Source organism: Schistocerca piceifrons, chromosome 5, assembly GCF_021461385.2.
Source record: "Schistocerca piceifrons isolate TAMUIC-IGC-003096 chromosome 5, iqSchPice1.1, whole genome shotgun sequence".
NCBI classification, from domain to species: domain Eukaryota; kingdom Metazoa; phylum Arthropoda; class Insecta; order Orthoptera; family Acrididae; genus Schistocerca; species Schistocerca piceifrons.
This window is the reverse complement of record NC_060142.1, coordinates 448,706,628-448,778,716: the sequence shown is the minus strand read 5'-3', so window position 1 is coordinate 448,778,716 and position 72,089 is coordinate 448,706,628.

Below are 72,089 nucleotides of genomic sequence, written 5' to 3'. Positions count from 1 at the left end.
GCTGGGGTGTCGGCAGCATGGACATGCTTGTTCAACCGATGTCACAACGCCTTAGCTGGTTCTGGCTGCTAGCTCTTAGTTGCGGATTCGGAATAATTTCTGAATTTCATACTTTCTTATCTTTTATAGTATCGGGGTTTGATACAATCAAGCATACTGTTTTCAGAATAAGATTTGCACTCTGCAGTGGAGTGCTGATATGAAACTTCCTGGCGGATTAAAACTGTGTGCCGGACCGAGACTCGAACTTGGGACCTTTGCCTTTAACGGGCAAGTGCTCTACCATCTGACCAGCAGAATGAAAATCTCATTCTGGAAACATCCCTCAGGCTGTGGCTAAGCCATGTCTCCGCAGTATCCTTTCTTCCAGGAGTGCTAGTTCTGCAAGTTTCGCAGGAGAGCTTTTGTGAAGTTTGGAAGGTAGGAGACGAGGTACTGTCGGAAGTGAAGCTGTGAGGACTATTCGTGAGACGTGCTTAGGTATCTCAGATGGCAGAATACTTGTCCGTGAAAGGCAAAGGTCCCGAGTTCGAGTCTCGGTCCAGCACGCAGTTGTAATCTGTCAGGAAATTTCAAGCTTACTGTTGTTTGCGAATTGTGACTGATTCACTGTGATTGATTGATAAGGGAGTAAACGGACTGTGATGCTGTTTTCAGTCTAGAAGATGTTTTACTGTGGATTCGCATATTATACTCAGTACAGGCTCATATGCAATAAACACTCTCTTTCTCAAAGGGGAGTTTGTCCCAGAATGTGCTCTCCCAACACTCTGCGAAAGAAGATAGGGGCACGAACAGAAAATTTATATGTACCTTTCAGTTTAACGCACTCTTAGATGACGAGCCAAAAGTACCTTTCTAGGTTTTAATTAGAGTTCATTTGAGCCGACCGACGTCAACATTCTTCCTTTCCACTTTTACGTGTCGTTATCCGTATGATATACCCGTGGTCTAGGGTTAGCGTCTTTGATTCATAATCAAAACGTCTTCGATCCCGGGTTCGATCACCGCCACTGCCAGATTTTTGATAAATAATCAGCATTGGCGGCCGAAGACTTCCGGCATATGAAATCAGCCTCATTCTACCAACGGCCTTGTCAAAAGAGGGCGGAGGAGCGGATAGAGGTTCAGGGCACTCTCATGTCCTAGGGGTGGGAAATTGCCCCTAAAGGCGGAAGAATCAGCAATGCTCAACGACATGAGGATGCAGAAGGCAATGGAAACCACTGCATTAAAGACACGTAACGTGTATCCACAGGACATGTGGCCTGTAATTGAAGAAGTGTCATGATGACCTCTCCATTGGCAACAGATTCCGGAATAGTCCCCCATTCGGATCTCCGGGAGGGGACTGCCAAGGGGGAGGTTACCATGAGAAAAAGATTGAATAATCAACGAAAGGATAACGTTCTACGAGTCGGGACGTGGAATGTCAGAAGCTTGAACGTGGTAGGGAAACTAGAAAATCTGAAAAGGGAAATGCAAAGGCTCAATCTAGATATAGCAGGGGTCAGTGAAGTCAAGTGGAAGGAAAATAAGGATTTCTGGTCAGATGAGTATCGGGTAATATCAACAGCAGCAGAAAATGGTATAATAGGTGTAGGATTCGTTATGAATAGGAAGGTAGGGCAGAGGGTGTGTTACTGTGAACAGTTCAGTGACTGGGTTCTTCTAATCAGAATCGACAGCAGGCCAACACCGACAACGATAGTTCAGGTATACATGCCGACGTCGCAAGCTGAAGATGAACAGATAGACAAAGTGTATGAGGATATTGAAAGGGTAATGCAGTATGTAAAGGGGGATGAAAATCTAATAGTCATGAGCGACTGGAATGCAGTTGTAGGGGAAGAAGTAGAAGAAAAGGTTACAGGAGAATATGGGCTTGGGACAAGGAATGAGAGAGGAGAAAGGCTAATTGAGTTCTGTAACAAGTTTCAGCTAGTAATAGCGAATACCCTGTTCAAGAATCACAAGAGGAGGAGGTATACTTGGAAAAGGCCGGGAGATACGGGAAGATTTCAATTAGATTACATCATGGTCAGACAGAGATTCCGAAATCAAATACTGGATTGTAAGGCGTACCCAGGAGCAGATATAGACTCAGATCACAATATAGTAGTGATGAAGAGTAGGCTGAAGTTCAAGACATTAGTCAGGAAGAATCAATACGCAAAGAAGTGGGATACGGAAGTACTAAGGAATGACGAGATACGTTTGAAGTTCTCTAACGCTATTGATACAGCAATAAGGAATAGCGCAGTAGGCAGTACAGTTGAAGAGGAATGGACATCTCTAAAAAGGGCCATCACAGAAGTTGGGAAGGAAAACATAGGTACAAAGAAGGTAGTTGCGAAGAAGCCATGGGTAATAGAAGAAATACTTCAGTTGATTGATGAAAGGAGGGAGTACAAACATGTTCCGGGAAAATCAGGAATACAGAACTACAAGTCGCTGAGGAATGAAATAAATAGGAAGTGCAGGGAAGCTATGACGAAATGGCTGCAGGAAAAATGTGAAGACATCGAAAAAGATATGATTGTCGGAAGGACAGACTCAGCATACAGGAAAGTCAAAACAACCTTTGGTGACATTAAAAGCAACGGTGGTAACATTAAGAGTGCAACAGGAATTCCACTGTTAAATGTAGAGGAGAGAGCGGATAGGTGGAAAGAATACATTGAAAGCCTCTATGAGGGTGAAGATTTTTCTGATGTGATAGAAGAAGAAACAGGAGTCGATTTAGAAGAGATAGGGGATCCAGTATTATAATCGGAATTTGAAAGAGCTTTGGAGGACTTACGGTCAAATAAGGCAGAAGGTATGGATAACATTCCATTAGAATTTCTAAAATCATTGGGGGAAGTAGCAACAAAACGACTATTCACGTTGGTGTGTAGAATATATGAGTCTGGCGACATACCATATGACTTTCGGAAAAGCATCATCCACACAATTCCGAAGACGGCAAGAGCTGACAAGTGCGAGAATTATCGCACAATCAGCTTAACAGCTCATGCATCGAAGCTGCTTACAAGAATAATATACCGAAGAATGGAAAAGAAAATTGAGAATGCGCTAGGTGACGATCAGTTAGGCTTTAGGAAAAGTAAAGGGACGAGAGAGGCAATTCTGACGTTATGGCTAATAATGGAAGCAAGGCTAAAGAAAAATCAAGACACGTTCATAGGATTTGTCGACCTAGAAAATGCGTTCGACAATATAAAATGGTGCAAGCTGTTCGAGATTCTGAAAAAAGTAGGGGTAATCTATAGGGAGAGACGGGTCATATACAATATGTACAACAACCAAGAACGAAGTGCTCGTATTAAGAAGGGTGTAAGGCAAGGCTGTAGCCTTTTGCCCCTACTCTTCAATCTGTACATCGAGGAAGCAATGATGGAAATATAAGAAAGGTTCAGGAGTGGAATTAAAATACAAGGTGAAAGGATATCAATGATACGATTCGCTGATGACATTGCTATCCTGAGTGAAAGTGAAGAAGAATTAAATGATCTGCTGAAGGGAATGAACAGTCTAATGAGTACACAGTATGGTTTGAGAGTAAATCGGAGAAAAACGAAGGTAATGAGAAGTAGTAGAAATGAGAACAGCGAGAAACTCGACATCAGGATTGATGGTCACGAAGTCATTGAAGTTAAGGAATTCTGCTACCTAGGCAGTAAAATAACCAATGACGGACGGAGCAAGGAGGACATCAAAAGCAGACTCGCTATGGCAAAAAAGGCATTTCTGGCCAAGAGAAGTCTACTAATATCAAATACCGGCCTTTATTTGAGGAAGAAATTTCTGAGGATGTACGTCTGGAGTACAGCATTGTATGGTAGTGAAACATGGACTGTGGGAAAACCGGCACAGAAGAGAATCGAAGCATTTGAGATGTGGTGCTACAGACGAATGTTGAAAATTAGGTGGACTGATAAAGTAATAAATGAGGAGGTTCTACCCAGAATCGGAGAGGAAAGGAATATGTGGAAAACACTGATAAGGAGAAGGGACAGGATGATAGGACATCTGCTAAGACATGAGGGAATGACTTCCATGGTACTAGAGGGAGCTGTAGAGGGCAAAAACAGTAGAGGAAAACAGAGATTGGAATACGTCAAGCAGATAATTGAGGACGTAGGTTGCAAGTGCTACTCTGAGATGAAGAGGTTAGCACAGGAAAGGAATTCGTGGCGGGCCGCATCAAACCAGTCAGTAGACTGATGACCAAAAAAAAAAAATCCGTAAGTTGGCGCCGAACCCCATCGCGTTTGCCGCATGTGGAGAGTAAGAACCGCCCTGTAGTAAACTGTGTGGCCGTAGGAAAGGTAAAGACACCAGAGGGGCAGCTCTTACATTACCCTTGATTAAAAATCGTGAGACGTTCACGGGGTTTGTCAGCCCAGAAAAAGGTTTCGACTACGTAAAATAGTATAAGATGTTCGAAGTTCTGAGAAAAATAGGAGTAAGCTATAGGGAAAAATGGGTAAGAACCAAGAGGGAACAATAAGACTGGAAGAGGAGAAACGAACTGCTGAAATATGAAAGATTATAAGACGGGGTTCAGCCTTTTGCTTTGCCTCTGCAGTTTATGCATACGTGGAAGGAGCATCGATGAAAGGTCAAGACAGAGATTAAAATTCGCTGATGACGTCGGTATCCTCAGTAAAAGTCAGGAAGAATTGCAGGGTCTGTTGGATGGATTGCACAGTCCAATTAGTATAGAAAGCTGATTGAGAGTAAACCGAAAAAAGATAAAGGTTATGAGACGTGGTAGAAATGATAACAGCGAGAAACTTAACATCAGAATTAGTGATCACAAAGCAGAGCAAGTTAGGCAATTCTGTTACCTTGGGAGGAAAACAACTCATGCGGACGCAGCAACTAGGACACAAAAAGCAGGCTAGTACATCCAAGAGAGAGCTCCTGGCGAAGAGATCTGCTATCAAATGTGGGCCTTAATTGAGGAAGACATTTCTGAGAATGTACGTTTCGAGCATAGCATTGTATGGTAGTGAATCATAGACGGACCCGGAACAGAAGAGAATAAATGTGTTTGAGATTTGATTCTACAGACGAATGATGAAAATTTGGTGGGCTGGTAAGAGAAAGAATGAGGAGTCTCTCCGCAGAGTCGGAGAAGGAAGGAACAAACGGAAAACACTCACAAGAAAAAGCAACAGAATGATTGGACATAGGAGGAAGTAAATCTCCATAGCATTAGAGGGAGCTGTAGAGGGTAAAAACTGTGGAAGAAGACAGAGATTGGAATATGTCCAACACATAATTCAGGATGAAAAGGTTAACGCTAGAGATGAATTCTTAGCGGGTCTCATCAAACCATTCAGAAGACACACAAAAAAAAAGGAAAAAATAAATTGTTCACCCACTACCAGAGATCAGATAGACTTTGTGTGTCTTTTGCACAAGTGTTCGTATAAGACCTTACCAGAGGAAGATCATATTAGTATTTCCGGTACTTTGGAAACCTAAGCCAGACTATGAGATTTGATTAATGTGGCATGTAAAGGAATTTCCAAAACTTTACCTCTAACTAAGTACAGATAAGAAACAACAGGTCTCAGGCAATAGTTCCCCTTGCGGAGTGTTCTAGAAAATTCTACCCAGCACTTGTATGCTACCCATTAAACTCTCCTTAGTAGTAAAAAAATTCAGCAAATTGCTAAACATCCCCCCCCCACCCCCCCACCCCCCACCCACATGAACTGTAAATACCATGGTTTCGTATCACATTGTGCTATCAGTTTCTGCGGTATGATCAGTGTCATAAAAAAGTTTAACTGCATTGAAGGAAGCGTCAACATGAATGGAAAGAGAATAACGAATGACAGGTGAGATTTTAATTAATTCAAGTTTCTTAGGAGTAAGAAGATTTAATTGTGGTTATTTGGACAGTTTTTTGACATTGTACTGACAAAGTAAATACTTAAAAATAAAGAAATGAAACGTTGATGAAGAAATAAGATTTAAAATGGAAAATTATTACATTTCCTTCTTTCTGATGGAAATGGTTTTCTTAATTATTGCACTGTGTACAAGACAGTGGAGGCATTGCATCTCTTTACTTTACAGGGGTTACCATTATATCTGTAATGAACTGTAAAAACATTTTTTACTCTTAACGTAAATGTACGTTACGTTTAAAAATACATCACCTCTTGAACTGAGTTAAGTATTACTTGAAGCCACCTCGAAATGAGAGTGGAGAGTCTGGGACCAGCACAGACGCTTTTGTATTAAGTCACACATGAAATACTATGATTGATTCGGTGCTTTCTTGTAAACGCCAAATGACCTACTATATTTACGGCACGGCAGTGGTTGGTTACACGACTCTAGTTTTTGACAAGATAGTGAAACACAATGTTCCTTAGTGTGAGACCAAACGCGATCCGCCAGCAACCATTATTTCTTACATCAAGGGCGTTGCCGAGAACCCAGTTAGATAAAACTAGATAAAGTACCCTACTTAGTTCCCCATTGTTTCACTACCAGCTGATAGTGTAAATATTGCTCCAATTTATAGAATGGGCCACTTTCCACATTTTGTTCGCACTATCTTACGAAACACTTATTGTGTGACACGGGACACAGAAAGGCAAGCGCAACACTGCCTTCTGGCCTTCCTGTCTTACTGAAACGCAGTGTGAGTGAGGTTACGGAGGCAATAGTGTGTCGACGAAGGCAGTCTGCAAAGTGGGCCAGGAGAACGGGGATTGCGGGAAGGTCTTAAGAACAACACAAAAGAAAAGATTTTTCTTTATCTCACGTTGGCCGATGTCTACAGTGTTAAGGTCGACAGCGTTAAGTATTTTCAGACTCGGACAAATGAATATGATAGGCTTCAGTTGTTCCAAATACAGCGCGCCAGACTTCTCAAAAAGTGGAGAGGAGGCTTCCATTCCAACACATAAACGAACACTCTTTCTTGAAAGCCGCCTGTAAAACACCGCAAAAAATGGCTCTAAGCACTATGGGACTTAACATCTGAAGTCATCAGTCCCCTAGACTTAGAACTACTTAAACTTAAGGACAGAACACACATCCATGCCCGAGACAGGATTCAAACATGCGACCGTAGCAGCCGCATGGTTCCCGACTGAAGCGCCTAGAACCGCTCGGGCACAGTGGCGGGCAAAACACCGCAGAAAAGCTTCACAATAAAAGCGGAAACATGGCGTAAACAGTAGTTAGCATCCTGACGACGACATGTTTACTTCCTGAAGGCCAAATGTCGGTTTATTTATTTATTTACACATTTTTTGAACAAACACAATTACACTAATATTTGCAAGTAAAGAAATCACAAAAAACCTGTTAAATAAACAAAATGAAAAATTAAATATCTGTATCCAGGTTTTGCAGAGCCTCTATTGGTTCAGAACCAGTCTAATGTATATCCTTCATGGATCCAGGGGAAGTGGCGGACCTTAGCGATATGTGGGACCGTTCGTTCCAAGTCGCTACACTTGCCACTTGGAGAGTCAGGTCATCACCAGCTGTAGTGAACAGCAACTGTTATTCCTATTCCTCACGTGATCTGTTGTGTCAAATGGCCCGAGGAAGGTTGAAGCCCGGAGTTGGATTTTTGATTCGCAAGGAGCATTGATGGAGCGACATTTACATTTCCAGGCAGCCAAGTAATTCAAAGCGCTGGCTAACAGACTCTTTGCATTCTCCAGCTGACTTAAGAGGTTTCATCCAGATTATAGAACGTTTTTGCTTGGTATCGTTTATGGGGAGTCGAGTGCTTCCGCATCCTCGCTCGTAACCGAGCGAGATTTCACTGTCGTCTTGCACGAAGTGGAGTGATACTGGCTAGCAGCGGGAGCCACTGAATAGCCTTATATGTAAGTGTACCACATGGGCAATGGGCATAACTAACAGAAACTGTGCGAATTGTTAAGCTATTACAGATGAAAACTGGTCAGCCGATGAACAAAGCAATGTTACTGATTTCAGTATTTGCATCTGAAAGCGAATAAAGAGCTCTCTGGATTCAAAGGCTCAGACAGGGCTATGTCTAACCACTCGTTCCAAGGTATTCCCCACACAGCTAGTGAGGACAACATTACGATAACTGTTTGAGGGAGTTAGATCTTTTCCCAGGTTTTGAAAGCGAAATTAAAATGGCGGCTCGCCACGAGCCGGGAAAGTAAACTGACCCCCAAATGAGGTGAAAAGGGGCGAGGAGGAATTCTTTGCTATGCCCTGTGAGGTGCCATAAGATACTGTGCAGAGGACTCTGTCGGAACTAGGTAACGCGTTACGAGATGCAGCTAATACTGGATGCTGCTCCCATATGGAGAGGAGAGAGTTGTTTCCGTCAACAGTGGTTGAACTGAAGCCTCAACTGTCTCTCTCAGCAGCTAGTCTGTAGCACTAGAAAGCTGAACTCTTATTGGGAGTGGCGGTAGCTGTGGCAAAGTAGGCTGCCATAGTCTGGGCAGTCTCAAGTGGACTGGTCCACAGACTTCCATGCCCCATTACAGCAGCCACTGGACACCTCCTGCCTCTCACAGAAATCATCCTGATGGCCTTCCTCACAACTATACTTTTAGAGGAACGGTTTAAGGTAGTTTGTGTTGCCACGATCTCTTCTTGCTCACCGTAACAATTTGGCCACATGTCGGCCTTGCTACTCGCAACGCTGCGAGGTTCTCTCCAGCTGGCCGGCACTTGAAACAACACAGACTCCTCCGCCCGAATCTGATTGCTGTGCGGAACCTGTCGCTCCACAAAAAGACAGGTTATCTTTTCAGCTGGCCTGAAAACTGCGGAATAGATGCTTCAGCGGAGTGGTGGAACAGCTGGGTAATATTATACACCCGTTCCTGGACGCTATCATAGCGTTGAGACGCAGCGAGTTGGCTGTAAAACGTTCAGTTTGCCCTATGAAGGTCCTGTTTGGTGGATATCTATTGGGCATCACCGTCTGGCAGGTGAATCCAGATTGGGAAGCAGTCACTTGAGTCAAGTCATCGACCACTTTCCATTGTGTGGTGTGTGAGAGCTGGCGAGCAAAGCGAGAGGTCAGTAGCAGAGGGTAACCCTTTTTCAGCGCAGAAGTACGTGTTGGCACTGTGTTTAGAAAATATGCGGATTAAGACAAGAGAAGGCTCTCAATTGCTCCACCCCTGGGGCACGTAGTAGCATAGCCCCAAAGCGCATTGTAAACAATAAAATCACTACAGAGTAGGAACGGATGGGGGAGCTGAGAAAGAAGATCATGGAGATCCACCTCGTCGAGTGCATCATGTGGGAGCTGGTAGAGTGAACGTATTGTCAACCAATGTCGACGCTGCGACTGCTTGTAGGATTGTCGTGAGTGAGAGGGACAAAGAGTGGTATGCAATGTGAACCAAAATAGCCTCTCCACCTTTATGTCTCTCTCCACTAGGGTCATACTTCTTGTGGGGGGTATAGCTACGTAGCTCAGGGGCGTCAATGAATTTAAAACTTACACGGTTTACACTGTGTTAAAGAGAGATAGTTTCTTTACATGTGTACTGAAACCATCCGAGTTTCACTGCAGTACAGAAGCCATTTTAATAGTAAATTTTTCCTCTGCCTTTCCTCTTGTCGTTACTCTATGGCGAAGAGATTGCATCAGGGGGGGAGGGGGGATTCATTTGTGCGACTCGCCAGTTCCCTCTGTAGATGTCGACGTTCGTACCATCGAAAGTATAGTCATCGTCTGATCCATCAGACAGGATCAAGGACGCATGGGCTGATGGTTTCGGATTTGGACGTTTACCCTTGATGGTTTACGGCCCAGCTTGGATTCTGCAGATAGTGGGAAGGCCGTTTGAACACAGTTTTCGGGGGCGCATCGTCTATGTGCCGTGCGGGATCATTATTCTTTCCGAAGATGCGCTCTGCAGCCATTACTATTGCTATGGTGGGTCGGCTGGATGGTTGGACTATTGACACAGGGTTTTGTGTGTGTGTGTGTCGTCAGTGTCTTTGTATAATGGATCCGCCAAATAATTTGGTAATATGAGCTCTAGCTCATTTCACAAAATTAGACAGCGATAGTGTCCAGTCTCCACCCCCCTCCCCTCTCCCCTCCCCTCCCCACCATGATCATTTTTATTCGGATAAGGCTTTGATAAATCCTGAAATCAGGTTATGTATTGGGAATAGATTCCTGGAAATGTTGAACTTGACAGTTCAGGAGGATTCGTCGCCACTTGGGATTAATGAACATCGCTGCGTTGGGTCTCTCGATCATGGCAGCCCTTTAATGAAGCAGATACGAGGAAAAAATCCCTTAACGGTAGCGAGTGCGCTATTTAATTCACAGTGGGAAGCAAGCAGGTGGTGCGGCTGCGGGGATGCATAATGCAGGAGGCACTTTGGCGGCGCTGCGGAGCCGCGCTCACATCTGACCGGCGCGGAGGGGGGGTTGAGTGGCTGGAGGGGAGGGGTGAGTTCCCACCGATAACTCTGCCCACCTGCCCCACATCCCCGCCCCAAGCCACCCCCAGCACCCCTCCTACGGGGATTCCTCCTCCCGCGGGTCGGCCAATTAATATTAGACGCCGGACGGAGATTATGTGCGGCCGCTAAGCTCTCCGGCTGCGCAGTTTTTCACGGCGGGCCTGACGCCGCGCTGCGCCGTTTGTAGCGCCTGCATCCCTCAGATAACTCTCCTGGCACGGAGCTGGTTCCGGGCAAATGCGATTAGGCTTCGTGGATCAACAACGGCGAGAAAACGAGGTTGCCTTTGCGTGAAGCGCAGATAAATCATCGCCCTCAGATCCTGGAACGCAGGGGCAGGTTTGCTGCCTGCAGGAAAAAGGACCCAACTGCAAATCAAACGTTTATAGTTTCGCAAATGGATAACGCTTGACTCGTGTTTCGCAATCAAATGAAGGAACAATGCAGTGAAAACACTGAGATGACGAACGTTTGGGGATACCTCTTAATATCGTGCCGGACCTTCTTTTGCCCGTCGTAGTGCAGCAACTCCACGTGGCATGGACTCAACAAATCGGAAGTCCCTTGCTGTCATTGAGCCATACTGCCTCTACAGCTATCCATAAATGCGAAAGTTTTGCCGATGCAGGATTTTATGGACGAACTGACCTCTCGATTACGTCCCATAAATATTCGATGGGATATGTGAAGGGCGATATGGCCAGCCATATCATTCGCTCGGATTGTCCATAGAGTTCTTCAAAACAGTCGCGAACAACGGTCGCCTGGCGACGTGACGTTTTTTGCCAACGTCGTTGAATGACTGCAAATGGTTTACCAGTAGCCGACCATAACCATTTCCAGTTAATGATCGGTTCAGTTGGACCAGAGGACCCAGTCCATTCCATGTAAACGTATCCCACAACAATATGGGCCACCAGCTTGCACAGTGTCTTGTTAAAAACTTTGGTCGATGGCTTCTTGGGGTCCGCATCACACTTGAACCCTCCCGTCAGCTTTTACTGACTGAAATCGGTACTTATGTTCCCAGGCCACGGTTTTCCAGACGTCTAGGGTCCAACCGATAACAGACTCGCTGCAGGCGATGTCGTGTTGTTAGTAAAGGCGCGCTGGTGTTGGTCGTTTGCTGTCATAGCCCTTTAACGCCAAATTTCGCCGCACTGTCTGAACGTGTACGTTCGTCGTACATTCCACATTGATTTCTGCTGTTATTTGCTCTTCTGTTAGCACTGACAAAACTACTCAAACGCCGCTGTTCTTGGTCGTTAAGTGGACTCCGTCGCCCACTGCGTTGTCCGTAGTGAGAGACAATGCCTGAAGTTGGTATTCTCAGCATACTCCACTGTGGGTCTCGTAATACTGAATTCCCTGAAAATTTATGAAATGGAATGTCCCATGCGCCAAGATGCAACTACCATTCGGTGTTCAGAATCTGTTAATTCCCGGCGTGCAGCCATAATCACATTGGCAACGTTTCACGTGGAACACCTGAGTACAAATGATATCTCAGCCACTGCACTGTCCTTTTATAACTTTTGTACCCGATATTGTCGCTAATTCTATATGTGCACATCGCTATCCCATTACTTCCGTCACCTGAGTGTACAATAAAATGAAGCCTTTACCGGATGCAACTCGGCCTTCGATTCTACGTAGTTAGGCTCGTTTCCGCGAGAGGAATGTTTGCGGAACTGTGTAGCTGCGCATTGCAACGGGTCACAGGGAGGCTACTGAAGTCCACACAGGGCAGAACGTCGGCGGGTTCGGAATTTCGCCTCTTGCCAGCCGCATCGGCCATAGTCTGACGAAAACACCACGCGGACAGAATCAAGTGCGCATTTCACACGGCCGAGTGTGCGAAGACGGTCCAGCACAGTGCGTAAGAGCAGTCGGCGCTGGGAGCGGTGTGGTCCGTTGACAACATGTAGTGTTGCGCTCTCGATTCTCTATTTGTGTCTGCTGGTCTCATCCGCAATGTGTCCTCCTAATACCCATAAAGCCAATAAAGACATTTTAATAAAGGACGGAGAGGTAAGGCCTTGTGTTACGGACTTAGGAACCGATGAATACGAGGAGAAAAACAGTAAAGATTCAGTTTTGTAACGTACCCACGTCTGCTGAGGGAAAACGAAAATTCTCGGAGTTGTTTGTCCCGGTATGCAGTAGGATAGACAGGGTGACGGACAGATAGAATGACGTGTACTACGTGATACGGTCACATGATGTCAGTTAACATGTGTCTTGCTGCAAGACCTATTCAGTGCCCGTGCGTCCTTTATACAGTAAGCATGTCAACACATAATGTTTTAAGTGTTAATACAAACAAATGTGCTTAAGTGATAATTGGATGTTGTGTTATGTTTCCTTTCAGACTGTTATCTAATAACTATACTGCGTCACGCCTAATTCAGTTTCTCGAGCAGACATGCATGAGTCAAACATTTGGCTTTAAACCGTCCTTGAACAGAAACGGTACGTTTCGGGACATACGTTCATGTTCAGGTCCTAGAAGTTTGTAACGGGAATTTCCGAACACGCTGTGTTTCTTTTCAACTTTTCGTTACTATAATAACTCTGGATTACGGGATCAGTCGGAACTGCAACAGAATTAGCTGTTTAGTTTCCGCAAACGTGCTCATTTGGAGCTGGTCATTGTGGACTAATTTGAGAAACTATTAATTTCTCCTCTGCTAAGATGGGACAACTTGCTTCTTCTGGCACACTTTGGCAAGTACAGTAATTCAGTGCTGTTATGATGGGATCTGATAAGCAGTTTTTTAAATGTGTAACTAAGTACACGACTGATGAAATATTTACGAAAATTCGCAAATGTTGCTGAAATATTCTTGACACGATTGACCTAGAGATGGATACTGTGGAACATGTTTATTAAATTCACTGATGGTATAACGATAAATGAGATGACTATTTTCTATTCTATGGATTTTATTCAGAGACTTAGCAATGTCAGGCCAAATAGTATGGATGTGCTTGTTAGTTTTGACGTGGTGTCATTATACACCAAGGTACCTTTACAGAACTCCTTATCTCTTATCGGCCAACATTTTGATAAGAACATTACGGCCTTATTTGATCATGTGCTTTTATCATCTTATTTTCAGTTTAATGGTGAATTTTATGAGTAGATTGATGGCGTTGCTGTGGGAAGCCCCCTCAACCCTCTGGTAGCTAATTTATTCAGGAAGACTTCGAGGACAAGGCACTGGACTCAGCAAGTTTTAAACCAACGGTTTTCTGAAGGTACGTGGACGACACATTTGTGGTATGGCCGCACGGGGTGAATGAATTACATCAATTTCTTGTGCATCTGAATTCTATCCTTGCTAGTATAAAATTTACAATAGAAACAGAAAATGAGGGCTGCCTCTCCTTTTTGGATGTTGTCGTTCACCGTAAAGATGATGCCACATTAGGACATGCCGTATCGGAAACCAACACACACAAATCTATATCTACATGCCAGTAGCTGCTAACACCCTTCACAGACCACAGGTGTCCTTAAGACTTTAATGCATAGAGCGCACTGTATATCCGATAAAGATATCTTCAATTTTTTGGTCCTGTCCTCCTCAGTTGCGCGTAATACTACGGTATGTTGATGATTTTCACTTATGGACCGTCTGACAGCAACTGAATAAAACACAATTTTAGTGCCATACGCGTTTCGCCTTTATTTTCTGCAAGGCATCATCAGTGGCAGGTTGCGTAGACAGTTTCTTACATATTACGCTCCTGTTGCATTTTTGGTCTTGTTCTTCTTCCTATGAGCGCCAATTTGCTGCTTTTTCCTGCATTCCACAGCACTATGCACTGAACGCTTTTTTTTAATGCAATGTTTTGGTTTCTGTGGAATGCAGGAAAAAGCAGCAAATTGGCGCTCATAGGAAGAAGAACAAGACCAAAAATGCAACAGGAGCGTAATATGTAAGAAACTGTCTACGCAACCTGCCACTGATGATGCCTTGCAGAAAATAAAGGCGAAACGCGTATGGCACTAAAATTGTGTTTTATTCAGTTGCTGTCAGACGGTCCATAAGTGAAAATCATCAACATACCGATAAAGATAATTTGCAAGAAGTGCTCACATACCTCAAGAGCATTTTTAAAGCGAGTGGGTTTTCTCCGCAACAAATTCGTAGAGCATTCAGTGTAAAACCTAGAATGCAGGCATGTGATGGGGAAGAAGATAGTAATTCCTTCTGATCAAAGGCATTTTTGCCCTATGTGGGTGCTCTTTCCTTGAAGTTAGGCCGTATTCTTGAGAAACACTATGGTCAGGTGATCTTCCGGCTACCCACGAAGATTGCAGCCTTTGTTAGTAGGCTGTTTATGTGTTTGTATGTTGGCAGCGCTATGTAGTACTCTGCATTAATAACTCTGACAGCGCTGTGCGCACTCTGTAAGAGACCCCGTGTGGCTGGTCGGACTCACAGCTGGAGGTGAATAGCCAGCAGTGATGGAAGTTGGGAGTGCGTAGTCAGAAGTGATGGAGATTAGAGGTTAATAATTAGCAGTGTTGGAGGTTTGCAGTATTAGCGGGAGCGGACGGTCTGAATGTGTATCCGTCATGGAGATTTATTACTGTGGATTATATATATTTTTTGAACTGATTGTCACTTGATTAAGGTAAAATCTGGTAAATACATTGATTGCTCTGCAACAAAATCATTCCTTTGCTAACCACATGCCTAATAGTAGTTAGAGCCTTCAGTAGTTTGAATCTTTTATTTAGCTGGCAGTATGGGTGCATGCAGCATCTCTGTAGTTCGTGTAATGAAGATTTTCTGTGAGGTAAGTGATTTATGAAATGTATGGGTTATTGTTAAGATTTCTTCTACTTCAGTGCCATTCTTTTGAGTTAATTTTAAAGCAGTCAGATCGCGTTACCGTTGAACATTGTGGGTAATAGGAATAGTTTGAGTTCTGTTAGTCGGCGTAGATTCTGTAGGTCAGATATGAAACGATAAAGACTAGCAAAGTGACACTTGCAATCAATCTCACTCAACAGTTTAAGTAAAAAATCTTTATTAAGAAGTTTCACTTTACTCGGCTCTGTAAAGGACGATTTATTGCTTCGTGAAGCTGGGGTTTATCAGATTCCTTGCGGAAATTGTGAGAAGACATACATAGATCAATCAACTCGCACCGTTCATGAGAGACGTGAGGAGCATCGAAGATACACCCGCTTATCACAGCCAGACAAGTCAGCTCTGGCCGAACATTGTATTGATACAGGGCATTCCATGAATTACAGTCATGTGAAGATTTTAACATCCACCTCTTCCTTTTGGGATTCTGTCTTCAAGGAAGCTATAGAGATTAGATTAGCTAATAATTTAATAAATAGAGATAATAGTGTTAATTTGGACAAAGCATGGAATCCGGCTCTTGGGGTAATTAAATTGCATCGAAGTCGTCATGAAGTCATGCCGCCGAACAAATATCGATAAGCGAATCGAATGTCAGTACGCCTTCGCCACAGGCGGCGCATGTGTAGGCGTATTTCTTTGCCGATGACCAGCGTCTGTGACCCGCATGCGCAGTCCGCCGGGGTGGAGCGTATAAGGCCGCGCTTGGCATCTTATCATCAGTCTTGTGACTCACTCTGAAGATGGCCGGACGATACACGGCCGAAATATCGGCGGAGGAAGTTTTATTTTCGCGGCTGCTTGCCCGAAATTAAATGGAATACCAGAGTTGTACTTCTAAAGGAAAACGCATATGACAGCTCATATTGTGCTTTATGTAACATCTCAGATGTTGCTGTAATGACGAGGCTCTTTACCAGCCTCATTTACAAATAATTAACCATTTCATATCTGTTTTATTGCTGACACATTTCTTCTTCTGTCTTCAGACCCTTTACAATAAACGTGACCATCTCTCTTTCCGCATATCAACCTCATGTCAAACATAGCAAACCATCTTCATTTTAAGTAAATTTCACGCTCTATTATAATTAACAGTGTAAATTATAATTAGTTGAAGCCCTCAGCTGCCGACAGGTGTTGTTGATATTCCTCGATGGGCACACATTTTCGTCTGTACCCATTGAGGCCTATCAACAACACCTGTAGGCAGCTGAGGGTTTCAATTAACTATCATTTATTCTAGAGAATCTGCACTGTCATCAATGGTACCTTTTCTTTCGAGAACAGTTACTGTCTTCATATATATAATTAACAGTGTCTTTGTTACCACTTTTCTTGAAGTTTTGTTGCATTTAGTTAGAAAGTAAATTACATCAGGTCACTTTTACTCAAATTTTTTGAAGCTTTTTTAACTGTATTAGTTACAGAGTGCTTCGTTAATGAAACTACACTGTCGGAAAAAATTGGTACATGCTCGTGGAGGTTCGCAGTTCACGTAAGATTTACTGTTGCAATAGTGCATACGGAGTACATGAAATGATTACATTTACGATGGCCGGAGTGGTCGAGCGGTTCTGGGTGCTACAGTCTGGAACCGCGCGGCTGCTACGGTCGCAGGTTCGAATCCTGCCTTGAGCATGGATGTGTGTGATGTCCTTAGGTTAGTTAGGTTTAAGTAGTTCTAAATTCTATGGGACTGATGACCTGAGAAGCTAAGTCCCATAGTGCTCAGAGCCATTTGAATTTTTTTTATTATATTAACACTTCAGAAGCACAAGCGTTTCTGAAGTACCAGTTATGGATCATTGCTGAACTCCCACATTAGTGCTTAGTGTAGCCTCTATGGGTGACAACGCTGGCACTGAATGTGGCATCCAGTCGATTGTATGGATGATGAACACTGCCCTGAGATACGTTATGCCATCCCTGCTCGAACCAGTCATGTAGTTCTATTAGAGATGTAGGCTGATGAGTCGCACGAGTCACTTCTCATCTCATCATATACCACATATGCTTGACTGGAGATCAGAGATGTCCAGCCAGGGAAGCTACTGTACGTCTTTCACTTCAGAATTAGTTTCACGGGCAGTGTATGGGCGAGTATTATACTGTTGGAACAACACACCACCTTCCTGGTGCAAGAACAGCAAGGAAAAAAAACGTATGTGACAACATTCTGCACATACGGAGAGTCGGTTTGCATGCCCTGCAGAAATGTCAAAGGTGAACGAGAGTTGTAGTGTATCACACCCCAGACGTTAAGGCCTGGGGTGGGACCAGTATGTCATGGATGAATGCACTCTACGAGACAGCGCTCACCAGGGCTGTGTCGTACATGCAAAAGACCATCACTTGCGTGCAGACAGAATCTCCTTTCATAGCTGAAGACCACTGCCCACCACTCCATCTTCCAAGTAATCTTCTGACGGTACCAGTCGAACCGTTCACATAAACGCTGTAGCATAAGTGGAAGGTGGGCTGGAGATGTGCGTGCCTATAGTCCCACAGATCGTAACCGGTTCACGTTGACGCATTACAATACGTCGGTCCTGGAGGCGTCTGTGCTGTGTGAACATAATCTACAGGTTATAAAATTACTTTTTTTAAAAATAATGATATGAATATTTATATATGTGTTTGGAGAGAGAGAGAGAGAGAGAGAGAGAGAGATTGATTTTTGATTGAGATTTTTACTTTAAGTCGTAACTGGTACCTGAATTTTAGTTGCTGCCTCTTTGAATGATCAACTTCTGCACCATTTGGTGACGTATTATAATTTGGAGGAAGTTAGTGTTCTTTAAGGTTTAAAATACGACTCTGTTAGTTACTTGGCCGTATTGCGGATAGCTTTGAGCACAAGTTTTCGTAGCTTTTCATACCTAAGGGACCACTGTTGCAAGTAAATAAAATCAAACAGCAATCAGCTTTTCGTGAGAAACACACAAACTTCCTTCAATCTACAGGTCCTGCTGCATCAAAATAGGTCAGTGGAGTTCAGCACCATACTATTGTACTAGAACATAATCCAATTACTGTAATTAAGAAATTATGACAGGTTGTCACTTATTGAATGAAAACTATAGAGAATGCATTTCTTTTCCTGTATTTTAGTGAACTTTGTACACTTACAATTCTGTCGATTGACAGACGGCGACGACAATGAAGTTCACCTCCTTTTCGAAATCAAGATATTCCTATTCTTCACTTCCAGAAAATCTGTATGCATAAATGTTTGGCGGCTCTAACACATACTTTACTCGGTTTTATCACTAAATTATGAATTTTCATTAAATGTATCAATACATGCTGAGCGACGGCCTAGCAACACGTCCTCTTTCCATAAGATACAGATTAACAGTTCTCTTTTTTTTAATAATCAATTGTCTTTCTTTTTAGAGTTCATACTCAAAGATTCGCTACTATCGTTGCAGGGATTGCGCTCTAATGAGTTTGTTGCTATCCAGCTGCGCTTCACTTCACTTCAACAACAGACGCAGTCCATCCAACTTGTGTGGTAATTCTCCAAAAAAAAAAAAAAACTGTCCCACCAGTCGGAAGGCCACATTCTGACCTTCTTCAAACTCGTTCAGTTTTCATTCGGAAGCATGAGTGCTTCTCCATGGAATGTTTGCCTGCTTGCTTCACACCGTTGCACCACACTGAGCCTTCTGGCTGTGACTGTTCCATATTAAAGGGTAGACACAGATGATGCTCTGGCAGGTATCTGAGTGTGCTGTTGGCAGACGATATTGAAACCATTATCAATACATCTACTATACCCCAAGTGGCATATGCAATAATCGGATCAAAATTGATCGTCCTTCTAGGTGTGCTATTTTTTTTTCAGTAGCGTCCGAGTGTAGACAAAAAAAAGATGGATGCAGTACATAACCAAGTCTGATTCTGGATCTGCAATTATCTGTCTCTAGTTCTAAATACTTTAGACAAGAAGAGAATAGAAGCTTTCGAAATGTGGTGCTACAGAAGAATGCTGAATATTAGATGGGTAGATCACATAACTAATGAGGAGGTACTGAATAGAACTGGGGAGAAGAGGAGCTTGTGGCACAACTTGACTAGAAGAAGGGATCGGTTGGTAGGACATGTTCTGAGGCATCAAGGGATCACCAATTTGGTGCTGGAGGGCAGCGTGCAGGGTAAAAATTGCAGAGGGAGACCAAGAGATGAATATACTAAGCAGATTCAGATGGATGTAGGCTGCAGTAGGTACTGGGAGATGAAGAAGCTTGCACAGGATAGAGTAGCATGGAGAGCTGCATCAAACCAGTCTCAGGACTGATGACCACAACAACAACGTTCTAAAACGAAGATATCTCTTAATGCAGTACTAACTAAGAGTGTGACTGCAAATGACTTTATAAAACATTAATGAAATAAAAACATGAGGAACAACTCTGCATAGCCCTCAGCTATAGTGTTGGGTGTTGCATGTCATACACAGTAGTGGCCAAATTCCACCATATATCACCTATTTTCTAGGGACTGTAAGGAGGTATACCTTCCTTTACAGCTCCAGAAATAGCTTTGGTATACTGCTACAACTCAGAATAGGAAGTGGTATAAATTACAAAAATTTTCTTAAAACCATTCACATTGCCACAGGCATATGCAAGGAATGCCAGTAACGGAGGTGGAAGTGAGGCAGTATGTCACAATTGAATCAGATTGTTGACACATTGTGACACTGTCTGTTGAGTGAGGAAATGCTTTCAGCAAGAAAGAAGAATGTGTCAGAAAACCAAAGAAAGTGAGACAAGCACATTCATTAGCTCGTAAGATATATTCCAAGAAACTCTACATGTTTCATGAGAGCACACAGTAAGGAACTGACATAGGAGTTAACAGCCTGTTAAGCGAATATAGCGCAATAAGCAGGACACATATGGTCATCACAAACCGAGCTTAGTATCATAGTTTCATGCTAGCTCCCTTTTGACAACCCTACTCTCATGTCATGTGTCGATCATTCGGATCAATGGCATTCACTGTAATAGCACTCGATCTCATGATTATGATACTCGAGAGAATCTATGTCTAAGACGCTGCAGCGCAGTCTGTGAACTAGCCAAGGATGGTACTCGAGATGATGGCCTTCATATGATGAACTTCACGCTGCCCGCGCCCTGCCATCTACTGATGGAGGAATTGACTGTCTTTTGACAATTCCACATCACAGGGTGGTATTAGCTCTGAACCACAGTGTGGAAGCCAGTAAGAGGGCCTCCTTGAGTCCACTTCCCTGTTCACAAATCAGTCTTCTCTACATGCTCAATCCTACTAGAGATAGGGAGGAAATCAACCGCCCGCACGGCTACTGACATCACGTACATCGTGGATGGGCGATAAGTATCATTGCAGAATTCAGTGTGGGACCAAGGACACCCCAGCAACCAGCCAGAGATCACTATCCACTGGGCATTGGCCATGCGTGCTCCCTGTCAACCTACCATCGCACAGGGGTCGTTAAACTTTGCCTGACTGTTGTCTGCTAGAAACCAACATGTAGCTGAATGATCAACATGCGGAGCGGAAGAGCAACGACTATACAACACTAAGAATAAATGACTGAACTCTAATAACGTTTTACTCGCGTCGTTGACGCTTCACAGTTACCCCTACAGCTATCCTGCCTTCACACAGAGGTCTCCCCCTTCTACCCTCCATAACGTTAACAACATTTCATGCTGTGTAATATATGAACTAAAATCCACCATACCTAAGCTCATCAGTGACTGCATGTTTCACTGTAAATTTTTCAAAATATGGACATGAAGTTATTTAATTTAGAAGTATGATTATAGCTATGGTCAATAATAAAAATAGAGCCAGTTCATTATGAAGATGTGATGCGAGATTATGAAATGCAAAAGAATCAAATATTTTGTCAATAAATTTCCTTAAAAGCCAGTTAGGAAGACTGAATAGAGACGAACACAAATGATTTAAGAAAAAGTTTTTAATTTTTGCTGCTAAAAACTAAACTACAGAGAAACTAACAACAGAGATGCATATCACTTTGTTTCTATACACAAAACAATTTTTCTAGAGCCACATCAGATGATTTGGTATTTTGCTCTCACGAAAGGATAGGATAGGACATTTGGCTCTTTCCATTCTGTATAGCTACAGGACTATGCAGCTTAGTGCAGGAAGATTCCGCTTGCGTGACCTCAGCCAGCCACATGCAGCCACTTCGCCGGCCGAAGTGGCCGAGAGGTTCTAGGCGCTACAGGCTGGTACGGCGTGACCACTACGGTCGCAGGTTCGAATCCTGCCTCGGGCATGGATGTGTGTGCTCTCCTTAGGTTAGTTAGGTTTACGTAATTCTAAGTTCTAGGGGACTGATGACCTCAGAAGTTAAGTCCCATAGTGCTCAGATCCATTCGCAGCTACTTCCTCAAGAAAGAGCAGCCATTATCGACTTGTAAATGCTGTACACTCGCAATGTCCTAATAACACTGTGCTTCATATTTATATTTTCGATGTCCACGTATTACGTAGGTACTAAAATTTGAACTCAAATGACACAACCTACTGATAGTCAAATCCTCCACGCAAGAAATGAACTATGATGAGTCTCCCGATGTATCTTGGTACTGAAACTTCCTGGCGGATTGAAACTGTGTACCGGACCGAGACTCGAAGTCGGGACCTTTGCCTTTCGCGGGCAAGTGCTCTACCAACTAAGCTACCCAAGCACGACTCACGCCCCGTGCTCACAGCTTCAATTCTGCCACTAACTCGTCTCCTACCTTCCAAACTTCACAGAAGCTCTCCTACGAACCTTGCAGAACTAGCACTCCTGGAAGAAAGGACATTGCCGAGACATGGCTTTGTCGCAACCTGGGGGATGTTTCCAGAATTCAGCATGGCGGATATGGACGCCAGCTATTATTTGGGCCCTGGGCAGTCTTCGCTCCTGCGGAAGTAAAAGAGGGAGCTTAGACGAATGAAAGAGGAAGACGGCGCACGAAAATTTAGAAATTGTCTTGACAGTAAGCGACCCAAACGGTTATTGGAACTGTCCGTGGATGGACGCTCACTCATTTGACGTACTTCTGCAAAAAGTTGTGCAATATAATGATGCTGGGTCCAGACAGTGAAGTGATTTTCAAGGAAAGGCCACATTTGCGAGTCACAAGTTCTCCAAGTCAGCTCTTCTGAGTTACCTTAGTTTATTTGGCAACTGGAAATTCATTTTAAGACCTACAATTCGTAAGTGCAATATCACCACAGTCTGTAACGCTAATCTTGATACAAACGTGCACGACTATTACAGAAAGTGTGAAACATTATGGAAAGTTAAGAAAAGTTGTATATATTTATTCAATATTGAAAATGTTGTTTGAATTACAAGTGCTTTCTTGTCCTTGCAAAAAGTTCACAGGATCGAAGTTCCAAAATATTGGCTCCGGTAGTTTGTCAGTGCCATATGCGCTTTTTGTTGCACTGGTAACTGAAGACCTAGTATTCTAAAGGTGCTAAGTACCAACTGTTTTTCGAAACCGATTTTATTCGCTCTATAGGCGCTACATCTATTCCAGTATATTGTACTAAAAGCGCTTCATCGTATGACGAAGGTAACGAACCGCCACATTAACGAACAGAAGGTACTGCTGATAGTCCTATGGCAATTTTCATTCTAAATGTGCTTGGCTATCAGTGATGAATTACATCAGTTTATTGAACCAATGTAATAGTTGCCACACTATTTGTCGGGCTGTGGAAGTAACCATATTAAACTTCCTGGCAGATTAAAACTGTGTGCCGGACCGAGACTCGAACTCGGGACCTTTGCCTTTCGCGAGCAAGTACTCTACCAACTGAGCTACCCAAGCACGACTCACGCCCCGTCCTCACAGCTTTACTTCTGCAGTACCTCGTCTCCTGCCTTCCAAACTTTACAGAAGCTCTCCTGCGAACCTTGCAGAACTAGCACTCCTGATAGAAAGGATATTGTGGAGACATGGCTTCCAGAATGAGACTTTCACTCTGCAGCGGAGTGTGCTCTGATATGAAACTTCCTGGCAGATTAAAACTCTGTGCTGGACCGAGACTCGAACTTGGGACGTCTCCTCGCAGGAGAATTTCTGTAAAGTTTGGAAGGTTGGAGACGAGGTGTTGCAGAAGTATAGCTGTGAGGACGGGGCGTGAGTTGTGCTTGGGTAGCTCAGATGGTGGAGAACTTGCCCGCGAAAGGAAAAGTTTCCAAGTTCGAGTCTCGGTCTGGCACACAGTTTTGATCTGCCAGGAAGTTTCACATCAGCGCACACTCCACTGCAGAGCGAAAATCTCATTCTAGTAACCATATTGTTTGTCGGTCTGTAGAAGTAACACACTTGTACATTAACAACTTATCTTCAACAAGTACTGTTTCCTACAGCTCTTATACAACCTGATTATATTTTACTTATGCCAGTTTTCACAACACCGTGTTCAACGTGATGACAGCAGTGAGGCAATAATGTAATTATGGCATGAGGTTGAAGGGTCTCGTGGAGCTATCTTAATGTCTATTATGTTCTGAAAAGCACTAACAGTACCGTCAGTGTAACTAGTAACAAAGAGAAACTTGAGATTTGGAGTGACAACTGCTGTGGACAAAAGTCTCTTAATATATAAATTTTGCTTCAATAGAAAAGAACATGAAGGTAGTTAAGTATTATGTAACTGCTGATTTACAAGAAGTAACTACCTCAGCACGTCCTTCTTTACCGTGCAACTCTCTCACGATGGAAGAAAAGGACTTTATTGACTTCCAGACTGCTGCTGATAATATCATGAACACAACAAAGCTACACATGTTTTTCTGCAGAAATTAAAATAGCCTCACCTGAAATAGCGCACATCAAAAGGAAATTCAGTGACACTGAACAATGGGAAAGTTATAACTGTTTGCAGTTTCATTCATACAAAACTTTCAGAAATGCAAAATATTACACGTTTGTCTGCTGAAAAAAGGAGTTGTTCGCCATGTTATCCTTTATACCACATCACCATCGGCAGTTTTTATGGATTTGTTTAATGATACTGCAATCTGATGATTTTTGTTTCGTATTGTTAGCGTACCGTAAGGCATTTACTTTAGGTATGTTTTGTCAACCATTATAGCATGTGTCTCTCTTGGACATAGCCCATTACGTAAGGTAATGTGTAAGACATCTTCCGCTCTCAAGTTTTTAATTTTATTTTTCTGGACAATACATCGCAATTTTGTCTTACCTAGCAGTATGACAATAAATGTTTAATACTATAAAAACGTGTATCCTAATGGTGTGTGTCACACAGTACTGTTTTTTGTTATATCTCAAAACACTACCCTTTGTTCCTTTCTTTTTTTAAATGCTACATCTTATAATTTCTCATTATATTCTACTAATTATCCCTGCACAATTCTATGAGTGAATGACGTTTCCTACTTGACCATCTATATACTTGCAGAATCGATGCGCAAAGTAGTACAGTACTATTACTATTCCATGAGCGCATAATTACTCTTTGTAATATTCTCTCTGTTGTGTTGAGGGGACTTCTAGGATCTTCTCCGTGCCGAATAGCCGCATTGAATAATCGTAATTTTGCTATCGAGATTACTGGAAGAAAGAGATTGAAAATATATTGTTTGTTACTCAAGAAAATATATACTGAGCTTTTACATCAAAGGTGTGTAAGGAATTTCATCATATATGTATTCTCTAATTGGAAATTTGCACGGAGGTGTCGTTTCGTTGGTAAGCAGAAGGGAACTTCCGGTGAATTGGAAAGGAACCTGCAATTATTAGATCCAAGAGCTCCATTATTTCATCGGATAATTAAACTGTATGAGAGCAAACTTTCCGCTTGATCTGAGGTTTACCGACTGACTACGCAACGCAAGAAAACCAAGACATTTTATTTATACAGGATTGCAGATCGCTTCGAATCATCAAGACTGCGGACAAGGAGAGCCATCGTCCGATTCTGATTAAACAAGTAAAGCTTAATTATAACTTTCTTGAGCGATTGTGATGACTGTGATATGGCTGCTTATGAATGAGATCATTAATAAAATACTAATAACTAACTTTCCTCCTAACCAGCAACCAGTATAAACACAATATTAATTAAAATTATAGTCTTCAATTGTTCTCAGTTCGTTCCTCAACGAAGTTCTCGGTTTCCTTCTTGCGCTTACTACACTCGTTTGATTTTATACACCAAAGGCTGGCCACCTTTAAAGAAACTCAGTAATTCTAAAATGGACGTGCGTTGTCCCGAATTTCGAAGCTATTTCCACAGTTCAGCTTACACAACGGAGCAAATCGCAAAAAATAAACAGTCTGGCATACGGGACTGAGTTGACTTACACCATTAGCAAGAGACAGATACCTTCCAGTAATCTGCCCAATCAAAAACTAATTTCTTCAACAGATGGCCAATAATGTTGTCCATGCGAAATATGGCAAAATGTTACAGACAGTGTATGGACAGCTTTAAATGAGCATAAAAAAACCGACTGTGCTCGACGAGGAGTGGTTTACGTTCCGCGGAAAAGAGAATACAGTCACGTCACAACAAATGCGAAAGAATTTCTAGCTGAGTGTCGACTTACGCCGAACAGAGTACATAATGTCACGGTGTCAGCAGATGGCGCGCCGGACCCAGGAAGAGGGTGTGACGGGAGAGGTGCGGCGCGGCGCGGCGCGGGCACGGTGCCCAGCACGGGGAGTCCCCGGAAAGGGGCGTGGGCTCGCGGGAGGGCGGCGGGCCGGGCCGGGCCGGCTGTTTACGAGCGGCGACCGAGTCGCGAGTATATTTAGGGCGGGGACCACCGCCGCGCCGGGAACCCACGGAGACATTATATTACGGGCCGCTATTTGTGGCGCTTGGCCCGCGGCGTGGCGCGGCGTCGTGTTATGGCGTCAACAGCTGACGCGGGGAGCGCCGCCGTCTTGCAGCGCCTCGCAGCTTGCACGCCTGGCTGCAGCAAATATTTGCATTCGCACTCTTGATAGTCTGCTTATTAGCTCGAATGCACAGCGGAGCGCCGGTGAATATCTTCCACACGCTGCCAAGACACGAGTCAAGTGCTGGATCCACAGTTTCCAACTCAAGTAACCAGCAGCTGTAGCAGGAGGGTGTGTTGTCGCTTTACAGGGTTTCCTGGACGCCGAAGACTCGGTATGAAGTCGGAATCTTCATACGCCAGCGCTTATCGTGACTGTAATGTTCACCTCGCCCCTGATTCGCAAGTGCTGTCAATTACGCTGCAATAAACACGGCTTGTGGTCTGTCAGTGTGAAGCCGCTCATTCATTACGCGACTGGTCGGCCAATCCCTTTCATGCTGAGTGTGTGGGTACACTGCGACTTTGTGGTGGGCCCTACCAGCCTACTCTGATAGAATTTGAAATGGCAAGTAGCAGTGCAGGCAAGCAGGTATAGGTCCACCAGCAAACCGGCGGCTGTAAATTCGCCAACACTAATTCGAACTTGTCGCTTGGCAAGGAGGGTCATCCAACTTGTCGGCCTGTGTGTGGCGGCCTACTTCACTATTGGTGCTGAGTTGGTGGCCAGTCGATGGCCACATCTCGAAACGTAAAATGAGAGACTAAAGATGGCTTGGAGTAGAAGTTCCTGTAGACTCTGCAGTGTAGACTACGAGGTCAAGGTACCCGGAATGGAGAAGGCATTTCTTCAGGCATTGCTTCAGGAGATTTAGGGTAACCATGTAAACATAAATATTGACGGCCACAAGGATATTTTAACCATCGTCCTCCTTAATGATAGTTCACTATATTACCACTGTACCGCATCTCCTGGTACATAAAGTAAATTTGTGCTTTCCTTTGACTAGCAGACTAAGATGTAACAAATATAAAAATATTAATATTTGATAGTAGCAGTGAACATAGATAAGTGAAACGACTGTAAATCCTCAGCTGTAAGTTAAGCAAACGGCAGGACGCAGGGAAGCGGCAGTCTGGCTACAAGATAGAGCAGTTGGACAAAATTGAGGGATAATAATGAAATAGAAAGCTCTATAAAAGATCTAGAGAAATGAAAGGATTCCAACCAACAGCAGATTCTATAAGCAAAAAGATTTAAACCTAATGAAATGTAAAAACAAAGCTTTCGGATAGTGGCGTGAGTATTTTGCTTTGTTACATGATGAAAATGGGGGAGGGAACAGAGACGAAACCTTGAATGAGGAAGGGGAGGAACTGAACTTGGAGCCGGCCGAAGTGGCCGTGCGGTTAAAGGCGCTGCAGTCTGGAACCGCAAGACCGCTACGGTCGCAGGTTCGAATCCTGCCTCGGGCATGGATGTTTGTGATGTCTTAGGTTAGTTAGGTTTAACTAGTTCTAAGTTCTAGGGGACTAATGACCTCAACAGTTGAGTCCCATAGTGCTCAGAGCCATTTGAACCATTTGAACTGCACTTGGAATTCATAATCAGAAGCGGAAGAGCAGGAAATCCAACCACTAGACTTACAGGAAGCGAAGACTGCAATCAAAAACATAGAGATGAATAAACCAGCAGGAGAAGACAGCACATAGGCCGAGTTACTAAAATTTAGGGAAAATAATAAGGAGACTGCTGTTAATCTATTAATAAGGGATCTGATAGAGGACAATCAGTTTGGCTTTAGGGAAGGTAAGGGCACCAGAGACGCCATTCTGACATTGCAGTTGATAGTGGAAGCAAGACTGAAGAAAAATCAAGACACATTCATAGATTGTCGACCTGGTAGAAGCGTTCGACATTGTAAAATGGTGCTAGATTTTAGGAATTCTGAGAAAAATAGGGATAAGGTACAGGTAAAGACGGGTAATATATAACATATACTAGAGCCAAGAGGGAACAATAAGACTGGCGGACCAAGAAGGTTTTCGGATTAAAAAGGGTGTAAAACACAGATATAGTCTTTCGCGCCTAGTGTTCAGACTTTACATCAAAGACGCAATGCAGGAAATAAACGAGAGATTCGAGAGTGGTATGGAAATTCAAAGTTAAAAGATGTCAATGATAGGATGCGCCGATAACATGCTTCTCTCATCGAATCTGTAAAAGAATTACAGGATATGTTGAATGAAATGGACAATCTAATTAATACTGAATATGCATTGAGAGTGAACCGAAGAAAGACGAAAGTAATGAGAAGTAGCGGAAATGAGAACATCAAGATTGGCTCTGGTTAAAATGGCTCTGGGCACTATGGGACTTAACATCTGAAGTCATCAGTCCTCTAGACGTAGAACTACTTAAACCTAACTAACCTAAGGACATCACACACATCCATGCCAGGGGTGGGATTCGAACCTGCGACCGAAGCAGCAGCGCGTTTCCGTACTGAAGCTCCTAGAACCGCTCGGCCACAATGGCCGGCAACATCAGCATTGCTGAACACGAAGGAGATGAAGTTTAGGGATTCTTCATCCTAGGCATTAAAATAATCCTTGACATATGGAGCAAGGAGGACATAAAAACCAGATTAGCACTGGCGAAAAGGGCATTGCTGCCCAAGAGAAGTCTGCTAGTATTAAACATTGGTCTTCATTTGAGGAAGAAATTTCTGGGAATGTTCGTTTGATGCATAGCATTATATGGTAGTGAGACATGGACTGTGGAAAACCTGGAACCAAAGAGAATTGAAGCCTTTGAGATGTGGTGCTACAGATGAATGCTGAAAATTAGGAGGACTGGAAAGGTACCGAATGAGGAGGTTCTCCGCAGGCTTGACGAGGAAAGGAACATATAGAAAATGCTGACAAGAAGAAGGAATGGGACGATAAGACGTCCATTAAGACATCAGGGAATAACTTCCATTGAACTAGAGGGAGCTGTAGACGGTAAAAATTGTGGAGGTAGACAGGGATTTAGGTTGCAGATGCTGCTCTGAGATGAGAAGTTTGGCAGAAGACAGGGATTGGTGGCGGGTCGCATTTAGCCAATCAGAAGACTCATGAGTAAAAAGAAATGGATAAAGGAAGGAATACCTAAGAATTGAAGCATGGGAATAATATGCCCACTATATAAGTAAGGCGATCAGGCACAGTGATTACCACGCTATAACTCACTTGGATGCAACGTATAAGATGCTATCACCAGGTGGTAATGATACCGGAGGATTATCAGGCTGTAATTAGGAGCTGACAAGCGCTAGAGGAATTTTATGAATATGACAATCACCTGCATCAGTTGCACGTTGATTTTATTTTAAACATCCATATGACAGGCTGGATAGGAATAAGGTTCTCCAAGGTATGAAGAATTTTAGAAACCTCCTAATTGTGGCCGAGTGGTTCTAGGCGCTTCAGTCCGGAACCGCGCTGCTGCTACGGTCGCAGGTTCGAATCCTGCCTCGGCCATGGATGTTTGTGATGTCCTTAGGTTAGTTAGGTTTAAGTAGTTCTAAGTCTAGGGGTCTAATGACCTCAGATGTTAAGTCCCATAGTGCTCAGATCCATTTGAACCAAGCCTCCTAAATTAGTGACCGAAAAGCAACCTTATGCCTGGTCATAATAGAGCAAGAGCTGTCAAAAGAGTTCCACGTGGGGAGGGAACTGAGGCAGGGTGACGTTATATTTAGAGAAGGTAATTCGTCAAATAGATCTTTACAATTCCAAGTCACACCTCAAAGACGTGCTGCTGGTGATCTGAAATCCAGCTGCTTTGTGTGTGTAATTCTCTATAACCGCGATCATATACTTGTTTTGTTATAATTCCAGCCTTATACCACAGCGTTTATTTGTAACCAGGTCATTAATTCCGGTCGGTAATGAGCATCTTCAGATAGATATTAATTACCTGATTACAAATAAACATGCGATCTAAGGGTGGAATTATAATAAAGCAAATATTTTCCTGGATAGCTGAAAACTTTTTCGAGACTATGTCACAACTTGTATAGAGTTGTATACAGTGAACAACTCGAACAAAGCTACAATCGTGCGGGATCGGTTCTTCGTGGATTATAGCATAAAAGAGAGTCACTTATCATCGTTCGAAGATGAAGAAACGAAAGGAGTATTGCTGCGCGGTATGTGATTCAAACCAAGTAGAACTGACGGATGATATTTAACGGTTCAAAAAAGGGAACCTTTTTCAGTATGATAGGGATATAGATGAGACCGTCTCACGGACGTGAAAAGCGAGTTGGCTTGGCAATCGTTAAAACAAAGGTGCTCTTCGTTGCGATTTCAATCACTAACTTCATCCTCCGAATAAGAAAATATTTTGTTGGCTTCCACCTAAATAGAGATGAATGTCCGTCGTGATAAAATAAGAGGAATCAGAGCTCGACGGAAATATTTAGGCATTCATTTTTCCCATGCGCTAATCAGAACAGAAAGATCAAGAAACAGTCTGAAAATTGTTCTATAAACCCTATACCAAGCACTTAATCGTCAGTTACAGAGTAGTCATGTAGCTGTAGATGAAATGAATAATAGTACTTGTTCATAAACCAACAGCCCCATAGAAAAAAACAGTAGATTTTAATCAGCTGTATTTAGAAGTGGATGTAGCACAATAAACAGCTTGAAAGTTGAGAAAAAAAATTATAGAATGGAAGAATTTGTATAAATTACCACTTTCGGATTCACAGTTTTACAGAAAACTTTTGACTGGCAGTCCTTTAGAAAGGAGGTATTAATTCAAGGCATAACAGAGTACCGAATAACACACATATCAATGTCACAGCTTTTATTTTACTCAATCAGGATAGTTCGATCTTCAGAAATGGAAAAGGAGATAGGCAAAGAGATTCTATTTCACAAATAGCGGTTCCAGAGGAAGCTTTTATAACCTTCAACTGGGAATAAAGAATGCATTCTGTTATTAGAATAGTTTCGAATCCCTTTAGATTTTCTGCTCACATTTTACTGTTTGCCTCCGCTGCAGGAAATCTTCAGCAATGCACAAATGTACTCAGTAGAGTAAGCTTGAACAGAAGGTGAAAGTCAGTTAATATAAGGCTATGAAGTCATAACCAACTTTCTGGATATAAAATAGTGCCGATTGCTAAAGTATCCAAAGATGCTGTGCGTGAGCATACTTTGGAAAACTGAAGACAACGACTGGGTCGATAATAATTACAAAGAAGAGTAAATGTGGGCTTGAGTGCTCTTGGTGAATTAAATAGGCTTATAAAAGCCTATTTACCAACGGCCTTGCCGCATTGGTAACAATGGTTCCCGTCAGATCAGCGAAGTAAGGTACTGTCGGGCTGGGCTGTTCTGTAAAAAGAGAAGCTTACAACCAGTGTGTTACCAGTTCTGAGAAACAGACTTTAAATGTGAAAACCATTCAGAAGTGGAGCGTTGAAACAAGAATTCTGGAAAGAAATGGATGAGGAAAATTGTTGGACTTTAAGAAGTGATTATGACGGCAGTGAAAGAAAATGAAATGGAGGTGCGCTGGGCATGTAGCCAATTGCATGCCTTTCAAACTGACCAAGAAGTCCTCTGCTGAATTTCAAGAGACAAGAAGAGACCATGACATCAACTTAATGGTAGAGAGGTACATGGACTTGAAAAATATACAAGAGCAACATGGACTCGTATCACTGAAGCCCATAACGCATTAAAAAGTGGAGAGAACGTCTTTACGCAGTTCTCTTGTTCTGGCAAGCGATCTGCTCACTGGTTATCCGCATCCGGTCATGACTTTCTTTTCTGTGCCATTCTTTTCATCTCATAGTAGTACCTCCGCCCTTTATTATTTGTATCTATTCTAGTTTGCATCTGTTTCCCATTTACGGCTCTTTCTCTCTCTCTCTCTCTCTCGAGTATCATTACTCCCTAATGTCTTAACTCCTACCATCCCGTCTCTCCTTCTAGTTAACTATTGCAACATATTTCCTTCCATCGGGACTGCCGCCATCTAGTCATACCTCCTCCTCATTCACAGATACTCGTTCACTCACCTCCCCACTTCTGTAAACGTCTATCATTCACATATTTCTGTATTTAATATCTAATCTGAACTTGTTTAGTTCGTTCATTGTAAGCCGCTATCTTCGCAACCTTAAATATGTCAACATCCTAAATAGGAACGTTATTGCACCCTGAGGGGATTCATGTGTCCTAGCATCCGATTAGAGTAGGCATGTGAAAAGCACATGCTCATGGATTCTAAATCACCACAGGCACACAATTTTGACCATGTCTTTTACGTAGAATATCAAAGTCAGCATTGTGTGCGTTTTATGAATTAGAGTATGTTACGCATGTAGTGTTCATACTCTCACTCCAGTGGAAGCTATGGGACATGAGCCACCTAAGGATGAAATGATGTTCCTACAATACTGGTCATTAAAATTACTACACCACGAAGATGACGTGCCACAGACGCGAAATTTAACCGACGGGAAGAAGATGCTGTGATATGCAAATGATTAGCTTTTCAGAGCATTCACACACGGTTGGCGCCGGTGGCGACACCTACAACGTGCTGACATGAGGAAAGTTTCCAACCGATTTCTCATACACAGACAGCAGCTGACGGCGTTGCCTGGTGAAACGTTGTTGTGATTCTTCGTGTAAGGAGAAGAAATGCGTACCATCACGGTTCCGACTTTGATAAAGGTCGGATTGTAGCCCATCGCGATTGCGGTTTATCGAATCGCGACATTGCTGCTCGCGTTGGTCGAGATCCAATGACTGTCAGCAGAATATGGAATCGGTGGGTTCAGGAGGGTAATACGGAACGCCGTGCTGGATCCCAACGGCCTTGTATTATTAGCAGTCGAGATGACAAGCATCTTAGCCGAATGGCTGTAACGGATCGTGCAGCGACGTCTCGATCCCTGAGTCAACAGATGGGGACGTTTGCAAGACAACAACAATCTGCACGAACTGTTCAACGACGTTTGCAGCAGCATGGACTATCAGCTGGGAGACCATGGCTGCGGTTACGCTTGACGCTTCATCATAGACAGGAGCGCCTGCGATGATGTACTCAACGACGAACCTGGGTGCACGAATGGCAAAACGTCATTTTTTCGGATGAATCCAGTTTCTGTTTACAGCATCATGATGGTCGCATCCGTGTTTGGCGACATCGCGGTGAACGCACAATGGAAGCGAGTATTCGTCATCGGCATAATGGCGTATCACCCGGCTTGATGGTTTGGGGTGCCATTGGTTACATGTCTCGGTCACCTCTTGTTCGCATTGACGGCACTTTGTACAATGGATGTTACATTTCAAATGTGTTACGACCCTTGGCTCTACCCTTCATTCGATCCCTGTGAAACCCTACATTTCAGCAGGATAATGCATGACCGCGTGTTGCAGGTCCTGCACGGACCTTTCTGGATACAGAAAATGTTCGACTGCTGCCCTGGCCAGCACATTCTCCAGATCTCTCACCAATTGAAAACGTCTGGTAAATGTTGGCCGAGCTACTGGCTCGTCACAATACGCCAGTCACTACTCTTGATGAACTGTGGTATCGTGTTGAAGCTGCATGGGCAGCTGTGCCCATACACTCCCTCCAAGATCTGTTTGACTCAATGACCAGGCGAATCAAGGCAATTATTACGGCCAGAGGTGGTTGTTCTGGGTGCTGATTTCTCAGGATCTATGCACCCAAATAGAGTGAAAATGTAATCACATGTAAGTTCTACTGTAATCTATTTGTCCAATGCATACCAGCTTATCATCTGCATTTCTTCTTGGTATAGCAATTTTAATGGCCAGTAGTGTAATTAGGAATGGTTATAAAAATCAGTACACTGAAAATAGTCACTAATAATATAGTTCTGAACTAAGTATTTGAACCCCTGTCTCCTGCTGACTAGGCGGACGTGCTAACCACTGTGCCACCGTGGCATAGTGACTTTGCACAACCTCCCAGACAACCCTAGCATGCCGCACTCCTCGATCCAAATTCCAATTGACGCCTCAGTGCACTTCGTATTCCTCCCTGAAGCGACAACATCGAAGAGGCCCACCAACTGTATTAGAATAGCTCCTCAGCATCGAACGAAACGGAGAATCCTGCCCGAAGACCAGACATACATGCTGTATGGTTCCAGAGACCTTTTCAAATCCGAAACATGTATGATGTATACATGCGGACTGAATCGACGAATGAAAATTTGTACCAAAGCCGGGATTCGAACCAATGTCTCCTACTCACTAGGCAGATGCACTAATCACTAAGCTACACTAGCACAGTGGCTTTACGCAACTGCGAGGACTATCCTAGCAGACTCCCCGCATCAATCCAAATTCCCATTAGCGCTTCAGCCCATTTGGTATTCCCCTTAAACTCGAAGAGCATTACAAAGGTTCTGCGACAGTAATGGTATAGCATCTCAGCATCGAACGAAATGGGGTATCCTGTCTCAAACCCAGGCATATGTGCTTTAATCAAATGACACTATATGGTTCTAGAGACCTTTTCATGTCTCAAACATCTATGATGCAGACTGAAGCGACAAATGAAAATTTGTACAAAGGACAAGATTGGGGAGGGAGGCATACTAGGGTACTCCGTGCAGGTGTACAAAACCATTGTGCCAGGGCGACGTAGTAGTTAGTGCATCATAGAGGTTTGAGACTTGAAAATGTCTCTGGAACCATTCAGTTTCGTTTGAAGAATCTACGTAAGTGTTATTTAGTTTAATACAAATACATTAGCTATTTGTAATATTAAGGTGTTTTCATTTACAAATGATTGTGAGGACTGGATGTTTTTACTGAGTCGCTCAACAACTGGACAATAAATTATCAATTTTAACTGTTTCGCATTAGATGTGGCTGAAGTGGAGGCTACTTTCCCATTCAGTTCACGCAAAACTTGAAGTTTGCACAACGGTGAGCTAGAGAAATGCAAATAAGAAGTCTTGTAGCACATTCACTTTATTGCCAAGGGGATGAGAGGCTCATATGCCATCTCTTACACCATTTCCCAACACATTACTTTCGTTTTGATTCATTACTTATCTTCATGTTTTATTCTTTCTAATTATGTTTCCTTTTTATGTACCTCTACTTATTATGAAACTGAAGTCACTTCCATTATTAAATTAATTTCTCTAATTCACTGTATTTTAGCATTATTAGAGATTATGGATAACCTCCTAATTTTTAACATTCTTCTGCAGCATCACATCTCAAACACATTGATTGTCTTCTTTTCTCGTTCCCGAATTGTCCATGGTTCACTTGCACACGGCGCTGCGCTATAGACTTGTGTTCCCGAAATCTTCTTACCCTAATTAAATTCTATGTTTGACTGTAGCAGAACTATTTAATAAATATTTTCCTGTTTTATTACATTCTGCTTTCCTCTTTGCTTCATTCATCATGCATTATTTTGCACCGAGCACAAATGTTTCATTTCGGCTATTACGTGGTCCATCACGAGCACATTCCCAGTAGCTAATGATGATCTTAATGTCTTGTTCGTAAGCTACAATGACTACTTACTTTAATTTGTAGAGTAATACGCACCACAAAGTAGAATGATTAAAAAAACACCTCTGAACGTACCGACTGAGTTTCGTTGTGTTAAGTACTTCATTACCCTCTGTGGTACTTACACGTGTGGCGATTACGCATGTCATTCCACGTTCCGTGCAAGGCCGACAGGCTCACATTGAGTGGTGTGGGAGAGAAAAGTCTCAAAGGACTTCCTCTGTTTCCTCGCAGTCATTCTGCCTAATGACTAATGTAAGCACGGAGCAAGAACGGTTTACGTCAGCCACATTCTGTAATATGTCGACAGCACGACGAGTGATGCAATGATGAAAGTAAAACTTAAGACGACGCTCTAGATTACTATGTACGGAGGCACTTGGATAATGCTCCATCACCGGTAACTAAAAACTCGTATTCCCGGCATGTTACGTAATCGTGACATTGAAACTGCTAACATTGTACCAGCTTCGGTAATCTGCGTGGATCCTTCCTCTTTGCCTATTTATTTTTATGGTTCTCAAATGTGATAAATCCGCACACTGTGCCTATAATGAAAAACGCTCCTTATCGAGTTCATCTACATAAGTTAAGGGATGTTCGATATCAACCGAACAACCTAATGCCCTCCCATTCTATGGGCACTAACGAGGAGAACACTGCAAATATCATAACTCGATTTCCCAGTAACTTCACTAAGTGGAAGAGGGATCAAAATAAACCTGTCTCGGCTTTTCCGTAGATACTTGACCGTTTCTGAGAATCGATGGTCAGGTTTTTCGAGGCATTTTATGTGCAATTCAGCGAGTACGTGGTTTAGCTGAAAACTTGGCACAGTGGCTTCACAGTTTTGATCCCCGTGTTTGAAACCTGGTTATTATTTTTATTTTTGTTTTTCATTTATTTACCCATGCCCGTAGAAGATTACTACACGAATGTTCGCCATGTATGCTAAAGTGACATTCTTCGCATTCGTCTACCTATGACGTGCCGGCTGGGGTGGCTGAGCGGTTCTAGGCGCTACAGTCTGGAACCGCGCGACTGCTGCGGTCGCAGGTTCGAATCTTGTCTCGGGCATGGATGTGTGTGATGTCCTTAGGTTAGTTAGGTTTAAGTAGTTCTAAGTTCTAGGGGACTGATGACCTCAGAAGTTAAGTCCCATAGTGCTCAGAGCCATTTTTGAACCAATGGCGTGTTTGGTGAATGAATTTAAAAAAATAAAAACTATAAACAAATAGAAAAATTATTCGAAACTGTTTTCGGTAAAATTCCTATTCTATATCTTGATTAATAATCAATTGCAAGCTCCAGTTTTATTAAAAGGTATCCGTTATGCGTGGCGTGCCACGAAATTATTGCCAACGCTTGAAATCTTCTGCCGTGTTAACGACGCTACTTTCCAGAGTTGGATTCATACGAAGAAATGTTACAGCGGCAAACTTGCCTTCTCGCGATGCTAATGCTATTAGGAATTTCTATGTTCAGACAACTGGCATCATCAAAGGGAAGGCAATAAATCTTCCTGAAGAATAAACACAAGAATAAAATATAAGGAATAAGAATGAAATATAAGAGCATGAGACTTCAAAACGATTGTAACCCCTGATAATACTATATACACATATATTATACAATTAATGCATGACAGTTACTTTCGAATCCAATTGTAATTTTACAATTAAATGGTTCAAATGGCTCTGTGCACTATGGGACTTAACATCTGTGGTCATCAGTCCCCTAGAACTCAGAACTACTTAAACCTAACTAACTTAAGGACATCACACACATCCATGCCCGAGGCAGGATTCGAACCTGCGACCGTAGCGGTGACGCGGTTCCAGACTGAAGCGCCTAGAACCGCACGGCCACACCGGCCGACTTTTGCAATTAATATAACATCCTTGTATTCTCTAACTTCACAAAAGACATTCGTGTAGTAACTTTCTACGGACATGAATAGCTAAATGAAAAATAAAATAAAATAAAATCAATGAAAACGGTAACCGGGTTTCGAAAACAGGGCGCGGAAGTCAAGGACCATGAAGCTAGTCACTGTTCCAGCAGCTGGGCTGACGTATGTGCGTTCAAAGGCATCTGAAGTACGTCGAAAACTTTGAAAATAGTTTTCTCTGACATGGTCTCGTATGTAGAGATAAGCCAAGATATATTCGCTTCTCTTCCACTGAGCGAAGTTTCTGGGAAATCGGGTTATGGCACTTGCCGTGCTCCAGCTGACTCAGATTGCCACAAGAACGATATTTCAGTGATTCTGCGGTCTAGAAAGAGAAACTGGACAATAACTGTAAAAAGATCAGTTTGATTTGAAAACGGGAGCCGGCCGGGGTGGCCGAGCAGTTCTAGGCGCTACAGTCTGGAACCGCGCGATCGCTACGGTCGCAGGTTCGAATCCTGCCTCGGGCATGGATGTGTGTGATGTACTTAGGTTAGTTAAAGTAGTTCTACGTTCTAGGGGACTGATGACCTCAGAAGTTAAGTCCCATAGTGCTCAGAGCCATTTGAACAATTTTTTTGAAAAAGGGAAAGACTTTAACCTTACAAGGGAAGTCCCCATCGCACCGCCTCAAATTTAGTGGTAAAATGCCCCACAGGATAGTCCGTCAAAAACTGAACACAGAACAAATGTGAAAACTGGAAGAAGGTGTACAGAATGGTGAACAAAGAAGCAAAATAGTAAGAGTGAGGAGTACCGGAGAACAGATTATCACTTTAACCTTACAAGGGAAGTCCCCATCGCACTGCCTCAGATTTAGTGGTAAAATGCCCCACAGGATAGTCCGTCAAGAACTGAACACAGAGCAAATGTGAAAACAGGAAGAAGGTGTACAGAATGGTGAACAAAGAAGCAAAATAGTAAGAGTGAGGGGTCCAAGCTCAACATATGCAGCTTCGAGCGCATTTATAGAGCCACGGCGTCGTGGTTTTGTGGTCGCTCTGTTGGACTGCAAAGGGTAAGTCGCCTTTCGGCAGGCAAGCGACACGAACGCCTTGTTTACGTCCTCGCCACGCAGCTCGCTCGCGGAGTTGTTTACGTAATTTTGCCGTGCTACCGCGCTATATTTCCTTCGAAATATAATGCTTACGCCCAGAGAAAATCGACACTGAAAATTAGCTTTTCACTCGAATATGCCCCACCAAAAGCACTTGAAATCGAACAGTTTGTCAGAGAAGAAGTCAAGACTGATTTCAACGATATTGTTAGTATCCACCCGTCTATAGTGAGGAGTGTAGTATACGGGAACTTAATTAATGAAGAAATATGTGACAAAATTGTAAGTGAAACTCTAAGTGGTCTTAAGTTCTGTCACTCTGATGGACACATTGGTGACGTAACTGTGAAACATGCGAGACTTGGGCTGTGGACGATCCACATGTTTGAACTCCCTTTCGAGGTGCCTTCATAGGTAGTGGTATCTGCATTCCACCCAAATGGAAATATGATTAGTCATACAGCTGAAAATTGGGTTCAGTTCACCCCATACCCAGTTACAGTGGAGCACAACAGATCCACGTAGTGCAAACCAAACGTGTGCCGTCCTTCTTTTATATTGGTGGCTGCCATGCAGTTATAAGTTATGTTAGCCAGCCGAAGTCATGCTCAGGATGTGGACAAGAAGGACACCCCCTTTCCAGCTGTCTGCAATGCCTGGGGACCTGCAGGCGACGACCGCTCCGACGACGCTCCTGCCGACGTTTGTCTCCATAACAACCCCGACCGCGATCGCCACTGGCTCCTACTACTGACACATCGTCATCTCCAGTAATGCACGGGCTGTTGCGGGCAGACCGACGCCCTTGCGTCCTCCTACCGTCTCGTGCAGTGGTGAGCAGCCTCTAGTGTAGGGACTGGCCCTTCACTCCGAGGATGCGCCTACCGATGCCTGACCAGCGGGATATCCAGGCGTCTTCGAAAACTGAAGATCACGTGCGCCAGCAACGAGTCGTCGGAAACGGCAGATCGTCCCGTATGACACCTGCAGGTAGCAATCTCAAGACGATGGGGATCACAACTCTCAAGATGTTCCCCTGATGAGTGATTCCGTGGTGGAAGCACCAGCCTGCGCCCCGTCGGTGGTACACCCATCTTCGCGCTGTACCTATGGACGTTGAACAGCAGCTAAGCCAGCACCACACTACCGCCGCCGGCCCTCGGACTCGACAGGTACTCCATTGGAAGCACACCATTCACACACCTTTGCGTGGTCTGACGATGTAAACCACGAAACACCCATCGTCGTGACAGTAGCGAATGCTGCTGCTCCAACCCACGCCTGCTAATCGATTGGGTTGCTAGATGGGGTTGTGCAGCCTTTTGGGACAACGGCCCTGTTCGCTGCTGATCTTCGTGCCTCCATGAGCGTTCCAGTAATCCCAAATCCGAGACAAACTTACAGTTTGACTCTATCAATGTCAACACCATTGGCACCCCCGTCAAACTACAATAGCTCCGGAAATGTTGAGGGCGTCGGGTCTGGGAAAAGAGACTAGCTTGAAAAAGGGTTCTTATTTACGTTTTCAAGAAATATTTTTTTTATTTTTGGAAGAAGACGGTCATTTATTTTAGAACAACAGAGATTTTTATTTGCTTTGTCATTATCTACAACATTTTGTGGTTTATTACGTCCGACAAAATTTTAAAAAAGAAAAAAAATGGGGGGTTTCTTGTTCAAATCTCCCTCGTGTCACACTTTTTTTTCACAAAATTATGAACTTTCGGTCCGATCATTCGCGTGTCTGTTGTCCTTCTGTAGTCTTGGCAAATGTCATGCTATACATTTATTATAGAATATGAGTCATGTGGTAAGAATATATTAACGTATCAAATAAATGTGATGAAAAGTGAGAGCAGGCGAGATCCCAGCATAGAGTCTCACAGAAGTGAAAACAACAAATAAACAGGTGTGAACTATGTTACAACAAAAGAATTTAAGAGTCAAAGCTTCCAAAACGGAACGCAAGAGTCATAACATGTGATTCTTGTATAGAACAAATAGGAGATACATACGTCTGGATGTCCCTGCGTTACACCTCGCTGTTGCAGACGGATGTTGCACCACGACACAGACACAAATCTGAATACAGCGAAGAGACCATCAACGACCGGACGGAAACTCATAATTGTGTGAAAAAAATACGGAGCCGAATGAAGGTTTGAACACAGATCTCCCCGTTCGCTGTATAATATCGTGATCACATAACCACGACGCCTGGACAACTGAAATTCGCTCGATGTTGCATATGTTTCTATTTTGCTCCTTTTTCATAGTTTAGTACAACTTCTTTCTGTTTTCATGTTTGATCTCTGTTCAGTTTTTGAGGGGCTATCCACTGGGCCATCTTACCGCTAAATCTGAGGGGGGAGGGGGGGGGGTGCGACGGGGAGTGTCAAATGGTTCAAATGGCTCTGAGCACTATGGGACTTAACATCTGTGCTTATCAGTCCCCTAGAACTTATAAATACTTAAACCTAGCTAACCTAAGGACATCACACACATCCATGCCCGAGGCAGGAATCGAACCTGCGACCGTAGCGGTCACCGGTTCCAGGCTGAAGCGCCTAGAACCGCACGGCCACACCGGTCGGCTCGGGAAGTGTCCCTTGTTTGTACTGGAATGAAGATTGTAGAACAATTGGGATACCTTCCTAGCGTTTGTAGCCCTGGAGAAAGCCTTCGACAGTGTGCGGTAGAACAATCCTAAGGTGACTTGGACGAAGAACAAAGGCAGACTAATAATCTACAACACATACAAAAATTAAGCAAGTGTAATTAAACGTGGAAAGCGAATAAAGAGGTGTTAAGTAGGGGACACCGAGACTATACCTATACGTCGAAGACACAATGAAAGCAGTGAAAGGTAATTTTCGAAGAGGAGGAAAGGGGCATTTGGTACCCCTACCAGTGCTACGAAATAGCCACTCTGACTCTTGAAAGGCGTGGAAACATAAGTAACACGGAATATGACGAAATACACACACACACACACACACACACACACACACACACAAACAAACAAACAAACAAACACATGCATCCATACAGTTACATAAACACACATATAGACTGACAGTAAACATGTGAAAAAAATCGGAAAGTTGGCATCACTTACAGGAACACATGACACAATAGACTCCGAAAACGGATGCTGAGTTGATGATACGTAACAAAATTACACTGATTACACGAAAAATTGTGACTTTCATTTGATTTTCCACTTGGAGAAAACCTGCACGACCTTCAAGTAATGAATTAGACGCTCTACGTTATTATAAAATATTTCCTCGAATTATTTTAAATTTAAAAACTGAAATGTACCTTGGTGATAAGGCAAAGTAACATTCTGATATACGAATAAAAATTAGTTGTAGTTTACAAAAAGGCGTCTTTTGCTAACTACGACAATTTGTATGTAACTGCTGTGAAAATGGCCATCGCAAGAAACTTGATAACAAAATTACGAAAACGATGAAGAACATAGATAAGAGAATATCGGGTAGTTTACCATCAAATTTTGGAACTACGCAGCACCGTTATTCTGTCCATGTAACAGGGTTACAAAGGATGGCCGAAGCAGGAACGATATCATAGGCAGAGTATGCTTTTTCTGTATCAGAACTCTAATGGTATCACATAGTCTTCTTCTTCTATCGTGTCACCCGCTTTGGAATACGACCCATGAATCATTTATTTGCGTGTTGTTCCTTCCTTTGTGTCCAGTATATGTTATTTTTCTATGAGCTTCTTCTTCTTCCCTCTCCAGAGATGATCCGTTTCGACTTTATTTTAAATTTGCCTTAGAATGTTATTTTTTTCGCCTTTGCTACTCATCTCAGCTGTTCTATCCAATAATGACTTTTCTGCAATTTTAGCTGTCTTAGGTTTTTCAATTTTCGCAGGCCACTTAGGTTTCGTTATGCGTTTATGGAAGAAATCAAAAATTCGGTTAGTTAATCTATTAGAGTTCATTCTGAGTAGACGTCCGTAAAAACGCTTTTCTGCAAAGTATTGCGAGTTTTTCAGTTTTTTGTAGAGAGCTTCAGTCTTAATGTAAACAATTTTATTATCTTCAATTTCGTTCCTGTGATTTTTCGTAGAATATTAGTTTATTTTGATTCTAATTGTTCTATTTCACAAATGAGATTCATGGTTAGGACTTCTGCTGCATACAATTGTTCTGGTTTGATTTCTGTTTTTTAATGCTTAATTTTGGAACCTCACGAAAGAGATGTCTTGTTGTACGTCTCTTTTGTCAACTTGAAGGCCAGTTCGTTTCACCTGGATTCTACTGCCTTGTATTCTGTTGCCTTCCTGCTAATCCATTCCTTCAGATATTCAAATTCTTTAACTATTTCTGTTATCTGTTGTTGAACTTTTAGGTTTTATTTGGCTCTTCGCTGTTTGTCATAATTTTAGTTTTTCAAAGGAAATGTTGAGATCTATTTTAGCTGCTTGTCTCTCTAGTTCAACAACTTGTTTCTTTGCTTCCTCCATTGTTTCACTAAACAGCGCCAGATCATCTGCAAAGGTAATGCAATTGATTTTGAGATTCTTCTTTTTGCAACCCCGTCTTATTCTACGGTTTGTATTTTCGTTCTGTTCTCTGACTACTTTCTCAAGTGCACAATTAAACAATACCGAGGAAAGCCCATTCCCTTATCTTACCCCTATGATCATTTCGTATGGGTCTGGTACTTCACACACGAATTTAACTTTTGAAAACATGTTTGTAATAATGGCTTTCAATATGTTCGTTGTTTTCTCATACAGACCCAGTTCTTCTATTACTGATATTAGAAATTGTCCATCAGTCAAATAGTACATTTTCTTCACATCAATGAAGAAAATGACTTACGTCTTTACCCTTAATTTTTGGTCTGCCATAATGTTTTTGAGTTTCAATATTTGTCCGAGCACGATGTATCCTTTCCAACCCTCTCTGTATTGCCCCAGTTGTGTGTTCAACTGTGGCTCTGCTCTATTTGAAATATAATATTACAAGTTACATCCAGCAATGATATTTCTCTGTAATTGCTTGTGTCTGTTCAGAAGCATCACATCATCACATATTGACACAGAGATGAGGAGAAAATTCTTGAAAATATGCATGTTCAGCAGAAACTTATGTGGAAGTTAAACGTTGACCTTAAGAACTGCGGAGAGGAACAGACTGGAAGCATATGAAATGTGGTGCCACCAAAGAATACTAAAACTTAATGATGCGGGTAAGATACAGAATGAAGAAGTAAAAAAATAAGTGAGACAAAAGTGTTTGGAAGATCCTTAGCAGAAGAACGGACTGGTTAGTGTGACATTTGCTGCGGCATTCAGGAATAGTTGACTTGGTTCGGTAGGGATCAGTAAAAGAGATAAACAGTGACAAAGCTAAAATGTGATTAACGAAATACGGAGGTTGTTCTATGTTGCGGTTACGTACAGGTCGAAGGCCTCATAGAAAAAATCGTGCGACAGCATCAGACCAGCCGATAAAATTATTACTGAAAAAATAAAATTGCGTCCTGAGGTGTGAGAATGTGGCTTCAAGATCCAGAAAGATCAGGACATAGAGGTCGAGCATAAAACGTATGCTCCTGCACCTCAAAGGCCCAGATATACACACTAAAGCATTTATAATAGTATTAGGAATACGACTCTCACATCTTGTAGTAACAGAGGTCCAAAGCGTTGGCTCAAATAGGACGAGTATTAAAAACGGAAAGCCTATTAGGCACAAGAGCTACATCGAACAAATGAAAAAGAAGTTTATTGATATTGAATGGTAGTAAAACAGAAAAAAAACAGAAAAGCAATTATTCCCTCCCTCGTATCAAGGAAAGGTCAAAAAGGTCATAATTTTGTAGACCAAGGGTGCAGTATAGTACCGATAAAGCTATGATCCCTATCCCGTGCATTTAGTAGAACTGTGCCATCACAGATTCCTGCGAATGTAGAGAAATCGACGCACCAGATCACATTGTCTGGGAATGTACCAGATGAGATGATTTCATAGACCTGAGCAATGGCTTGTAAGCAAAACGGTGTAAAACGTAATACGCGATTAGTACCTCTGCCATATGCACAATATTCATCTTTCAGAAAATCTGGGCCGGCCGAGGGGTTCTAGGCACTTCAGTCCGGAATCACGCTGCTGCTATTGCCGCAGGTTCGAATCCTGCCTCGGGCATGGATGTGTGTGATGTACTTAGGTTAGTTAGGTTTAAATAGTTCTAAGTCTAGGGGACTGATGACCTGAGATGTTAAGTCCCATATCGCTCAGAGCCATTTGAACCATCAGACAATGTGGCCGAGAGATACTGTAAAGTGCCTCACATAACAACAAGACAAAACCAGGCAAAATACCTGGCCATAACATTCTTGCAGGAGCAGAGAGAAGATTGAGCCATAAGAACTTCCTGTGGTTGTGACAACCATTGCGCATCCTATCTCAATCTCTTGCAGCCTCGTATGGGGAAAGAAGAGGCAGAACAGACCCTATCACTCCTGAGCTATGACGTAGTGCACCAGCATCCAATAGCCCAGAAACAGCACTGATATAACAGACTGTTTAACTTGTAGCTTCCAGTAGAGTAGTGTTTTTGAAGTTTGTAATGCAATGTAGAATTACAAAGTGTGGTGTAAGGATAGGAGACACTTTCCGTTGGATTAATATCGATAGAGTCAAGGAACAATAGGATGCCTTAGCGTTCGCCAAAGAGGGTCACAAGCGTGAAATACTGTGTGCACAGATGTTGTCACCTTAAAAAATGGGTAGATGGGAGCGTCCACATCATTAAGATTTGGTCACCGAGAAAGGTGAACTGGGTTACGTTCACGCTAATCTGAATGAGTAGTCCCAAGTAATCGAATGAAAACACCAGCGAAAACTTCATGTAACATCCACCGACATGAATTACACCCTCCACACACTGCGGGTTGAACTCCTCGTCAGTGGACTCCACGGTTTGCACCATTTTAGAAGTGACAAAACGACGGCTCTTCTGACCACATTACGAGGCTCCCGTCAAGCTAATTTTCTTCGTGTTTCGATGCACTTAAAACAAGCAGTTAGTGTGCCGATGCGACCACATCCGACTCCAGATGTCCACCGCATGAAAATTTTCGCTCGAAAACTGACTGAGATGTTTATTCATTGACATAAGATCGTGATGAGATTTCATTTATGTAAGTTTCTGAAAGGATGGAAATGGAATATCTAGGCCGACTGTTATTCACAAAATGTGACTCGTCTCTGTTGGTTAAGATCTCTATACACTCATTGTCCTTGCTCCGTATTACGTAGGTGTGAATGGTACATCGTTCCTTGTAGACGCGCTGTGTGGTAACCGATGATACACCGATAAATCGAGCAATTTCGTTCACGGTGTGGCCCTGGTTACGTCCAAACACGATAGATCATTTTCTCTGTTCCTTCAGGTCTCAAAGCCGAACCATTTTACTACGCTGATTCCATACAGCCTCCTGGCACATACAGAGCACTTCACTGTCGTGACACGTCAGCCGGCGAGCGTTACATGACCGCTTCGTACACGAATTCACCATCTACAGCGTTCCAAAGCTACTAGCGTGTTTTTTTAAGGAAGTGAAATCGCTAAGTGACACAGAGGGTAATTTTAACCAAATGTTATACACAATTGCTTAGTTTCAGGATACAATTACCGCGGTGCTGGGATGGGAAAGTGCTGATACGTAAGCATAACTCCGGAGCGCCTGGTGCAGTTTCACCCGAAGCTGGTGCATGTATTACTTAAACTGTGAAAAAATACAGTGTTTTCGTCGTAAATCAGTAGTAGACTTACGAATGGAGCTGGGCGGCGTAATATTGAAAGTAATCAAATCCAAATTCTATTAGTGTCAAATCCAAAGTTCTTAGGGTTGCTGAAGTGGTGACAACAGTGATGGAATTTTACCCTTGGAAGACTGCGAACGGATGGATAAGGAGTAACGTGTAAAACTCATTATAATCTGAAAGAACTTATTGTTCTGCATCTGGAGGGCAAACTAAGCACCAAGTACAAAACTTGGTTTTGTGAAAAACTAATTTAGCATGCATTTGTAAAAGGAGTTCTTTTATAATTTTCGTATTATATTTCTATCTTTTAAAATACGTGAACACGGTTCTGTTAATATAGACAGATTTTATCTCTTTTCCTATCTCATATGATTACCAAGCTCAAGTTCTATAAATTATTTGTGATGTGAATTTAAGAATATTGTTGCGACAGGTCTTTCCAAGGAACAGGGGAGAGTACTAGTGTTCTCCGTACATTTATTCTGCAATGAAATTTGTCATACATTTGTAATGTATCAACTCAAGTTTTTTTCTTGTTTGTGTCCGATCTACGCCTTGTCAAAGCCAAAATGAGAAATATTTTTCTTAACACTATATAATATTTTTCATACTAATATTGTTGATGGCGGAACCAATATTAGAAATTAGAAATAAGAATACCGCACATAAAAATTAAATTCACTTAATTTGATTCAGAATGCCGCCCACTATACAGAAAAAACGTTTCAATAACATGCCAGCAGCTATTGAAAGTTTAGCGATTAAAAAGTAACTGCAGTGGGAATTCCACTGTCAAATGCAGAAGAGAGAGCTGATTGGTGAAAACATTACGTTGAAGGGCTCTTTGAAGGGGAACACTTGTCTGATGACGTGGTGGAAGAAGAAATTGGAGTCAATATAGAAGAGATGGGGGATCGAGATTTTTTTTTGAAAGGGGGGGGGGGGGCTCCGTCTTCAGAATGGTTTGATGCGGACCTCGAAGAATTCCGCAATTATTTGCTGGATGTATTCCAATCTCTATCTTCCTCTACAGTTTTTGCCCTCTACAGCTCCCTCTAGTATCATGCAAGTCATTCTCTCATGTCTTAGCATATGTTCTGTCATCCCATTACTTCTTCTTGTCAGTGTTTGCTACATATTCGTTTCCTTCTCCGATTCTGCGCAGAACCTCCTCATACCTTAATTTATCATTCCACCTAATTTTTCACATTCGTTCGTACCACCACATGTCAGATGCTTCGATTCCCTTCTGTTCCGGTTTTGGTTGGTGGTTGGTGGTTAGTGTTTAACGTCCCGTCGACAACAAGGTCATTAGAGACAGAGTGCAAGCTCGGGTTAGGGAAGGATTGGGAAGGAAATCGGCCATGCCCTTTCAAAGGAACCATCCTGGCATTTGCCTGAAACGATTTAGGGAAATCACGGAAAACCTAAATCAGGATTGCCAGAGACGGGATTGAACCGTCGTCCTCCCGAATGCGAGTCCAGTGTGCTAACCACTGCGCCTCCTCGCTCGGTGGGTTCCGGTTTTCCCACGGTCCATGTTTCACTACCATACAATGCTGTGCTTCAGACGTACATTCTCAGAAATTTCCTCCTCATATTAAGACCTATGTTTGGTATTAGTAGACTTCTCTTTGCCAGGAATTCCCTTTTTGCCTGTACTAGTCTCTTCTTGATGTCCTCCTTGCACGGTCCGTCATTGGTTATTTTGGTGCCTAGTTATCAGTATTCCTTAACATCCTACTTCGTGAACATCAATCTTGATATTAAGTTTCTCGCTGTTCTCATTTCTGCAACTTCTCTTTACTTTCGTCTTTCTTCGATTACTCTCGGTCCATACTCTGTACTCATTAGATTCTTCATTCCATTCAGCAGATCATATAATTCTTCTTGACCTTCACTCAGGATAGCAATGTCATCAGCTATTCGTATCATTGATATCATTTCCCCTTGAATTTTAATTCCACTCCTAAACCTTTCTTTTATTTCCATCACTGCTTCTTCTATGTACAAATTTAAGTGTAGGGGCGAAAGACGACATCCCTGTCTTACAACGTTTTTAATCCGAGCACTTCTTTCTTGCTGATCCTCTGTTATTCTTCCCTCTTGGCTCTTATACTTACTGTATATTACCCGTTTCACCCTATAGCTTATCCCTATTTTTCTCAAAATTTCGAACATCTTGCACCGCCTTACGTTGTCGAGCGCTTTTGGCAGGTCAACAAATCCTATGAACGTGTCTTTGTTTTTCTTTAATCTTGCTTCCATCATCAACCGCAACGTCACAATTGCCTCTCAGGTAGCTTTAACTTTCCTAAAGCCTAACTAATCGTCATCTAACACATCCTCCTTTTTCTTTCACATTCTTCTGTATATTATTCTTGTCAGCAACAAGGATGCGTTGGGCTGTTAAGCTGACTGTATGATAGCTCTCGCACTTGTTACCTCTTGCTGTCTTCGGAATTGTGTGGATGATGTATTTCCTAAAGTCAGATGGTATATCGCCAGACTCATACATTCTACACACCAACGTGAGTAGTCGTTTTGTTGCCAGTTCCCCCCCAATGATTTTAGATATTCTTGTGAAATGTTATCTGTCCCTTCTGCCTTATTTAATCTTAAGTCCTCCAAAGCTCTCTTGGTTTTTGATTGTTATATTGGATTCCCTATCTCTTCTAAATTGACACCTGTTACTTCTTCTGTCACATCAGACAAATCTTCCGTCTCGTCTTCACCTATCCGCTCCCTCCTCTGCATTTAACAGTGGAATTCCCGTTCACTCTCAATGTTACCACACTTGCTTTTAATTTCACCGAAGGTTGTTTTGACTTTGCTATGAGCTGAGTGAGGCCTTCCGACAATCATTTCTTTTTCGATTTCTTCACATTTTACATGCAGCCACTTCGTCTTAGCCTCCGTGCACTTCCTATTTATTTCATTCCTCAGCGACTTGTATTTCCGTATTTCTGAATTTCCCTGAACATTTTTGTACTTTCCTCTTTCATCGATCAACTGAAGTATTTCTTGTATTACCCATGGTTTCTTCACAATTACCTTCTTTGTAGCTGTGTCTGTCTTTCCAACTTCTGTGATAGCCTTTTTTAGAGATGTCCTTTCCTCTGCAACTGTACTGCCTACTGAGCTATTCCTTATTGCTGTATCTATAGCCTCAGAGAACTTCAAGCGTATCTCCTCATTCTTTAGTTCTTCCGTATCTCACTTCTTTGCGTATTGATTCTTAATGACTAATATCTTAAACTTCAGCTTACTCTTCACCACTATAACATTGCGATGTGAATCTGGACATGCGCCTTGGTACTCCTTACAATCCAGTATCTGATTTCAGAATCTCAGTCTAACCATGATGTTATCAAATCGAAACCTACCTGTATCACCAGACCTTTTCCAAGTATACCTCCTCCTCTTGTGATTCTTGAACAGGGTATTCGCTATTAGTAGCTGAAATATATTACAGAACTCAATTAGTCTTTCTCATCTGTCACTCCTTGCCCCAGCCCATATTCTTTCGTATTAACCTTTTCTTCTACTCCTTCCCCTACAACTGTAATTCAGTCCCCCATGACTATTAAATTTTCATCTCCCTTCATCTACTGTTTTACGCTTTCAGTACCCTCGTATACTCTCTATTTCCTCATCTTAACCTTGCGACGTCGGCATTTTTACTTGAAGTATCGTTGGGGCTGATGGTTTGCTTTATATTCTGACAAGAACAACCCTGTGACTCTTTGCCCTACCTTCCTATTCATAAGAAATCCTACTCCCGTTATACCATTTTCTGCAGCTGCTGATATTACCGTATACTCATCTGACCTTTTCTCCGCTCAGAGACTGGGTGTTGTGTTGTCCTAATCATCATCATTTCATCCTCATCGACGCGCAAGTGGCCGAAGTGGCGTCAAATCGAAAGACTTGCACCAGGCGAACGGTCTACCCGACGGGAGGCCTTCGTCACACGACATTTTTTTTTTTTTTATCTGACGAGAAATCCTTGTCTTCTTTACATTTCACTTCACTGACTCCTGTTATATCTAGCCTTTGCAAATCCCTTTTCAGATTTTATTGCTTCCTTACCTACCATAGCTTCTGACATTCCACGCACGTTATCATTTCTTTGATTATTCAATCTTTTTCTCATGGTCACCTTCCCTTGGCAGTACCCTCCCGGAGATCCTAATGGGGGACTATTCCGGAATCTTTTGCAAATGGAGGGATTATCATGACTCTTTTTTCAGGTCTAATTTCAGAATTGAATACAGCTTTGGAAGAGTTAAGACCGAATAAGACAATAGGGATATGAAACAGCCCGTCAGAATTTATAAAATCGTTGGGGAACGAGGCAACAAACGACTATTTACAGTGGTGTGTAGAATGTATGAGTCTGGCGACATTCCGTCTGACTTCCGGAAAAACGTCATCCAATATCATCCATACAAATCCCAAGAGTGCAAGACCCGACAAGTGTGAGAATTATCACACAATCAGCTTCACAGCTCACGCATCGAAGTTGCTGACAAGAACAATACACAGAAGAATGGAACGAAACTTGAGGATGTGCTAAATGACGATCATTATGGCTTTAGAAAAGGTAAAGGCACCAGAGAGGTAAGTCTGACGTTGCGGTTGAAGAGGGAAGCAAGGCTGAAGAAAAATCAAGACACGTTCACAGTTTTGTCAGCCTCGAAAAAGCGGTCGGCGATGTAAAATCGTACAAGAAGTTTGCAACTCTGAAAAAAAGGGGTAAGCTGGAGAGACAGTCTGGTAATACGCAAGATGTAGAAGAACCAAGAGGGAACAGTAAGAGCAGGAGAACAAGAAACGAACTGTTCGGATTAAAAAGGGTGTATGACTGGGATGCAGTCTCTCATCCCTGCTGTTCAGTGTATACACCGATGGAGCAATGACGGAAATAAAAAGAAGGTACAAGTGTAGGATTAAAATTCAAGGTGGAATGATATTGGTTATAAGATTCGCTGATCACATTGCCATCATCATCGTATGTGTAGAAGTAGTACAGGATCTCTTGATTAAAATGAACAGTCTAATGAGTACAGAGTATGGATTGAGGGTAAACCAAAAAGAGACGAAAGTAATGAGAAGTAGTAGAAATGAGAACAGCGAGAAAAATAATATCGGACCTGGAAATCAGGAAGTAGATGAAGTTAAGGGGGGTATGACGTCAAACGGGCCGACTTGGAGCAGGAGAGGCATCACAGGACATTTTAATTTCCAGCGTCTATACTTTTACAAATAAATTCATCAAACTTTGTCAGCATCACCAGGAAGGATTCAGAATTCACACCCATTGCAGTGGAAGTTCGAAAACATAACAAAGTAATTTTTTTACGTGCGAAATTTCATAATTTTTTCACTTACTAATGGCTGCATTTGTTGCTATAGGTACACTTGTCTTCATAAGTTAGAGAGATTCTTCGATGAATTTTGCACAGCATACATACCATACTCACAGCTGTATGAAACTCTAGAATTTATTTAATTTATGAAAAAACGAATGAATTGTTATAATTTAAACTTCATGTTTAGGAAAAACACAAATTGTATAGTTAATTACCTCAATTTTTACCACAGTTTTTAATAGATTTGGAAAATTCTAGAGTTTCATACACTTTTAAGTATGGTTTGTATGCGGTGCAAAATTTATCCAAGAATCTCTCTTACTTATGAAGAAACGTGTACCTACAGCAACAAATGCTGCCATTAGTAAGTGTAGAAATGAAGAAATTTCACATGTAAAAAAAATTATTTCTTATGTTTTCGAACTTCCACTGCTAAGAGTGTGAATTCTGAATCCTTCCTGGTCATGCTGACAAAGTTTTATGAATTTATTTGTAAAAGTATAGACAGTGGAAATCAAAATGTTCAGTGGTGCCTCTCCTGCTCGAAGTCGGCCCGTTTGACGTCCTACCCCCCTTAAGAAATTCTGATACCTAGGATGCGAAATAACCCATGTCGGACGGAGCAAGGACTTGAAAAGCGGAATAGCAGTGGGAAATACGGAATTACTGGCATGAGAAGTCTATTAGTATCAAACATAGGCCTTAATGTGGGGCAAAAATTTCTGAGATTTGGAGCACAACATTGTACGTTAGTGAAATACGGGCTGTGGGAAAACTGGAAAAGAAGAGAATCGAAGTACTTGAAATGTGGGTGTACAGAAGAGTGTTGCAGATTAGGGTGACTAATAAGGTAAATAATGTGGAGTTTCTCCGGAGAATCTTCGAGGAAAAGAATATACGGAAAACAATGACGAGAAGAAGGGGTAGGATCATAGGACATATGTTAAGACATTTGGTAAGACATCAGGGAAAGCTGTAGAGGGTGAAAACTGTAGAGGAAGACAGAGATTGGAATACGCCCAGAAAATAATTGAGGACGTAGGTTGCAGATGCTACTCCGAGATGAAGAGGTTGGCACAGGAGAGGAATTGGTGGCAGGCCGTATCATACCAGTGAGAAGACAGATGACTAAAAAATAGAAGTACAATGGATGTGCAACTTTCTACTCCGCAGAGGAATTTCCAGGTGGAAGATATGGCGCCAAACACACCTGCGTAAATACGAGTTCTTATTCAACTACTCAGAAAGAGAACTTTCTCTATGTCTTTCATAAACGGGTCTTTTCAAAATTTTGTTTCCGTTGTTTCACGTGTCTCTACGGTTGCAAGCGATATAAGCCCCAATCACTTTTTTAGATCTTACCCACGGCGCTCAATGGATCACAGAGTGTGAGCTTGCATTCCTCCATGCATTATCCACAGTCAGAATTCATCTTGGATAGCAATATGATCTCATGGTCTCTGTTTCATAATGTTGTACGTAGCAATTAGAGTTCCATAGAACCTATCAAGCATACTCCACGTTATGTATTTTTTCGGGTTTCCACATGTTTCCCATGGTAGTGTATTAGGATAACTACTATTGCTATGGCTGACGTTTAGGTAGGCAGCCCATGTGATCACTTCTCTGTTATCAGTACATTTTTCTGATGGACAACTGCTAGAGTTCTAGCAATATATAAACTTAAACATAACTATTCTAAACATTCTGCTTGGTGTCTGTTTGTTCTAAGTCGTGTCTCCCTACCACTTTCGCGCAACGACGTTCTGAACGTGTTTTTTTAGGGAATTGACTAGTTTGAACCTGGGACCTGTTGCTGGTAAGGAGACGTCAGACCACACATGACATGTAGAATTCAGAAGAGTTCAGTGAGACTAGCGATGATATAACCAAATACTTAATGATTTCAGCGTCAGGTCCACTGCACTCCCTGTAAAGGAATCTTAATACTAACTAAATTTAGTGGAAGGGGTTCAAGGCTTTCCTATTTTTAGTTACTTGGTAAAATAACGTCGAAAAAGCAGTTAAGTTTACCATTGGGAATTTTATTCTACTCACAAAACATCGTTTATAAATTGCACTATTGATAAAAGGAAATGTTTTAATACAGGATGGTAAAAACCAACTGCGTTCAACAAAAATGTGAACGAATATTCCCTGAATGGGTTTCCAAGTTCTACAATGGATCGAAGGATGAGCTATGCCATATGACATCTAAAATCTAGGTTTAAATTATGTTTCACAAAAGAGAAAACTACCGAAATGGTCTACAGTGACCCTCAATTATCTTTAATTACTTACCTAACTTGTCGTAAATTTCAGTGGCTGATGTGGCTTCTCAATAACTATACAATAGAAAAATCATCGCGTTTCAGATTTTTATTTCAAGTGGCAAATGTGAACTTTAATTGACGATCGACACTAGTATTACGTAAAGGGGATGTAACAGATGAGACTTCTGCAGCTCTGAGTGAAGCCTTATGCGCTCAAAAATGCGGCATCGCGTGCGTTCATTTCCTTGTCGGTGTTCGTCAGGGGGCGGCGGCTGGCGCAGCTCCGTCCAGCTCGCCCTCTCAGAAGCAACTCTCCTTTAACTTCTCCTTACTACAATTTACCGAAGTTGGTTTAAAAAAAAACTGTCTGGCTGTGTTTTCATCTGACCAATCAGGGTCTCAATGTTAACCTTAAGCTCCGCCTACAAAAATTCTGTCTATCCAATGAGAAACGTTATACTTTTTGTGGTGGGGCAATGTTTTTAAAGTTTGCAACGTAACAGAGAAGCGAAAATGCCTCACGCTAAAACTTGCAGCTGGTGTGGTCCTTTAGCGTTATCGTAAGATCTATACTGTTCTTCTGGAGGGATCTAGCTTTTAACATGGGCTGGGGGGTGGTCCTAACGTAACAGAGACGCGAAAAAGTCTCACGCTAAAAACTTGCAGTTTACAGTGAAATTCCTTTTGCACTCTTAATTTTGACTCCTTTGCTGTTGTATTTTCTGTATTCTTATAAGGGTTACCTGAATTTGAAATGTCTGTAGATAAAGTAGGGGAACTGTACCTTTAAGGCTGTAATCATCAATGCAGTATGCGATCTACCGCCATGAGCTAGCTGTAACATCTGTTCTACGTACTGCCTCGATGCATCAGTAACCCCCAGTGAGGAACGCACGCTGCGCCATCGACATACGCTGCGATGCCTCTCCCCCTGTAACTAGACAGCAACCGCTGCCGCATTCAGCACCGCAGTGGCCCCGTTGTGGCAGTGCTAACGATTTCCGACGCGCTAAGAGCCAAATGAAATTATGTGCCGTATCCCATAGACGGAGGTGTGAGGCAGAAAACGTGGTAGCCATAGTAATCGTGATACGAGTTCTGTGGCTGGGGTTCCAGCTAACAGAGACTGTGCAACACGTTGAAAAGCGATCATCAATGTTGGCTTTGCTTTATTGAATTGTCTCGACCAGTTTCGAGACCACCACGTCCCACAAACAGTCGTAACCACGCCAGTATCGTGCAAAACGGCAATGGTTACTCAATACGATGAGTAGTATCATGCAGAAAGAAACCGAGCTGCTATCATGAAATTTTGCATAGGCGATAATTTTTCTCTACGTATTCGTATTGCAATGGGACACATTTCCCCAATCAAGGATGGATTGGAGGAGACTTTGGTTGTACAGACCTGAGGAAACGTTCCTGGGAACTTAGGCACGCAGTGGTTTCTTCGTCAGAAGAAGAAGTTACTGGGTGCATGTTTGGAGACTGCAGAGGTGAGACAATTTTCATTCCCAATCCCCTTTTATTTTATTCAACGATGTTGATATGTGTGCTATGAAGAAGACTGTGCAATAATTATCTATTTTATCTCTGGCCTCGGTATCTATGGGACTGCGTCGCAGATATTCGTCAAAAATTCCGATGTGATGTCTATATTCTCTTATATTCTACACACTAACTTCAACAGTCATTTGGTTACCACTTCATTTAATGATTTTATAAACGCCGATGAAGTGTTTTCCACTTCTACTGACTTGTCTGATCGGAAGTTGTCTGAAGCTCTTCCAAACTCTCAGTCTAGATCCCATACGTCCTCAACGTCGACACTAATTTCATCATTTGTCATGTTATCAGACACTTCCTCCTCTTCTTGGAGGCCCTCAGTATCCTGTTCCCATCTAACCACGCTATCCTCTAAGTTTACAGTGAAATTCCTTTTGCACTCTTAATTTTGACTCCTTTGCTGTTGTATTTTCTGTATTCTTATGCTCTCTCCTTGCGACCGTCAGTTCCTTTTCGATTTTTTTACGTTTTTCCTTCATCCGTTTTTCTTTAGCTTCCTTACACTTGTCTACTAATTTCATTCCTAAGTGGCTCATATTTCTGTTTTTTTTTTTCCTGGACATTTGTACATTTATTTGTTGTGTTGACCAATTTATTTCTTTTGATACCCAAAATTTCTTCACAGTTACCTTTCTTATAACTATATTTGCCTGTGCAACTTCCGCGATTTCCCTTTTTAAGTGTGTCTATTCCTCGTCAACACAATTGTTCATTTTGATATTCGTTATCGAACTATCTACAACCTCGGAGAAATTGAAAAGCACATATTTATTCATCGTCACTTAAGTTTTTCACCTCATTACATATTGAGTCTTTCTGGCAATTCTTTCAAACTTCATCCTACTCTTCATCAACACTAAATTGTGACTTGAGTCTACATCTGCACCTGATTACGTCAATAACTGATTCCGAAATTTCTATGTAAATATGATGTAATCCAGCCGTGACCTCTTGTATTTTCTGGTCTCTTCCAAGTATACTTCTTCTATAATTAATTTTGAGCCGTGTTATACCAACTGTGAATTACTGTGGTAATCACTTAGCATTTTTTCTCTCACATTCGTAATGCCGATTTCCCAGTCTTCAGCAACTTTCCTGTCTTTACGTTTCACTTCCGCTGCGTTTCAATTCTCCAGAATGGTTAAACTTTCTTATCTCTTTTCTTACGAATTATCCTTTCCGTTCTCTGGTACTATCTTTCTGTCTCGTCTTTTTATGCTTGTTGCGTTCACTTTTATCTCCGAAACATACTTGTTGGCGTTGGTTTGATTTCCATTGTAATAAGAATTATCCTTGCTCAAGTGTTCACAGCAGTTCATTCTTTGGCTGTTTGTCCTACCCTTCTACTTATAACGAATCCTATTCCCATTATATGATTTCCGGCTGTTGTTTTTGTTGTTAATACCTTCGTTGTTTTTGACCAGAAATGTTTTCTTTTCATTTCACTTCACTGACCCTATCGCATCTACGAGGGGCGCTAAAAACGTAATGCAACATTTTTTTCTCGGTCATTTTCGGTTAAGAAATTGTGAAATTTTTTGTGTGCAATTGTGGAATATTTCTGCTTCACCTTGTAGTCTCATGAAATTCATACAGGTGGAGGTGCATGACCAGATAGGTGGCGGCGGTATATACGACCTTCACGATGTCGTCTGTCACGGAGATGAGTTCAAAGCAGACAGCTGTCGTTGAATTTCTTTTAGCAGAAAACCAGATCTTCCGAGATATTCATAGGCACTTTGCAGAATATCTACGGGGACCTGGAAGTTAACAAAAGCATGGTGAGTCGTTGGGCGTGGCGTCTGTTATCACTGCAACAAGGTCACGCAAACCTGTCCGATTTCCCTCAGGAAATTGAAGAAACTACTTCGGCAAGTTTGTCACCCCAAAAGTGCAAACGAACCTCTCTTTCTCCGTGACAATACAAGTCTCACACAAGGCTGCGCCTCCGAGAGCAGCTCACAAAACTTCACTGGATTGTTCTTCGTAATCCACCCTACAGCCTGGATCTCGCACCTTCGAAGCAGTACGTGGATGATGAGGTAATTGATGTATGAAGACGTTGGCTCCGATGTCGACCGTTAAATGGTACCATGCGGGCATACAGGCCTTCGAAGTCAGATGGCGTAAGGAAGTCGCACTGAACGGAGATTTTGTTGAAAAATAATATGGTATATAGTATAATGTACCGCAATGCTGAATAAAACCAACTCATTTCAGACAAAATGTGTTGTATTACTTATTGAACGCCCTAGTATAGTCAGCCCTTGTATTTCACTTTTATATTTTATAACTTCTCTACTATATGTTTTTGGGTTGGATCCGCCTTTAGCAAAACACAATTTTGTTTGTTGTCCCAGACATGTTTTACTGCAGTTTCAACATCACCAGTGGTTTTTTGTTGTTGTTATGTTTTCTTTGAGGTTTGCCGATGACATTGTAATTCTGTCACAAACAACAAAGTACCTGGAAGAACAGTTGAACGGAATGGTCAGTGTTTTGAAACGCGGATATAAGATGAACACAAACAAAATCAAAACGAGGATAAAGGAATGTAGTCTAGTTAAATCAGGTGATGTTAAGGGAATTAGATTAGGAAATAAGACACTTAAAGTACTAGATGAGTTCTGCTTATTGGGGAGCAAAGTAACTGATGATTGTCGAAGTAGAGAAGATAGGAAATGTAGACTAGCAATGAAAAGAAAAGCGTTTCTGAAGAAGAGAAATTTGTTAACATCGAGTATAGATTTAAGCGTCAAGAAGTCTTTTGTGAAAGTATTTGTATGGAGTGTAGCCATGTATGGTTGTGTAAACATGGACGATAAGTAATTTAGACAAGAAGAGAATGGAATCTTTCGAAATGTGGTGCTACAGAAGAATGCTGAAGATTAGATGGGTAGATCACGTAACTAATGAGGAGGTAGTGAATAGAAGCTCGGAGAAGACGAATTTGTGGCACAACTTGACTAGAAGAGGGGATCGGTTAGTAGGACACGTTCTGCTGCATCAAGGGATCACCATTTTAGTGATGGAGGGAAGCGTGGAGGGTAAAATTCGTAGAGGGAGACCAAGAGATCAATACACTAAGCAGATCCAGAAGGATGTAGGTTGAAGTAGTCACTCGAAGATGAAGAAGCTTGCACAGGATACAGTACCATGGAGAGCTGCATCAAACCAGTCTCTGGACTGAAGACCACAACAACCACATGGTTTCTTACCACATGGTGTTGTTCTCTTGCGGTATTACGTCTTTACAGTGTCTGTTTTTCTTTACAGTTTGTCATCCGCAAATTTTCTTTTTCCGTTATCTTCTTCAGTGTCAAGTTCTGTGTTTGAGTTGTCACAACTCAATACACAGAGCTTGACAATAAAGAAGATGACGGAAAAAGAAAACTTGCAGATGACAAACTGTAAAGAAAAACAGACACTGTAAAAACGTAATACAGCAGGAGAACAACACCATGTGGTAAGAAGCTATAATAATAAAAAACCCACTGATGATGCTGCAACTGCAGTGAAACATGTCTCGGACAACAAACAATATTGTGTTTTGCTAAAGGTGGACCCTACCCAAGAACATATGTTATTGTTATAGCAAACAGACCTCAAGGGGATTATTCCCTACCATATTTAGACTGCTACCATTCTTCGCTCCACCTCGTTGAATGTTACCTTTTCGTTGGTTTTTTAATCTTATTATGTTATGTAGCTGGACATTTAATAATATAATCTCATACTCTGAATGACAGTAGGCTGGACTCGAAGAGCTTAAAGACAAATCCGGCATAGTAATAAAATGTACATATTATATATCTACGCATAGTTTATTGTTGTTACTAGTTACGTAATCTCCAATTTTATCTATACAGTTGTGTACTCCATATTACTTAAAATGGGTGCATATCGTGTCCAAAACTACTTGACATCACTGACTGTTGCCAGTTTCTTTCGACCATAAAGTTTTAGCAATGACTGTATATCTGTCAGGATCGAAGTGTCTACTCAGCATTGCCTGTGGAAGGTAAAGATGTGGATCCTTATCGTGGTGTATCGCATCGATTCAATCCTTTCATTAACAATTTTATTTAAAAAAACCTTAATGTGTGGTTATTTTAATTAACGTCATAGAAGTAACATGGACTGTGGGAAAACCGGAACAGAAGAGAATCGAAGCATTTGAGATGTGGTGCTATAGACGAATGTTGAAAATTAGGTGTACTGATAAGGTAAGGAATGAGGAGGTTGTACGCAGAATCGGAGAGGAAAGGAATATGTGGAAAACACTGATAAGGAGAAGGGACAGGATGATAGGACATCTCCTAAGACATGAGGGAATGACTTCCATGGTACTAGAGGGAGCTGTAGAGGGCAAAAACTGTAGAGGAAGACAGAGTTTGGAATACGTCAAGCAAATAATTGAGGACGTAGGTTGCAAGTGCTACTCTGAGATGAAGAGGTTAGCACAGGAAAGGAATTCGCGGCGGGCCGCATCAAACCAGTCAGTAGACTGACGACCAAAAAAAAAAAAGTAACAATGTGAAAAGAATGTTTCCCGCCCTTTCGTTTCGCAAGGGGGTTGGGAAAGGAGGGTGGCCCACAAATAGGATTACTCATACGTATCTCCAGGGTTTCAGAAGTCGACTGAGCGAAAACAGCAAAAAATACTGAAAACAGACACACATCGGTGGACAGGACACCTCTCCTAATTTGTAACTCACACTATAGTTGCTCAATATGGCTTAGTTTGTGCTGTGGCAAGCGTCAATTCGTCGTGCGAGTCGTTGACCCAATATGTCCGAGAAGCACGAAGGCACCCGCTTTGCGACTCTGGTATTAAGAGCGCCTATCTGCAGGTGCGAACTAATTCGGTGTGGCAATACGGGGACGAAGGTTAACAATGAAACTTTAGGACAGCACAACCTAAAGGTGCAGTCTGTAATTATAATAATCCTGCTAACCATTAGCAGACTTCCCTTTACCAGTGGGACATTGATACATAGCAATAACATGCAGCAGTTCTCTGATAACCTATCGTGGGACACCTACGTCCCGATGATAATCAGTTGGTTAATACGTAAGCATTATTCACCTCGGTTGTAGTATTTAGGACACTATCAGTCCTACCAAAGAATCGGACGACGCTCTCCACGTACGTAAACTTCCAATAGCTCGGTACAGGTTGTTAATAAGTTATTTGTATGCAAGAATCAGAAGTGCAGTATAATCTTAATTAAACAACAGCACTTGTTAATGATTCATAATTACGAAGTCTTCACTTGACCGGACTCGACCCCAGCGACGCCGAAAGTTGCGTTAATGGACGTCGGGTGGCCGCAGAGCTTCCCAGCGCTTGTCCACATTAGAATCATCATACAAAGGCGCCTGATACATATCTCTCCGTTCCCCCCGTCTGTCGGAAAATTGTGTATGAATAAAGATGAGGCTGCTAAATGAGCAGCCTGCCTGGAGTTGGCGGATTAATTGCTGTCGGCGCGCTTCAAGAACGCGACTCCGAACCCGCTGCTGCGCGAGGCGTTCCGGGGAAGCCGGTGGGACGAGAGCTTCTCCGCTTTTTGCGGCACTCGTCTAGTCACAGCCGAGCGTCTAGGGGAAATTAATGCTGTCAGTATTTAGAAATTCTCGCAGATAAATACTACAATACGTCATGTAACATTGCAAGCTGACCCATAAATAAAAAAGTATTCTGCGTTAGTTACATTTACACTACTGGCCATTAAAATTGCTACAGACGCGAAATTTAGCCGACAAGAAGAAGATGCTGTGATATGCAAATGATTAGCTTTTCAGAGCATTCACACAGGGCTGGCGCCGGTGGTGACATCTACAACGTGCTGACATGAGGAACGTTTCCAACCGATTTCTCATACACAAACAGCAGTTGACCGACATTGCCTGGTGAAACGTTGTTGTGATGCCTCGTGTAAGGAGGAGAAATGCGTACCATCACGTTTCTGACTTACATAAAGGTCGGATAGTAGCCCATCGCGATTGCGGTTTATCGTATGGCGGCATTACTGCTCACGTTGGTCGAGATCCAATGACTGTTAGCAGAATATGGAATCGGTGGGTTCAGGGGGGTAATACGGAACGCCGTGCTCGATCCCAACGACCTCGTATCACTAGCAGTCAAGATGACAGGCATCTTATCCGCATGGCTGTAGCGGATCGTGTAGCGACGTCTCGATGCGTGAGTGAACAGATAGGGACGTTTGCGAGACAACAACCATCTGCACGAACAGATCGACGACGTTTGCAGCAGCATGGACTATCAGCTCGGAGACCATGGCTCCGGCTACCCTTGACGCTGCATCACAGACAGGAGCGCCAGCGATAGAGTACTCAACAACGAACCTGGGTGCGCGAATGGGAAAACATCATTTTTTCGGTCGAATCCAGGCTTTGTTTACAGCATCATGATGGTCGCATGCGTGTTTCGCGACATCGCGGTGAGCACACATTGGAAGCGTGTATTCGTCATCGCCATACTGGCGTAATACCCGGCGTGATGGTATTGCGTGCAATTGGTTACACGTCTCGGTCACCTCTCGTTCGCATTGACGGCACTTTGAACAGTGGACGTTACATTTCAGATTTGTTACGACCCCTGGCTCTACCCTTCATTCGATACCTGCGAAACCCTACATTTCAGCAGGATAATGCACGACCGCATGTTGCAGGTCCTGTACGGGCGTTTCTGGATACAGAAAATGTTCGACTGCTGCACTGGGCAGCACATTCTGCAGATCTCTCACACACTGGAAACGTCTGGTCAATGGTGGCCGAGCAACTGGCTCGTCACAAAACGCCAGTTACTACTCTTGATGAACTGTGGTATCGTGTTGAAGCTGCATGGGCAGCTGTACCTGTACACGCCATCGAAGCTCTATTTGACTCAATGCCAGGCTTATCAAGCCGTTATTACGGCCAGAGGTAGTTGTTCTGGGTACTTATTTCTCAGGATCTGTGCACCCAAATGGTTCAAATGGCTCTGAGCACTATGGGACTTAACTTCTGAGCTCATCAGTCACCTAGAACTTAGAACTACTTAAACCTAACTAACGTAAGGACATCACACACATCCATGCCCGAGGCAGGATTCGAACCTGCGACCGCAGCGTTCGCGCGGTTCCAGACTGCAGCGTCTAGAACCGCTCGGCCACCCTGGCCGGCTATACACTCAAATTGCGTGAAAATGTAATCACATGTCACTTCTAGTATAATATATTTGTCCAATGAATACCCGTTTATCATCTGCATTTCTTCTTGGTGTAGCAATTTTAATGGCCAGTAGTGTAGTTACAACATACTTCGTATTTTATTGTCAGGTTCGATACACAAAGCAATCACCTCTGGATGAAACTGAGCTACACATATAAGTCATATAAGCAAGTAATCACTTGATTTGAGGGACAATCACAGCCGTAATGACACATTTCAGTTGATGGAAACAGTAACAGCGGATTCATAATGTCGCATTAAACACGACCAGTTTCGTGGTATTACTGTCACATCTTCAGGTGACAAACTGTTGACCTTTCAATGGATACTGTTATTAAAATCTCCTTATGGGTAAATTAAACGAGTCTGCTATCTTCCTGCACACAGCTGGCGTCGTAATGTACGTAATCAACAAGAACAGAAAATAGAGAGACTTAACCCAAATATACGTGATACGTTTTTTCAGTAGTCGCGCGTCGTACCTCAGAATACTTACGAAATATATTTGGGATCAGTCTTTCTCTAGTTCCACTGGCTCTTATATTCACGGCGGTTGCGTACTTTATGACGGCAGTTATGTGCAGCAAGATCGGGGACTCTCGTTGTTAATCTTGCGGAGATTTAAGAACGTTATGTATCGAAAGGTCAACAGTTTGTTACCTGTAGATGTCCCTACAATGTTACAGAACTAGTCGAGATTAATATGTCATTTAGACGCAGCTGTTGCGGTTTTCATCATTTGAGATTATACAAGTAAGTTCCACTGCCGGCGGAAAAGCGGGTCTTAAACAATGAAAAGACAGTGGCTGCTACTTCCACCACTACCACTACTTTCATTGTCAATATTTGCACCCGGTCTTTCTCACTTGCTAGCTCAAAGCTGTTTATTTTGTTGATGAGGATAACTATTACTTATCTGTTGTAACTGCTTATCTGTTATTTTTGTTTCTTAGCCAAACAAGCCTTAATAATTATTTTTCAAATTTTCAGTATTATAAGAGAATATGATTATAAGGATAACATTTTCTTGTAATTATGTATTGTTCTGAATGATTAACTTAGATACTTAGTCGAGCTCGTCCAGTCGATACCAGTAATAGAACAGGACTATCAGAAGGGAACGAACATTTTTACGTGTATTATGGCAGATTCCTGATAGGCGTAGCCGACATTTTGCATTGTATTTTTTTTTCTCTTTTGGCCTGCCGATAATAGCATATGAATCTGTCTGTGCTTCTGGAGAACCATCTGTCTGACGGCTGATCACTGTTAGACGGGAGATTTACGAGTGGAATTTCATGGGATGAATCGAGGAATCTGTACGGAATGGACGTTGATTATTGCTTAACTTCTCTGATTAAGAAGGACACGAAGTCTGAATGACCCAATGTGCTATTGTTTCACGCCTTGTATTTTTCCTTGGCAATACCACTTCCTTTTTCCGTAATGCACTCGACACGGTACCCCATCGCAGACTGTTACCGAAGGTACGTCGTGCGTACAGAATGGGCTCCCACATATATGGATGTCTCGAAGACTTCTTAAATAACAGAACCCAGTACGTAGTCCTCGACGGCGAGTGTTCGTGGGAGACAGGGATAACATCAGGAGTGCCCTATGGAAGTGTGATAGGACCGTTGCTATTTCCTATATACATAAATGATCTGGCAAACGGGATGGGCAACAATCTGTCGTTCTTCGCTGATGATGTTGTGGTGTATAGGAAGATGTCGAAGACAGGCGACTGTAGGCTGATACAGAAGACATAGACAGTATTTCTAGTTGGTGTGATAAATGGCAGTTAGCTCTAAATGTGGAAAAATGTAATTAATGCTGATGAGTAAGAAGAACAATCCTGTAATTCTTGGTTACGGTATTACCTGTGTTCTCCTTTGCACAGTCAAGTAGTTTAAATACCTGGTCGTAACGTTGTATAGCGATATGAAATGTGAGAACTGTGATTGGGAAGGCGAATGATCGACTTCGGGTTGTTGGGAGAACTTTAGGAAAGAGTGGTTCTTATGTAAAGGAGACCACATGCACTAAGTGATCAAAAGTATCCGGACACACTCAAAAACATGCGTTTTTCATATTAGGTGTATTGTGCTGCCACCTAATACCAGGTACTGCATATCAGAGACCTCAGTAGTCATTAGACATCATGAGAGAGCAGAATGGGGCGCTCCGCGGAACTTACGGACTTCGAACGTGGTCAAGCCATTGGGTGTCACTTGCGTCATATGTCTGTACGCGAGATTTCCACACTCCTAAACATCCCTAGGTGATAGTGACGTAGAAACGTGAAGATACTTGTACAGCACAAAAGCGCACAGGCCGACCTCGTCTGTTGACTGACAGAGACAGCTGACAGTTGAAGAGGGTCGTAATGTGCAATAGGCAGACACCTATCCAGACCAGCACACAGGAATTCCAAACTGCATCACGATCCACTGCAAGTAGTATAAGGGTCAGGCGGAAGATGAGAAAACTTGTATCTCATGGTCGAGCGGCTGCTCATAAGCCACACATCACTCCGTTAAAAGCCAAACGACACCTCGCTTGGTATAAGGAGCGTAAACATTGGACGATCGAACAATGGAAAAACGTTGTGTGGAGTGACGAATCACGGTACACAATGTGGCGATCCGATGGCAGGGTGCGGTATGGCGACGAACGTCACCTGGCGTATGCAGTGCCAACAGTAAAATTCGGAGGCGGTGGTGTTATGGTGTGGTCGTGTTTTTCATGCAGGAGGTTGTACCTCTTATTGTTTTGCGTTGTACTATCACAGCACAGGCCTACCTAAATGACTGAAGCACCTTCTTGCTTCCCACTATTGAACAGCAATTCCGGGATGGCAATTGCATCTTTCAACACGATCGTGCGCTTGTTCACAATGCACTGCCCGTGGCGGAGTGGTTACACGACAGTAACATCCCTTTAATGGACTGGCCTGCACCGATTCCTGACCTGAATCCTGTAGAACACCTTTGGGATGTTTTGGAACGCCGACTTCGTGCCAGGCCTCACCGGCCGACAAAGATACCTCTCCTCAGTGCGGCTCTCCGTGAAGAATGGGCTGCCATTCCCCAAGAAACCTTCCAGCACCTGACTGAACGTATTGCCTGCGAGAGTGGAATAGTGTGTAGGGCGCTAGTGCTACCTGTACTTGAGTACTTCTCGAGTGTTTGCGATCAGCACCATATCGGATTGAAAGAAGACATCGACGGAATACAAAGGCTGGGTTTTAGATTTGTTACCGGTAGGTTCGATTAACGTGCAAGTATGCTTCGAGTGTTCATGTGGAAATCCCTGGAGGGAAGGAGACATTCATTCCGAAGAACACTACTGAGAAAATTTATAGAACCGGCAAGCTGATTGCAGAACGACCCTACTGCCGTCGACATACATTTCAAGCAAGGACCACGAAAGTACGAGAAATTAGGGCTCATACGGAGACATACAGATAGTCTTTTTTTTCTTACTCTCTCTAGGAGTGGAACAGGAAACGAAACAACTGGTTGTGGTACAGGGTATCTTCCGCCACGCATCGTACAGTGGCTTGCCGAACAAAAAAAATGGTTCAAATGGCTCTGAGCACTACGCGACGTAACATCTGTGGTCATCAGTCCCCTAGAACTTAGAACTACTTAAACCTAACTAACCTAAGGACATCACACACATCCATGCCCGAGGCAGGATTCGAACCTGCGACCGTAGTGGTCGCGCGGTTCCGGACTGAGCGCCTAGAACCGCTAGACCACCGCGGCCGGCGCTTGCCGAACATGTGGGTAAATGTAGAAGTTTCTTTCGAGGCACCACTCAATAGTCTTATTAGACAGGCAACTGACCAACTGCTGGATGGCTCTCGCCAGACTTCATAAATGGTATAAATCCATGAGATGGATGTTTGTCAACATCGAGATCGTTTACGGTCGGAGAGATGCGGCTTGTACATGGTATTCGAAATATGCAAGAAGAATATGAACTAGACAAGACTGAGAAAAATGAAACATATAAAGCCGGCCGCTGGTGGCCGAGCGGTTCTAGGCGCTACAGTCTGGAACCGCGCGACCGCTACGGTCGCAGGTTCGAATCCTGCCTCGGGCATGGATGTGTGTGTTGTCCTTAGGTTAGTTAGGTTTAAGTAGTTCTAAGTTCTAGGCGACTGATGACCTCAGAAGTTAAGTCGCATAGTGCTCAGAACCATTTGAACCATTTTGAAACATATAAAATACAAGGAAACCAAAAGAGCAAGCGCAGGAAATGCTCTGCCTGACAAAAATTTGAAGCAAGCAGAAAGATGTCGTATGTAATACACTGTAAACGTACGAAACAACAGCGGCAGTGTATTTGATTCGAGTCGCAATAATCTATGAGAGAAAGAACTACCACCAGAGTGCATTATTGATGTCTGTGTTTAGTGCTGTTGCTTGGTAATGTATATAAGGGGCGCGAACATCATGAGAAGTTACGTGATCACTGTGAAGGGGTCGGAGGTGATGCGTGCTCGTGTCAGCGTTTTCAGAATCTATCAAGAGTTTGAAAGGGGTCTCATTGAGGATCTCCATTGGGCTGGCTGGTCGATTCGTGCAATATCCACTGTTCGAATTTGACAGTGACCCAATGTTGGACTGCATGGGAACGTGAAGACAACCATACTCGTCGTCAAGGTTCCACTCGCCACCTTGTGCACCAAGCACCTATATCTGCTACACATCTGCGCCTGCCTTCCAAGAACGAGTAATGGAGTCGCTGCAGTACTCTGTGTCATTGCGTACCAATGTTCGGAGACTAAAGCAGGTGGACTATGGAACTGCCGTCCCATGTACAGGCTGCCGAAGAATGGTGCCGCACTGTGTTCAGCAATGAATCACGGTTCTGTGCTACTGCGGATGACCATCGTTCTGCGAGTATGGCGCCAAAAAGGGGAGTGTTGCCGTTCTTCCAAAGTTTTATAGAGGGACAATGGTGTTACTTCTGGTGTCACGAAGTATGACGCCACCGCTTATGACTTTGTTTGACGGCTGGTAGTGACTGAGTGAGCTCTGGCGGCACTATGGTTCTTCATATATCCTCTGACCTCAGGTGTGCTACCTCTCATGCGACAGTAGTGTGCAGCCACCTTCCAACAGAACAACGCTCTTTCGCACGTGCAATCCGTCTCTCTGAGATGTCTGCGTGATGTTGAGGCACTCCCTCGGCGAGCAAAATCCTCAGCTCTTTCGCTGACAAGATGTATGCGAGACCAGCACCCGCGTCAACTTCATCCCAGAACCAGTATCCAGGACGACAAGGACTATTTACAACAGTCGTGGGACATCTTGACTCAGGACAGGATTCAACGACTTTCTAATATACGTAAGGGTCAGGACTTGGATTAAAATTCCAGGTGAAACGATATCAATGATACGATTCGCTGATGACATTGCTATTCTCAGTGAAAGTGAAGAAGAAATGCATGATATGCCGAATGGAATGAGCAATTTAATAAGTACAGGATATGGACTGAGAGTAAATCAGAGAAAAACGAAAGTAATGAGAAGTAGCAGAAAGGAGAACAGCGAGAAACTTAACATCAAGATTGATGGTCACAAAGTAGATGAAGTTAAGAAATTCTGATACCTAGGCAGCAAAATAACCCATGATATAGAGAGCAAGGAGGACATAAAAAGCAGACCAGCACTGGCAAAAAGGGCATTATTGTCCAAGAGAAGTCTACTAGTATCAAACATAAGCCTTGATTTGAGGAATAAATTTCTGAGAACGTACAGCATTGTATGGTAGTGAAACACACGTGTGGTCTAATGCATTTGTGACTAGTGATGGTTTTAACGAACATGTGCACTTACAGATTATGTTGTTTTACGATGTTTGAATACGTGTGCTCGCACTGTGTAATAACGTCACGAGTGTATTTAGCAGTACTGACGACGACATACAAATGTATTACCTTACATTACGTTGACATGGCTTAAAGGCATGATCTCACTTGATAATGGCCTAAGGCTAAAATTTCAATAGTGTACTAAAAACTTATAACAGACACTTGCGGAAAGATGTCCTTCAAAAACTTTTTCATGACTGAATCCCAGCTACAAGAAGTTTAACTTTTCCTTGCTGTAAAACAACTTGATTCCGTGTGTCAGTAAAATGTAGGAAAGTATTCGCGACGAGGGGAACTTAGCTGTATTATAGACATTCTTCTCCAGTCCGCGTCTGAAAATTCTACTATTCAGTTGTCTATTAATATAAGCGACGATCAAAAAGTTTCCACTAGAGTGGGTTGCTGCAGCGTATAAGCAAACCAATTCGATTCCGATGCGGGTATATAAGCACCGATGTGGAGGCAAGAGCATAAAGTGACCTACTAACGGAAAAATTACAATCGCCCCTCCCATAGTATGTCTTGAAGTTCCCTTTACCAACTTCTAGGACTTTTAGAAGGGAGAGAGTGCATAATATTTTGAACAGCACCTCATGTAAAGCCGGCCGTGGTAGCCGTGCGGTTATAGGCGCTTCAGTCTGGAACCGCGCAACCGCTACGGTCGCAAGTTTGAATCCTGCCTCGGGCATGGATGTGTGTGATGTTCTTAGGTTAGTTAGGATTAAGTAGTTCTGAGTTCTAGGGGACTGACGATCTCAGATGTTAGGTCCCATAGTGCTCAGAGCCATTTGAACCATTTGAACCTCATGTCCAAAAACGTACCGTTTCCGTTCTACGACGATTTCAGTTCAGATGTGTAACGCGTCCAAGTCTGCTTAGGGGAAGGGGAATGTAGACATGCTGAATGGAATGAACAATGTACGTCAGAAGGTGACCTGACGTCATTTAATATCTGCCTTGCTACGTGACTCCTGTAGAGAGGGGAGGAAGATACGCTGGCACGAGTTCTGGCCGCTGCACTAGAAATCGAAGAGACACCAGGTGGTATGGAGACAGTGTACCAGAACATGTTTCGTATTTTCAATGTCTGTAACGACGTTGGAGGTCGCCACATTGAGCCGCCATTATAATGCATCAGTACTGTTCTGCACGTACAATATGCTGTGTTCTTTTTTCTTATTAAATAATATAAACACGTCATGTTTAAGTCTTAATACAGTCGCAGTTGCTTATGTCATAAATGGATGTTTCGTTATGGTTCATTTCGAATTATTATCTAATAACTGCACTGCGTCGCCCCTAATTGAATTCCTCAAGCAGAAATGGATGAGTTGAACGTTTCCAGACATGGGTTCCTAATCAAAATATTGTGTGCTCATTCCCCTCTACAAGTCCTAGAAGTCTGCAACGGTAATTTCTGAACACCCTCACTGTTGTGACGTCCCCTCTCCGCCGCGTGCAGATGTTGTCGACGCCGTGGAGCTGTTACTGCTACAGCTCGGTCGGTGGAGTCGAGACGCGATGCGCGATGATGGATGTCTCCGTCGGTTAACGAGAGACAAGATGTGAAAAAGGTCTTAAGAAATCGTTCCTCGCGTAGTGATTAAAGTTTGATTGCGAGTCCGCACAGTTTCCTTATTAATGCGAACCGCGCACTCTGATTGTCTCTTATGGTTTGAAGTTGAATTATTATGTGCCCCGTTAACACTTTAGTGCAGTAACTGATGAATCTACCCTCATGCGCATCGTCCACATCACCAAAAGCGAGGAAAAAGTTCAATTACAGATCGTATTGGTCGTTGTTCGTTCGTTGCTAAGTAAAACTGTTCGCTTTATATGACGCGAGATCCACAGATACTCTTTAACAGTGTCTTAATTATCTTGCGTCGTAATATTATGTATGTCCAAACCTTCCTTGTCACAACTAACAGTCCACGAATTTACTTCCAAGTTATATAGCCACTGTTCATCAACTTTTCATGAGCAGTTACCAAATATTCGTAGAATGATGGATGCGACACGTTGAATTTCCACTTTTGATGAACAATTTTATTGTTCCTTTTCGCTAAATACTTTATAAACATCACGCCACACGCACACACGGTTAATCAGCACTGGCAGTTCTGTTAGTTACAAGTATCGTGACAATTGCGACAGCTTTAGCCCTCGGCTTAATTGTATCTTCTTCATGTATTCGTGTCAATGTCTCCTACTCGAGACTCCTTTCTATAAGTTCACTTATATGAATGTTGATTCCAATATTGCCTACTTCTGTTAATAAAGTCCAACAACTCGGTATACACAGTCAGCATACTATCTCGGTTCAAGTCTCTAGTCTGAATATCAGTTCACAAAATCCGTGTGTCTACGTCATGCGCCTGCCGGACAGGCCGTGCGGTTCTAGGCGCTACAGTCTGGAGCCGAGCGACCGCTATGGTCGCAGGTTCGAATCCTGCCTCGGGCATGGATGTGTGTGATGTCCTTAGGTTAGTTAGGTTTAATTAGTTCTAATTTCTAGACGATTGATGACCTCAGAAGTTACGTCGCATAGTTCTCAGAGCCATTTGAACCATTTTTCTACGTCATGCAACAACGACTCTTGAAAGTGAAACAATTTCGTCGTGCTCCTTTCGCTCAACTATGGCAAGAGCTGCTCTCGTATGACTTGGTAGCACGATAACTAGCAAGCGACTTACTTTTTCTGTGAATGAGTATTGCAGACGCATTGAATTTCTTCGTTGCTTTTACAACTCTTTTCCACACAAAAGTTATCTCTGACCGACATTTCATTGGACTTAACTTTCATAGTATTAATTTGCAATTATTACTTAGATGCTTGGCAAATAACTAAAGATGACCTTTCTTTCTTATTCCTTTCTACCAAAAAACACTCTGTAATGCTTAATGTTGGTGTTTATCAAGGCTTTCTGCTGTTATATCATCGGCAAGGTTGTCGTACCTGTCAGGATAACTTTTCCATACTTTACATCATGATGGTCTTTCCTAATTAGATTTTGGGGTTTATTAGGGTGTTACACTGTGTTACAGTGTTTCAGTATTTTCGACCCAACTACACTTGTCTGATTCGATTGAAATGATTCAGTACTTCACGATCCATCTCAGCATTTGCAT